The 62679-nt window shown below is 45.2% G+C and overlaps 7 non-coding genes across 7 annotated transcripts; 2 read left to right on the top strand and 5 right to left on the bottom strand.

Annotated features, from left to right (window-relative positions):
• Window positions 1-6649: 6649 nt before the first annotated feature.
• trnam-cau (transfer RNA methionine (anticodon CAU)) lies at window positions 6650-6722 on the bottom strand. The gene has a single exon. It is a non-coding gene; the product is annotated as a tRNA-Met (tRNA).
• Window positions 6723-36493: 29771 nt separating this feature from the next.
• Window positions 36494-36565, bottom strand: trnae-cuc (transfer RNA glutamic acid (anticodon CUC)). Its single transcript has one exon. It is a non-coding gene; the product is annotated as a tRNA-Glu (tRNA).
• A 1300-nt stretch (window positions 36566-37865) lies between these two features.
• On the bottom strand, window positions 37866-37938 carry trnav-uac (transfer RNA valine (anticodon UAC)). Its single transcript has one exon. It is a non-coding gene; the product is annotated as a tRNA-Val (tRNA).
• A 1176-nt stretch (window positions 37939-39114) lies between these two features.
• trnak-cuu (transfer RNA lysine (anticodon CUU)) lies at window positions 39115-39187 on the top strand. Its single transcript has one exon. It is a non-coding gene; the product is annotated as a tRNA-Lys (tRNA).
• Window positions 39188-39265: 78 nt separating this feature from the next.
• Window positions 39266-39348, top strand: trnal-cag (transfer RNA leucine (anticodon CAG)). Its single transcript has one exon. It is a non-coding gene; the product is annotated as a tRNA-Leu (tRNA).
• A 2568-nt stretch (window positions 39349-41916) lies between these two features.
• On the bottom strand, window positions 41917-41990 carry trnan-guu (transfer RNA asparagine (anticodon GUU)). The gene has a single exon. It is a non-coding gene; the product is annotated as a tRNA-Asn (tRNA).
• Window positions 41991-51603: 9613 nt separating this feature from the next.
• On the bottom strand, window positions 51604-51676 carry trnam-cau (transfer RNA methionine (anticodon CAU)). Its single transcript has one exon. It is a non-coding gene; the product is annotated as a tRNA-Met (tRNA).
• Between the last annotated feature and the right edge of the window lie 11003 nt (window positions 51677-62679).

The raw sequence follows: 62679 nt of genomic DNA, 5'->3' as shown, positions 1-62679 counted from the left end.
CCCGGGGATGAGGGGGCGGACATATGAGGAGAGGTTGAGTAGATTGGGACTCTACGCATTGGAGTTCAGAAGAATGAGAGGCGATCTTATTGAAACATATAAGATTGTGAAGTGGCTTGATCGGGTGGATGCAGTGAGGATGTTCCCAAGGTTGGGTGAAACTAGAACTAGGGGGCATAATCTTAGAATAAGGGGCTGCTCCTTCAAAACTGAGATGAGGGAAACTTCTTCACTCAGAGGGTGGTAGGTCTGCGGAATTTGCTGCCCCAGGAAGCTGTGGAAGCTACATCATTGAATAAATTCAAAGCAGAAATAGACAGTTTCCTGGAAGTGAAGGGAATTAGGGGTTACGGGGAGCGGGCAGGAAATTGGACATGAATTTAAATTTGAGGTTAGGATCAGATCAGCCATGATCTTATTAAATGGCGGAGCAGGCTCGAGGGGCCGATTGGCCTATTCCTGCTCCTATTTCTTATGTTCTTCTGTTCTTATGTAAACTAATAGAACACCTCAAACTGATAAATCAGCTCAAACTGATACAGCACCTCAAGCTAATACAGTACCTCAAACTAATATGTTACCTCAAATTAGTACAGCATCTTAAAATAATACAGCACCTCAAACTAACGCAACACCTCAAACTAATACTGTAGCTCGAATTAATACAGCACCTCAAACAAATACAGTACCTCAAACTAATACCGTACCTCAAACTAACACTGTACCTAGAATTAATACAGTACCTCAAACAAATACAGTACCTCAAACTAATACCGTACCTCAAACTAACACTGTACCTAGAATTAATACAGTACCTCAAACAAATACAGTACCTCAAACTAATACCGTATCACGAATTAATACAGTACCTCAAACAAATACAGTACCACAAAATAATACCGTACCTCGAATTAATAAAGTATCTAAAACAAATGCAGCACCTCAAACTAATCGTGTTCCTCAAACAAATACAGCACCTCAAACTCATAATATTCATCAAACTAATCCAGCACCTCAAACTAATACAGCACCTCAAACTAATAGTGTTCCTCAAACTAATCCAGCACCTCAAACTACGACTGTACCTCAAACAATCCAGCACCTCAAACTAATACAGTACCCCAAAACTAACCATTAACTGAAATGTCAAAGTCCGAACAGGAGAAGTAGGTTGATCTTGACAGGCAGCGGATCTGTTAAGAGGATATTAAGCTGTAGGAGAAAGTCCCGTTCAGGAACTGCAGATGTATTTCTAAATGAATTTTTTGCATCTGTTTTCACTATGGAGAAGGACGATGTAGACATAGAAATACGGCAGGGGGACTGTGATATACTCGAACATATTAACATCGAGCGGGAGGAGGTATTGGCGGTTTTAGCAGGCCTAAAAATGGATAAATCCCCAGGCCCGGACGAAATGTATCCCAGGCTACTGTGTGAGGCAAAGGAGGAGATTGCGGGGGCTCTGACACATATATTCAGAACCTCTCTGGCCACAGGGGATGTGCCAGAGGACTGGAGAACCGCTAATGTAATACCATTATTCAAGAAGGGGAGTAGGGAAAAACCGGGGAACTACAGGCAAGTGAGCCTAACATCAGTGGTAGGAAAATTATTGGAAAAAGTTCTGAAGGACAAAATTAGTCTCCACTTGGAGAAGCAGGGATTAATCAGGGATAGTCAACATGGCTTTGTCAAGGGAAGATCATGTCTGACTAATTTGATTGAATTTTTTGAGGGGGTGACTAGGCGTGTGGATGAGGGTAACGCAGTGGATGTGGTATACATGGATTTCAGTAAGGCCTTCGATAAAGTCCCCCACAGGAGACTGGTCAAGAAGGTACGAGCCCATGGAATCCAGGGTGCCTTGGCACTTTGGATACAAAACTGGCTTCGTGGCAGAAGACAGAGGGTGATGGTCGAAGGTTGTTTTTGTGACTGGAAGCCTGTGGCCAGTGGGGTACCACAGGGATCGGTGCTGGGTCCCTTGCTGTTTGTGGTCTACATTAATGACTTGGATATGAATGTAAAAGTTATGATCAGTAAGTTCGCTGATGATACAAAAATTGGTAGGGTGGTAAATAGTGAGGAGGATAGCCTCAGTCTGCAGGACGATATAGATGGGTTGGTCAGATGGGCGGAACAGTGGCAAATGGAATTTAACCCGGAAAAGTGCGAGGTAATGCACTTTGGAGGGACTAACAAGGCAAGGGAATACACAATGAATGGGAGGACCCTAGGCAAGACAGAGGGTCAGAGGGATCTTGGTGTGCAAGTTCACAGATCCCTGAAGGCGGCGGAACAGGTAGATAAGGTGGTAAAGAAGGCATATGGGATACTTGCCTTTATTAGTCGAGGCATAGAATATAAGAGCAAGGAGGTTATGATGGAGCTGTATAAAACACTGGTTAGGCCACAGCTGGAGTACTGTGTGCAGTTCTGGTCGCCACACTACAGGAAGGATGTGATCGCTTTGGAGAGGGTGCAGAGGAGATTCACCAGGATGTTACCAGGGCTGGAGCGCTTCAGCTATGAAGAGAGACTGGGAAGATTGGGTTTGTTTTCCTTGGAGCAGAGGAGGCTGAGGGGGGACATGATTGAGGTGTACAAAATTATGAGGGGCACAGATAGGATGGATACTAAGGAGCTTTTTCCCTTCGTTGAGGGTTCTATAACAAGGGGACATAGACTCAAGGTAAAAGGCGGGAGGTTTAGAGGGGATTTGAGAAAGAACTTTTTCACCCAGAGGGTGGTTGGAGTCTGGAACTCACTGCCTGAAAGGGTTGTGGATGCAGGAACCCTCACAACATTCAAGAAGCATTTGGATGAGCACTTGAAATGCCATAGCATACAAGGCTACGGACCAAATGCTGGAATATGGGTTTAGATTAGACAGGGCTGATGGCCGGCGCGGATACGATGGGCCGAAGGGCCTCTATCCGTGCTGTATAACTCTCTGACTCTATGACTCTATGATTCGAGCAGAGAAACACGTGGTACGTAATATCACCGCAGGGCCTTCCATGGTCGGCCTAATTCAGTACACCATCCCCAGTACATTTGGTCTGAAGCTCATCACTGGATGCCTTTCAAGTAACCTTTGCTGATTTGTTGCAGTTCAGTTTGGGTTTGAATAGAGTTGTTTCTTTACCAGCATAGCTTTATTGTGGCGAGGGGTATTTGAGTTTGTACCGGGAAATTTGTAGCTGCCAATTGCTAATTGATCTTCAATTGACTCAATACATTTCAATTAAACTATCACAAAAAGACGGACTATTCCTGCACCCACTCCCCGCCCCCTCCCAGTGTTCCAACTTACTCCACTTCTCCATCGCTGCTTCTGCCAATCTCTAACTCTGTCTCTAATTATAAATCTGCCTATCGTGCTCTCTTTCTACTAATTTTATTTTCCTTTATCTCTTTCAACTATATCCATTGTTATTTTCACCTTATTAAAAATCAGTATATATCTCCTTCGACCGATTCGTATGTATCATTGTCTCTCCACTGCTTTAAATGTATCTATCTATCTATATATTTATCTAACCATCTATCTATCCTTCTATCCATCTATCTCTCCATCTATCTATCTATCAATTCATCTATCTCACTATCTTTAAATCTCTCTATCCATCTATCTATCCATCCATCTATCTCTTTTTCTATCTATATATCTCTCTATCCATCTATCTCTCCATCCATCTGTTTAAATATCTATCTATCTATCTATCTATCTATCTATCTATCTATCTATCTATCTATCTATCTATCTCCCTATCCATCTATCTATCAATCTATCCATCCATCCATCTATCTATCCATCCATCTATCTATATAATCTCTCTATCTATATATCTCTCTATCCATCTATCTATCTATCCATCCATCTATCTATCTATATATCTCTCTATCCATCTATCTATATATCTATCTACCGATCGATCTATCTGTTTCTATCCATCTATCTATCTATATAACTACCTATCTATCTACCTTTATCTCCCTATCTCTCTATATCTGTTTCTCCCTCCACCTGTTTATTCCCCTGTTGTTGTTTCTATATCGCTTTCTGTCTCTCCTCCTTCATTACTCAAGTTTATCAAATAACTTTCTAATCTTTATCAAAAAAATACAATATTACAGCATGAGCATGAGGTAAATTAGCAAATTACAAGGTGGAGTGGACTCAGTATGTTGGTCTGTGAAGACGTCACCGAGCCCTCTTCCTTCTTCAGGCTGCTGATCATAGAAGTCTCCCTGAGCAGCTTCTGGAAGAAGAAGCGCGAGCACTTCTCGTCCTGCTCCAAGGAGCGGACTCTGGAACGAAAGAACATCTTTGAGGCCCCTTTAACTGGATGGATCGCACCGTGAGATCACAAGGTGAGGTCCCTTTAACTGAACGGTTCACAGCATGAGATCACAGGATGAGGCCCCCTGAACTGGACGGTTCACACCGTGAGATCACAGCATGAGGCCCCTTTAACTGGACGGTTCATACCGTGAGATACGGTCTGTATTGTACTGTATTGCTTCGAAATAGTGAAATTAGTTTTAACTCTCTGTATACTTAAATTTTATGCAGTAATATATGTTTTGTAATAAAAAAAATTCGCAGAAACTTTCGAATCAAACCTCCAAAAGTTATCCATTGCTCCACTGGCCCAGTTTTCAAAAAGCATGCAGTACCTCACATTCCCACAGAGCTGGAAAATGAGCAGTTACCGAGTCAGTCTCGGTCATGCCCACGCGATTCCACGAGTCCGGGCGTGTCAAAAGGTGCACGGTGAACAATCACCAAAGAGAGAGACACAAACTGCTTCCTTTCGATCGCTCAGCTTGTCGAGCGGTGGACTATAGAACAATTAACAGATCAAAGTTTGCTGGTTCGAAGTAATAAACGAGCTTTTGGAGTAAGTAGCTCCAGGCCATTCTCTTAACTTTACAGGCAGCCTACAGCTTAACATGTTGGCGCTGAGGCACAGGAGACCACTTTTCCTTTGTCAAACCTTAAAGCTTTCTGTGTCTGTCAGAACACGGCTGTTTTGCTCGAGCATTTGGCCCTGCTCACCAGCAGGGAGTGCCTTTGAGTAATAACACGTCAAACCGCTTTCAGGCAAAAAAGTCCTCGATCAGTCAGACAGACAGGGCTCTCGCTGCTCCCTCAAGCTCGGGGTCGCTGTTCCTTTCCTGTGATCTCGTCTGCCTTCCGCAGCCTCGGGCTCTTCTCAGCATCATTCACGATTACTGTGGCTTCCCGTTCTGCTGTTGCTCACTTGCTCACGCTCGTTACCGCGAATTGGAGCAAAGTATTGATTGTCGTCAGGGAGGGGGCCAACCCAAGGCGAGATTTCTCTGCTGATCGTTGAGCTGCTTGGAGGCGAGTGCAAAACAACTACTGTGAAGGGCATTGAATAAAGGTGGCAGTAGCAACATGGATACAGAATCGGCTAAGGGACAGGAAACAGAGTAGTGGTGAACGGTTGTTTTTCGGACTGGAGGGAGGTGAACAGTGATGTTCCCCAGGGGTCGGTGCTGTGACTACTGCTTTCCTTGATATGTATTAATGACTTGAACTTGGGTGCACAGGGCAGAATTTCCAAATTTGCAGATGACACCAAACTTGGAAGGGTTATGTACAGTGAAGAGGATAGTGATAGAATTGAAGAGAATATATACGGACTGTTTGCATGGCCGGACACGTGGCAAATGAAATTTAACGAAGAATAATGCGAATTGATGCATTTTGGTAGGAAGAACGAAGAGAGGCAATATTAACAAAAGGCCGCAACTCTAACAGTGATACAGGAACAGAGAGATCTGGGGGTACATGTGCACAAATCATTGAAAGTGGCAGGGCAGGTTGAGAAAGCGGTTAAAAAAGCATACGGGATCCTGGGCTTCATAAATAGAGGCAGAGAGTACTAAAGTATGGAAGTCATGATGAACCTTTATAAAACACTGGTTCAGCCACAACTGGAGTATTATGTCCACTTCTGGGCGCCGCACTTTAGGAAAGATATGAAGGCGTTAGAGAGGGTGCAGAAGAGATTTACTAGAATGATTCCTGGGATGAGAGACTTTAGTTACGTGGATAGACTGGAGAAGCTGGGATTGTTCTTCTTGGAATGGAGACGGTTGCGAGGAGATTTGATACAGATTTTCAAAACCATGAAGGGTTTAGACAGAGTGTATGGAGAGAAACAATTCCCATTTGCAGAAGGGTGAAGGACCAGAGGACATAGATTTAAGGTGATTGGCAAAAGCACCAAAGATGACATGAAGAAAATCGATGGGGCGGGGGGTGGGACTAGCTGGATTGCTCTTGCATAGAGCTGGCGTGGACTCGATGGGCCGAATGGCCTCCTTCCGTGCTGTAACATTTCTATGATTCTGAAAGAGTGCTCGCTGAGCATGTGAGAGATAGCAGATTCGATTCTTGCATTCTCGACTCACCTTTTGACTTGGGTCAATTGTCCAGAAACAAAAGTGGCGTCAGTTTTCAGCGAGCCCATGGTCCATGTACTTCTTAAGCTTCACTGCGTGCTACGGTACAGAGAGGTCAAGGGGCAGCAAATCTTTTGGTGTGCTGCAAGAAGCAAAATTTCTTGATTTTGGTCTTGAGCAAAGATGGGGAAAAAAAGCTTAATGATGCCTTCTCTGAGGATTGAACTCAGGACCTTCAGATTATGAGACTGACGCGCTCCCTGCTGCGCTAAGAAGGCACTTGATGTATAAATATCCAGGCAGCTCTATCAAGTAGGACAGTTTGCAAGGTGTAAAATCATAAACTCATCGGCAGTTTGCAAAAACTCTCCATCCAGGTGGAAATCGAACCAACAATCTTCTGAATTTTGGTCAGACACGTTCCCCATTGCTCGACTGGCCAAAGGTGTGTCGAGTAAGTCGGAGCTCACACGCTCACAGCGCTGCGGTATGAGCAGGTACCGAGTCAGTCTCGGTCATGCCCACGCGACTCCACGAGTCGGGGAGTGTCAAAAGGCGTACGGTGAACAATCATCAAAGAGAGGGACCTTTGCTGTTTCCCTTCGATCGTTCAGCTGGTCGTGTGGAAAACTTGTAGAGATTAAAACTTGAAAGCAAAATCACTCTTAAATCGTTGGTTAAATTCTGGCTCAAAATAGTGAACGTGCTTTCGGAGTAAGCGGTATTGAGCTCAAGGCCGCTTTCTTAACTTTACAGACTGCTCACTGCTTAAAATGTTGGCGCTTTTCCTTTCTCAAACCTTCAAGCTGTTTTGATCGAGCATTTGCCTCTGCTCACCAGCAGGGAGCGCGTTTGAGCAACAACACGTCAAACCGGACTCACTTTCAGGCAAAAAAAGACTTCTGTCAGTCTTTCGGACAGGTCTCTCGCTGATCAAAGGAGTGCCGTTGAGCAGCATTTTTTTAATTTTGAAAACATACATTATTTCATAAAATTTAATGATACGTAAAGTTCAGGGTTAAAGTTCGCAATTTCAATTCAAAACAATACAAAACAGATCGCACACGCTATGATCCCATTATTTCAATACAATACACAGTGTATGTCTTACAATACATTCTGTATAATAAAAGGTGCGATGGGTTTACACGGTGCTCTTTCCCCATAGAGCCCTTGTATAGGCCGCACCGTGCCTCAGTGCATCCCGCAGCACATTTCCCTGGACCTTGGAGTGTGTCAGTCGGCAACACTCGCTCGTGGACCGCTCCTTCAGCTGGGAGACCAGAAGGTTTCGGGAGGCCCAAAGGGCCTCCTTCACCGAGTTGATGGCCTTCCAGCAGCTGTTGATATCTGTCTCGGTGTCGGTCCCGGGGAACAGCCCGTAGAGCACAGCGTCTTGTGTTACCGAGGTGTTGGGGATGAATGGGGACAGAGGCCAACGCATCTCTCTCCACTTATTCTGCGTGAAGGACCAGTCCATCAGGAGACGGGCGATGGTCTCATCCCCGTTGCAGCCTTGAAGGCAGCTCGAGGTGGTGCTGAGAATTTGTCCATGTTGGAATGACCGCACTGGGACCGCGGATCTCACCACCATCCAGACCACATCCTGGTGCCTGTCGGTCAGTTCCGGCGACGAGATGTTCTGCCAAATGGCATCGACCGTCTGGTCGGGGATCTGCCCGATCGGATTCACCCTCTCCTTTTCCTGCAGGACCCCCAGAACGTTCCTCGTCGACCACTGTCTGATGGCCTTGTGGTCGAAGTGGTTCCTCCTCAGGAAATTCTCCAGCTGGGACAGGTTATGGGGGCAGTCCAGCTGGACGGGACGTCCTCCGTCTCCTCAGACAGCATGACCAGACCCAGTTTTCTCAATGTTTTGGACAGGTAGAAACTCAGCACGTAGAGACACTTGGTGTTTGTGTACCGGGGCTCTGCACACATTCTGAGGCAGCCACACACAAAGGTGGCCATCAGGATCAGGGCAGCATTGGAGACACTTCTGCCCCCTTTGTCTGGAGGTTTGTACATGGTGTCCCTGTGGACGCGTTCTACCTTGGACCTCCAGAAAAAGTGGAAGATAGCTCGGGTGACTGTGGTGACGGAGTTGGGGGGAATGGGCCAGACCTGGGCCACGGAGAGCAACACCGCGAGTACCTCACACCTTATCAACAGATTCCTGCCCGTTATTGAGAGAGACAGCGTCCCCCCAACATACCAAGCTTCTGTTTCGCCTTGGCGAACCGCTCCTCCCATTTCTTGGTGGAGGCCTGGGGCCCCCTGAACCAGCTCGCAAGTACCATCAGTTAGTCGGACCTGACGGTGAAGGGGACAAAGGATCGGGTCTCCCACCTGCCATAGAACATGGCCTCACCCTTACGATAGTTCACTCTGGACACCGAGGCTAGTTCGAAACGATCGCAGATGCCCATCAATCTGTGGACCGACTGCTGATCGGAGCAAAAGGCAGTGACGTCATCCATGTACAGGGCGGCCGTCACCTGAGAGCCTCCGCTGCCTGGGATCGTCATCCCCCTGATACTTGTGTCCTTCCTGACGGACGGGGCAAACGGCTCGATACCACATATGAACAAGACCATGGAGAGAGGACAGCCCTGCCTGACTCCAAATTTGATCAGAAAACTCTCCGACACCCGCCCATTGATTAGGACTGCGCTATGAATGTCCACGTAGAGCAGTCAGGTCCAATTGGACATTTCCTCCCCAAAGCCCATTTTGGACAGCACATTCATCATGTATGTGTGGGATATTCTGTCAAACGCCTTGTCCTACTCCAGGCTGATGAGGCAGGTGTTCACCCCCCTTTCTTACTTGTAGACGATCGTATACCTGGACAGTACCAGGCTATCAGAGACCTTCCTGCCGGGTACAGTACAGGTCTGATCCGGGTGGATCACCTGCTCCAGAGCGGACTCGAGCCTGTTGGTGATGGCCTTCGACAGAATCTTGTAGTTGACATTTAGCAAGGAAATGGATCGCCAATTTCTGATTTCCCCCTCTCTCTCTTCTGCTTGTAGATGACAGTGATGATGCCTTTCCTCATGGACTCTGACATGCTGCCTGCCAGAAGTATACCCCCGTACACATCCAGTAGCTCTGGGCCAATCCAATCCCACAGAGCCGAGTACAACTCAACCGGTAAACCTTCGAGAAGAGTAGAACTCTCCGGAGTTCTACTCTTCTCGAAGACCGGACAGCCTTTGTCAGCTTCTCCAAGGTCAATGGCCGATCCAGGCGCTCCTGTTCGCTGTCCTCTAAGACCTCCGTAATAGAGGAAAGGAAGGGTTGGGAGGCCTTGGTGTCTCTGGGCTTTGCGTCATACAGTCCGGCATATAAAGATTTGCTGATCCTCAGTATGTCGGTCTGCAAAGGCGTCACCGGGCTGTCTTCCTCCTTCAGGCTGCTGATCACCAGATGTCTCTCTGTGCAGCTTCTGGACGAAGAAACGCGAACACTTCTCGCCCTGCTGCACGGAGTGGACTCTGGACCGAAAGGTGATCTTCGAGGCCTTGGAGGTGAAGATCGAGACTTGCTGGCCCTTCAACTCCCTGAGTTCCTTCCCGACATCGATCCCCATCGACTGCAGCTGGAGCAGATCCTGCATGCTTTTCTGGATCTGGGACAATTTCCTCTATTCCTCTCTCGTCCCTTTAACTGGACTGGTCAAACCGTGAGATCAGAGGGTGAGGCCCCTTTAACTGGACATGTCAAACCGGGAGATCAGAGGGTGAGGCTCATTTAACTGGACGGGTCAAACCGTGAGGTCAGAGGGTGAAGCCTCTTGAACCGGACGGGTCACACGGTGAGATCTCACGGTGAGACTGCTTTAACTGGATGGGTCACACCGTGAGATCACGGGGTGAAGTCCCTTTAACTGGACGAGTCACTACGTCAGATCTCAGGGTGAGGTCCATTTAACTGGACGAGTCACAACGTTAGATCTCAGGGTGAGGCCCCTTTAACTGAATGGGTCACACCGTGAGATCTCAGGGTGAGACCGCTTGAACTGGATGTGTCACACCGTGAGATCATGAGGTGAAGTCCCTTTAGCTGGATGTGTCACAACGTTAGCTCTCAGGATGAGGCCCCTTTAACCGGACGGGTCACACCGTGAGATGACAGGGTGATGCCCCTTTAAATGGACAGGTCACACCGAGCGATATTAGGGTAAGGCTCTGTGATTCCAGGTGGTATTTCCTAGCTCGGCTAATTTAAATATGTGAGGTGACGAGAGTGTTGGAGAAATGAAGGCTTGAGATGGCAGAATCACAGGGTCTCAGCAGCAGTGGGACCAGGACTGTACTTTGTAACTGGTGCAGGGAAACAGCAGTGGGAACGGAAATCACAAAATCACAAGAGACTTAGAGGTCCATGTGTATGGATCATTAAAATATTATGGACAGGGACAGAAAATAATCAATAAAGGATAATGGGATGCTGGCCTTTATATATAGAGGACCAGAATACAATGGGGTAGAAGTTATACTACAAATATACAAAGCCCTCGTTAGACCACACCTGGAGTACTGTGTTCAGTTGTGGGTACTACACTTTAGGAAGGTCACATTGGCCTTGGGAGTGCAACCCAGATTTACTAGAATGTTACCTGGACACCGAGTGGGGAAATTGGATAGGACCTGTTTTTGGACGGGAGCAGCACGATCCGCTACTACCCCGCGCCCAATGGGCCCTGTGCAGGCAGGACGAGATTTTCGTCAGCCCTGAGGACTCACCTGCAATCTGCGTTGGCAATCAGCGGTGAACGAGGATTCCATGCAATTCGCACTTTCCACCAGCAGGGGGAAGCTCCTATCTCTTAATGGCAGGCTGTCTGTTAGAAATCTCTTAAAGGTAGCGAGTACCTGTTATTTGCTGAATATAACAGACTGCTGTCTGCACGGAGTCTGAACGGAGATCAGACATCGCACGTGTAAAGCACAGATGCAGGTCCCATCCCTATTTTTAAACACTGATGAGTTAATTAAAAATATTAAATAAAGTTTGCACACCAGTAAATCCCACATCCTCCAATCTGCAGGCCAGACCTCGCCAATGTGCCGGCCTGAGACTCCGTGCATCAAGGTTCTCTGCTGATGCACCAGAGGCTTTGGCGTAAGAGGTGGACTGAAGGAGGGACATCCTATATCCGCAGTGGGCAAGAGGTCCTCCAGATATACACCCAAAAGGTAGTGGGAGGCAGTCGGGGATGAGGTCAATGCCAGGCGCACAGCATCATGAACATGGATGCAGTACAGGAAGAAATTCAATGCTTTGACATGAGTGGTCAAGGTGAGCGAGGTCAACTGTCAATAGCGTCTCCAACCAACTACACCACTAGCCGCACCCATTGCTCCATGAACTACACCCCCCCATCACCCACATAGCAACAAACTCTTTCCTTCAGTAATCAACCCTCTCACCCTTACACATTACCACCGTTGCAAGCAGCACACCCACAACTCACAGGCCACACACACTGGCAGCTATTCAACCATGATAGGAACATCACCCGCTTTCTTGCAGGAGAAGCTGGCACATATCAGGAGACAGCCAGTGGCGGTGGCATTTTGCTCCTCGAGATTTTTCTGTCACTCGATCAGATCAGGGTGGACCTGTGATCTAACTCCATATACCCGCCTTAGCCCCATATCCCTTAATACCCTTGGTTCACAGAAATCCATCAATCTCAGATTTAGAATTCTGGATTGAGCTGGAATCAACTACCGTTTGCAGAGGAGTATTCCAAACTTCTCCCACCCTTTGTGCGTAGAAGGATTTCTTAATTTGACTCCTGCACGTCCTGGCTCTAAATGTTATGCTAACTCCCTGCGTACTAGCTGAGGTACTAAATGAGTACTTTGCCTGTGTCGTTACCAAGGAAGAAGATGCTGCCAAGATACAGAAAAAGGGAGGTAGTTGAGATACTGGATATGCTAAAAATTGATAGAGGAATTGCAAGAAAGGCTGGCTGTACTTAAATAAATAAGTCACCCGGTCCGGCTGGGATGCATCCAAGATTCTGAGGGAAGTAAGGGTGGAAATTGCACAGTTCTGGCCATAATCTTCCAGTCATCCTTAGATATGGGGGTGGTGCCCGAGGGCCGGAGAATTGCAAATGTTACATCCTTATTTTAAAAAGGGTGTAAGGATAAACACGGCAACTACTGGCCAGTCAGTTTAACCTCGGTGGTGGAGAAGCTTTTAGAAACGATAATCAGAGACAACATTAACAGTCACTTGGAAGAGTGTAGATTAGTAAAGGAAAGCCAGCACGAATTTGTTAAAGGCAAATCGTGTTTAACTAACTTGACTGAGTTTTTTGATGAGGTAACAGAGGGTTGATGAGGGCAATGCAGTTGATGTGTATATGGACTTTCAAAAGTTGTTTTATAATGTTCCACAAAATAGGCTTCTCAGCAGAATTGAAGCCCAAGGAATTAAAGGGGCAGTGGGAGCATGGATTTGAAATTGGCTCAGTGACAGTAAACAGAGAATAGTAGTGAACGGTTCTTTTTCTGACTGGAGGAAGTGTTCCCCGGGAGTTCGGTGCTGGGACCACTGATTTTCTTGATATATATTAATGACTTGGAATTGGGTGTACAGGGCACAATTTCAAAATTTGCAGATGGCTCAAAAATTGGAAGTGCAGTGAGCAGTGAGGAGGATAGTGATAGATTTCAAGAGGACATCGACAGGCTGGTGGAATGGGCGGACACGTGGCAGATGAAATTAACGCAGAGACGTGCGAAGTGATACATTTTGGCAGGAAGATGAGAAGCAATACAAACTAAATGGTACAATTCTAAAGGGGATGCAGGAACACAGAGATCTGGGGGTATATGTGCACAAATCTTTGAAGGTGGCAGGATAGTTTGAGAAATCGGTTAAAGAAGCATGCGGCGTCAAGGGCTTTATGAACACAGACATGGAGTACAAAAGCAAGGAAGTTATGTGGAACACTGGTTCGACCACAACTGGAGTATTGTGTCCAATTCTGGGCACCGCACTTTAGGAAGGATGTGAAGAAGATAGAGAGGGTGCAGAAAAGATTTACTACAATGGTTCCAGGAATGAGGGACTTCAGTTACGTGGAGAGTCTGGAGATGCTGAGATTGTTCTCCTTAGAGCAGAGAAGGTTATAGAGGTGATTTGATGGAAGCGTTCAAAATCATTTCAGGTGATTGGCAAAATAACAAAAGGCGACATGAGGAAAAACTTTTTGTACGCAGCGATTTGTTATGATCTGGAATGCGCTGCCTGAAATGGTGGTGGAAGCACATTCAATCATGGCTTTCAAAAAGGAATTGGATAAATAGAGTCATAGAGTCAAAGAGTTATACAGCACGGATAGAGGACCTTCGGCCCATCGTGTCCGCGCCGGCCATCAGCCCTGTCTACTCTAATCCCATATTACAGCATTCGGTCCGTAGCCTTGTATGCTATGGCATTTCAAGTGCTCATCCAAATGCTTCTTGAATGTTGTGAGGGTTCCTGCCTCCACAACCCTTTCAGACAGTGAGTTCCAGACTCCAACCACCCTCTGGGTGAAAAAGTTCTTTCTCAAATCCCCTCTAAACGCCCCGCCTTTTACCTTGAATCTATGTCCCCTTGTTATAGAACCCTCAACGAAGGGAAAAAGCTCCTTAGTATCCATCCTATCTGTGCCCCTCATAATTTTGTACACCTCAATCATGTCCCCCCTCAGCCTCCTCTGCTCCAAGGAAAACAAACCCAATCTTCCCAGTCTCTCTTCATAGCTGAAGCGCTCCAGCCCTGGTAACATCCTGGTGAATCTCCTCTGCACCCTCTCCAAAGCGATCACATCCTTCCTGTAGTGTGGCGACCAGAACTGCACACAGTACTCCAGCTGTGGCCTAACCAGTGTTTTATACAGCTCCATCATAACCTCCTTGCTCTTATATTCTATGCCTCGGCTAATAAAGGCAAGTATCCCATATGCCTTCTTTACCACCTTATCTACCTGTTCCGCCACCTTCAGGGATCTGTGAACTTGCACACCAAGATCCCTCTGACCCTCTGTCTTGTCCAGGGTCCTCCCATTCATTGTGTATTCCCTTGCCTTGTTAGTCCCTCCAAAGTGCATCACCTCGCACTTTTCCGGGTTAAATTCCATTTGCCACTGTTCCGCCCATCTGACCAACCCATCTATATCGTCGTGCAGACTGAGGCTATCCTCCTCGCTATTTACCACCCTACCAATCTTTTTATCATCAGCGAACTTACTGATCATACCTTTTACATTCATATCCAAGTCATTAATGTAGACCACAAACAGCAAGGGACCCAGCACCGATCCCTGTGGTACCCCACTGGCCACAGGCTTCCAGTCACAAAAACAACCTTCGACCATCACCCTCTGCCTTCTGCCACTAAGCCAGTTTTGTATCCAAAGTGCCAAGGCACCCTGGATTCCATGGGCACGTACCTTCTTGACCAGTCTCCTGTGCGGGACTTTATCGAAGGCCTTACTGAAATCCATGTATACCACATCCACTGCGTTACCCTCATCCACACGCCTAGTCACCCCCTCAAAAAATTCAATCAAATTAGTCAGACATGATCTTCCCTTCATGAAGCCATGTTGACTATCCCTGATTAATCCTTGCTTCTCCAAGTGGAGACTAATTTTGTCCTTCAGAATTTTTTCCAATCATTTTCCTACCACTGATGTTAGGCTCACTGGCCTGTAGTTCCCCGGTTTTTCCCTACTCCCCTTCTTGAATAATGGTATTACATTAGCGGTTCTCCAGTCCTCTGGCACATCCCCTGTGGCCAGAGAGGTTCTGAATATATGTGTCAGAGCCCCCGCAATCTCCTCCTTTGCCTCACACAGTAGCCTGGGATACATTTCGTCCGGGCCTGGGGATTTATCCATTTTTAGGCCTGCTAAAACCGCCAATACCTCCTCCCGCTCGATGTTAATATGTTCGAGTATATCACAGTCCCCCTGCTGTATTTCTATATCTACATCGTCCTTCTCCATAGTGAAAACAGATGCAAAAAAAACATTTAGAACCCCTCCTACATCTGCCGGCTCCACACACAGATTGCCATTTTCGTCCCTAATGGGCCCTATTTTTTCCCTTGTCATCCTCTTACCCTTAATATACTTATAAAACATCTTAGGATTTTCTTTTATTTTGCTCTCCAGTGTTATTTCATGGCCCCTCCTTGATCTCCTAATTTCTTTTTTAAGTATCCCCCTGCACTTTTTGTACTCCTCTAGGGCTTCCTCCGTCTTTAGCCTTTTGTATCTGCCAAAAGCCCTCCTTTTTTTCCGAATCCATTCTCGTATATCCCCTGACATCCAAGGTTCCCTGGAGTTCTTGGAACCACCCTTGACCTTTACGGGAACATGTTGCCATTGTATGGTCTCAATCTCCCTTCTGAAAGACTCCCATTGCTCCGATGCGGATTTTCCTACAAGCAGCTGATCCCAGTCCATTTTGGCCAGATCCTGCCTTATCTTATTAAAATCGGCCTTCCACCAATTTAGAACCTTTATTTCCGGCCCCTCCCTGTCCTTTTCCATGACCACCTTAAATCTCACCGAATTATGGTCACTGTCACCAAAGTGCTCACCTACTAGCACTTCTTCCACTTGGCCGGCCACATTCCCTAGAATTAGGTCCAGTACCGCCCCCTCTCTTGTCGGACTTTCTACATGCTGGCTCAAAAAGCTCTCCTGGATGCACGTTAAGAATTTTGTACCCTCTAAGCCTTTTACACTCTGAGTATCCCAGTTAATATTGGGGAAGTTGAAATCCCCCACTATTATTACCCTATTATTTGCACAATTTTCTGAGATTTGCCTACATATCTGTTCCTCTATCTCCTCCTGACTGTTTGGGGGCCTATAGTACACTCCCATCAAAGTGCTTGCCCCCTTTTTGTTTTTAAGCTCCACCCATATGGCCTCATTAGAGGAACCTGCTAATATATCATCCCTCCTTATGGCAGTAATTGATTCTTTAATTAATATTGCGACCCCCCCCTCCTCTTATACCTCCCCCTCTGTCTCGCCTGAAGATTCTGTACCCCGGAATATTGAGCTGCCAGTCTTGCCCCTCCCTCAACCATGTCTCTGTGACAGCAACAATATCATACTCCCATGTGTTTATCAACACCTTCAGTTCATCCACCTTATTCGCAAGACTCCTTGCATTAAAATAGATGCCATCCAGCCTTGCCCTCACATATTTGCCCTGCCTTCCAAGCTGACTTGTTTTTTTCTTGAAGGGAAAAACTTTGCAGGGCTACGGGATCGAGCGGGGGATTGGGACCAACTGGATTGCTCTTACAAAGAGCTGGTACGGGCTCGATTGGCCGAATGGCCTCCTCCTGTGCTGTAACCATTCTATAATTCTCTGATTTTGAAGTGTGGTCACTGTGGTAATGTTGGAAATGCTGCAGCCAATTTGTAAACAGCAAGATCCCACATACTGCAATGAGATGAATGACCAGAAAATCGGTTTTAGTGATGTTTGTTGAGGGATTAAATATTGCCCAGGACACCGGGGAGAACTCGCCTGCACTTTTTCGAATAATGCCGTGGGATCTTTGACATCCACCTGGGAAGGCAGATGGAGCTTCGGTTTAACGTCTCGTCTGCAAGGCGGCATCCACAACAGTGCAGCACTTCCTCAATACTACCCCTTCGACAGTACAGCGCTCACTCACTACTGACCCTCCGACAGTGCAGAACTTCCTCGATACTGCCCCTTCGACAGCACAGCGCTCCCTCAGTACTGACCATCTGACAGTGCTGCGTTGCCTCAGTACTGCCCCTCCGACAGTGCAGCGCAATCTCCGTACTGATCCTCCGACAGAACAGTACTCCATCAGTACTGACCCTCTGACAGTGTAGCGTTGCCTAAGTCCTGCCCCTCCGGCAATGCAGCACTCCCTCACTACTTATCGTATGACAATGTAGCACTCCTGCAGTACTGACTCTCTGACAGTGCAGCACTCCGTCCATACAGGCCCTCCGACAATGCAGCCATCCCTTAGTACTGACCCTGGGACAGTGCAACACTCACTCAGTACTGACCCTCCGACAGTACTGCGCTCCCTCATTTCTGATCTTCCATCATTACTGTGTTCCCTCAGTCCAGCACCCATCAGAACTGCCCCTTCGACAGTGCAGCACTCCCTCATTACTGACCCACCGAGAGTGCTGCACTCCCTCAGTACTGACCGTCCGACAGTACAGTGCTCCCTCAGAATGGCACCGTGGTGTCTGCCCGGATTATCTGTTCAAGACTCTGGAGTTGGACTTGAATTCACAACCTTCTAACTCAGAGGCGAGACTGCTACCACTGAGCCACGTCTGACACCTGAAAAGGGGAGAGAGAGATGGACGGGCTCAGGTTGGGCTTTCTGGAACGTGGATATGGCTGGAGGCACGGCTGTCAAGGGTATGGCAAATGGACTGCGGATGCACAAGTGACGGCAGGTGGAGGAGAAGAGTGTTTGGGAAGGGGTGTCGGACTGGAGGAGGTTACAGAGATAGGGAGGGGTGAGGCCCTGATGGATTTAAATGTAAGAATGAATAAAAATAAACGACAGGACTGGGAGACTGGAATCCAATGCAGGTCAGTAAGGGCTTTGGTGGTTGGTGAGCCGCTCACCAATCAAAAAGCCTGGGGTAGGGATGGAATCTGTGGCTAGGATGTGGAGATTTTGGGGCCAAAGACCATGACTTCCCAATTTTTACCTGGAGGAAATTGTGGCTCATCTAAATCAGAAAGTGGGTCTGACAACACAAATACATTGGAAGGGTCAAGGGAGGCGGTGGTTTTGTCAGCGTCCATTTGAAAGCTGCTCCATGTCTGTGGACTATTTCACCAAAGGGCAGCATTAGATGAGGAAGAGGAGGGAGTCAAGGATTGAACCTTTAGAAACATCAGAGATAACGGTGATAGGGTGGGAAGAGAAGCTTCTCCTGGCTCTGATCAGATAGGTGAGTGGAACCAAGTGAGGGGACTCCCAGCAAAAGAGACCAGTGTCCGATGAATGAGATGGTGACGGGTGGGTTGTCTGTAGGTATGGAAATGGGGAGGGTTTTAAACCAAGGATGACAATTTTAAATTGAAGGAATATGTAACGGGTACCCAGTGAGGGTCAGTGAGGCCGAGCAGGACCTGGTGCTGGTTGGACATAGACAACAGAGTTTTGGACGCGCTCACGTTTATGGAAGGTGGAGGTTGGGTGGCCGACCATGAGTGCATTGGAGGAATGGAGTTGAGAGGGGACAGAGGCATTGATGAAGGTTTCAGTGGCAATGGGCTGAGGAAGGAATGGAGGCGGGTGAGGGAATCACAGGGCCTTTGTCATGGAGGTCAAAACGGTTCATTATGGATATAATGCAGCCATTTCTAGGCTCCAATCCTCAACCTGCCCTTTAACTGTCCTCGTATCAGAGACTCACAATTCATATTTTCACTGGGAAACTGCAGGAACAGAGTGAAACGGGTCTGCTCCTGTTCCTGGATTCAGTCTGCACTGCGGAGAAATCTGTCTAAATTATAAATGAAGCACCAGGAGTGAACATGGTCAATATAATTATCTAAAAACTGTAAATGAACCCGTTTATTATTGTTGGATCAGTCCTGTATGAGAACAGATTTAAACTTTATTCCTGGGAGAGGTCTGATTAAGTAATATCGTGGACTTTGAGATGTTTGTGTTTTATTCACCACATTATTTACAGCGGAGTCAAAGCTGCAGATGTAATGTGTTTGTTAAACTGACTGTAACTGATAGTAATGGTCAGGAGTATAACCGTGTCAGTGGAGACGTATCCCCTGTATAAATCAGGGCTTGTTGGAATGGATGAGCTCAGAGTGCCTGCCGGAGTTGTGGTTTCCAGGCCAACAGAAGTCACTGCTTCTCACAGAAATGGGATATCCAGTAATAATTCATGTACAACGGATGTATTATCCTGTTCTTGCAGCCGTTGGAGTTCCAGGTAAGCCATTATCCCAGCTGTTAATGGTTTAAATCAGTGTTAAGTCTAATGCTGTACTTGGCAAATTACTTTTTCTCCCTGCACATATTACACAGTCACCTGTTCTGTTCTATCGGTTGAATGATGGAATGTCTCTGCTCTTTCGGTCTTGTATGAGGTGCATTATATCCGGAATGAGCTTTGTATATCCAACCCTGGCATTGTTACTGGATTATTCCCTGTATTAATATATTGTTGAATAATGCTATCACCTTAACTTCTGAACGCTCGAACTTGTAGGAGTTATATTATGTCTGTAGTGACATTTGTATATACAAACCTGGCATTATTACTGGATTGGTCCCTGTACTGAATGGATTGGAATCAGACGCTGTCAGGACGAAGAGCTGGTATCAGACCACCAGGAGCTGTTAATATTTCCATCGTGTGGAACTAACCTGTCCTGGAATATGTTTTCATCAATGTGTTTTCAGTGATTGATAATGAGACTTCTCACGGTCTCAGTGTTACAAGGAGGCAGTGCAGTATCCTCCCTCCCCAATAGCATGCTTCAGTTTAACTGGGATTTCAATGTATTTATTGGTGATCACTGTTATGAAATATTATTTCATTATGTGTGCATCTGACGCCGCTTCAGATGTCTGGCTACTGAACTGAGTTTGCTGATGACTCTTTCACATCTCCTCCTCTGCTTCTCTGTGGATGAATTCACTGACTTTCACTGGACTTCACTGTAAAATGAAATGTTTTGATGTTTTGTTGTCTCAATGTGCACCGCATCGATTGGAAGCAGGAGCCCTTCTGTTTATCTGCAGATTATAAGTGTGATTCTGGCGTTTTGTTAATTGAACAACCCCGCCATCTGTCACTACTTTATAATTACAGGAGAAGGAATCCCAATTATTGTGAGATCTGTCTGGGAGAGGCATTCGATTCTGTTCATTCCATGATTTGTCGATGAAATGAACAGTGTAGGTGAATAGGTGGAGAATCGGATGATCTGTAGAAACATTGAACTATTCCACTGAGGCTTCACTATTTAAACAAACTGACACTGAGAATAGGATCGGTGGAACACGGGGCTGGTGAACAGAATGCAGACACAGGATGAAAGGATTTAATCGGACATGAAAATGGACTTGAGAAAGAGAGTAGAGTGAGTGATAGAGAGGGCGACTGAGAGGGAAAGCGAGAGGCTGTGGTGTGAATAATTCATCAGAATGAACTGCTGAAACGTTCAGTACAATTAAAGATAGAAAATGTGACTTATGATATGGTCAGATTGGGTGAGTTGTTATTGTGGGACTCGCTCCACATGTTTATATCCCTGTCAGGTCCTCAGTCTGTTTTTGTGAATGTTCTTTGTTTTCCAACGTAACACGAAACTTAATGAAAATTTACTTCAAGAATAGAATCAGTAATTTCTTGATCGAAAGGAATTATTCAGATACTGTACTTTTAAAGCTAGGCTGAATTCAATAAACAACGAGGTTTATTTAATTAATACAGAACAATTTAATTTTAATTGAATGTACAAAGTAAATTTAATGAACATATTTTAAACGCAACACAGGTTCCCTGAAATCAATAACCACAGAAATGAACAGTTGAATGTATTAGTTGGATTGTGTTATTGGGACCTATAGATTAGATTTCCTCTCACACTCTGCTGCAGTCTCTCCCTGTGAATCCCAGCCTCTCCTCCCACTGCAATGAATCCTCTGTCTCCTCATCCGTTCCTTCAGTTTGTCCACTTTCCAAAATCTTCTGCTCCTGACTCCCCTCCAGCTCCGACATATTCTTTTCCTTGTCTCCCTCCCAATCTCACTCAATGGCTCGGACTCCAGCTGCCTTTCCCGTTCAGTGCCAGCCCCTGTCGGCTCTCTTAACCCAGAGCAACAAAGAGGCTGCACGTCCCCCTGTCCCCTCACCTTCCCGACACTTCCCTGTCTTTCCCATCAGTCTGTGACCCAAATCCTGCTTTAATCCGCTGGATTCCCATTGTGTGAAACGTCTTCTCATTTCCGCACCGGCACTGCGCCCTCACTCACCCCTCCCAGTGGATCCGGTGCTCACTTTATTCACTTTCTGTATCCATCTCCAAATTCATTATTGATCGTTGTGTTTAAAAACATCTCTCTGCCCGAAAGCGCTGCCCGGGTCAATCAATCACTTCCCACCCATCGATGCTGCAACAAAGCTGGAAATTTCACCCCAGATCCTCTCAAACTGCTGCTTTGTCTCCAGGCCTGATCAGTAATTTCTCTGCTTCCTTTTCTCTCTCTTACAGTTAACTTGGTGGCGATTGTGATCCTGTCCCGAGGAAAGTGCGGTCTCTCCAAATGTATCAGTCGCTACCTGGTGGGAATGGCAATGGCCGATCTCATGGTCGTTATCGCGGATCCGATATTGAGAGAGATTCCTTGGATGTATCGCCCATTTTCATTCCTGGACATTACTCCCGTGTGTAGTTTTATTACCTTCTTGGGTTCTGCAGCCACGAATGTTTCTGTCTGGTTCACAGTCGCTTTCACCTTTGATCGATTTGTGGCCATTTGTTGTGAGAAGCTGAAAACTAAATATTGCACCGAGAAAACAGCGATAGTGGTTCTGGGGACAGTGAGTGTGCTGGGCTGTTTGGTGAATGTCCCCTGGTACTTTACAAATGAACCTGGCTTTATAATTGATAATGTTCCCTGGTTTTGTGAGACTAAATTGATCTTCCGTACTTCCCCCGCATGGGCCGCATTTGAGATGTTTCACCTCATTTTAACCCCTTGTGTCCCGTTCTGTCTGATTTTGCTGCTCAATGTTCTGACGGTCAGGCGTATTTTAGTGTCCAGTCGAGTCCGCAGGGGACTCCGGGGCCGCAGCAATGGAGAGAATCAGAGTGATCCAGAGATGGAGAACCGAAAGAAATCCATCATTTTACTCTTCAGTATATCGGGCAGTTTTATACTGTTGTGGCTGACACAGGTTGAATTTTACATTTATGTGCGAATTGCAGACATTCGGTCTTATTATTCCTACACTGACCCTATTTATCTCACAGAACACGCAGCAAAGATGCTGCAGCTTCTCAGTTCCTGCACAAACACGTGTATTTATGTCCTGACCCAGACTAAATTCAGAGAGGAGCTTAAGAACGCAGCGAAATATCCATTCAATCTAATTGTTAATTTAGTGAAATCATAGAAAGAGCTGAAGGGTTTCAAGCACTAGAATTAAATCGCATTTCATTCTCCATCCCGTACACTTCCCAGGGCATGGAAAGTACATTTTATATTAGCAGCACAGAGTCCTGAAATGATCTTACATCTGATTCTGATATATTGTATTGACAATCTTTCCCATTGAGGCAGGATTTACTCTGCAGACGATACATGAATTGTTGCTCGAAATGGCGGCTCTAAAGAGCTCAGCTGGACCTCAACCAATTGGCCACCGGGCAAAATTTGAAAAGCTGGTAATAAAAGTAGCTGCTGTGGGCCTGATCAGAATGGATGCAGTCCACATAAATGGAAAAGGAGAGAGCGAGGGAGAGAGAGGGAGAGAGAGAGAGAAAGAATGACAGAGAGTTAGAGAAAGAGGGAGAAAGAGACAGAGGTGTGGGAGAGAAATAGAGGGAGAGGGAGAGCGAGTCAGGGGAGGGAGAGAGAGACACACAAACAGCGGGAGAGAGAAACAGAGAGAAGGGGAAAAAGAGAGAGATTTAGACGGATGGGGAGAGAATACAGGGACAAAAGAAATATAATGATTAAAAGCGCAGAAAAATATCAGACAGATTCACATAAAAGCGAAGGGGTGTGTGTGTGAGAGAGAGTGAGACAGAGAGAGAGAGAAACAAAGAGGGAGAAAGACAGAGCTACTCAGCAAAGGAGAGATATAAAGACAGTTTGTAAGAAAGGAGAGAAAAATAAAGAGAGAAAGAAAGAGTGAAAGAAATCATCGATATAATGAGAGAGAGCAAGCAGGCATGGATGGAACGACAGAGAGAGACTGACAAAAAGTTACAAAGTGATGGAAGTAGAAGTGGAAATAATAAGATAGAAAAACAGGCAGAAAATAAAAAGAGACAAACGATATAAACAGAGAACAGACACAATGAAAGACGGACAAACATATATAGTGACAGGAAGGTACAGACAGGAGTGAGAATAGAACACAGAAAGCATTAAATAACCAAACAAACTGTGTAATCAGCCTGGAGTGTGTGAGAGTGCTGACCAGCAGAACAGCAGCAGATGAAGCAGGTCAGACAGTTCATGTTTGTTCTGGGGTAACACTCTTGTGGATTAAATTTTGACATTTCTAAAGGTGATGCCTGAAGGCTGCACAATAAAGTCACTCAGTCTCGTGTACCTGACACTGACCATTACTGACTGCAGGAGTTTCCCAGCTGCTCTGTGTAGTGAAAGATCATCGGATAAACGAAAGCCTGAGAATAAATCGGCTTCAGCATGTCTGAAGGAAAAGGATTGTTAAAAGGTGGAAGTGTTGTTAAAATGATTGATAATGACACATTGGAAAAGATCACACAGCAGAGGATAGATCACCATAGCAACAAGAACGATTCCAGGAGGGCTCGAGGTGGTTTGAAAATGTACGGAATTAAATTGCTTATGTTGTGGACACTGAGAGAAAACAAGTGAAGTGTCAATCAATCATGGGTTTTATTTGTAGGAACCTTTTGTTGATAAGCCATCGTCCCAGAGATGTGATTCTCTGTTAAAAAGGTCTTTAAAAGCTGGGCAGAAGTTAAGTGGGGAGAGACACAAATCCACCACTCGGGCTCCAACCTCACCTTTCGCTTCCTGTCAGCACCACCTCACCTCGAATTTTCCTGACTGCTCGCTACCTCCCAGCTTGATGCCTCGATGCTGGTTTACCGATTGCCTGTGAAGCAAGTGACCTGGATACAAGAGAAAGCCACGCTACATGACAACATTATCCATCAAAATACCTGGAAACTTGCTCCAAGTTTGAGCCAACCACAAGGAAATAAATTTCGTTACGAACTTAACCTAAGATCGACATTGGATTTCCAAACGGTTACGTATTTTTGGAATTCAGAATGTGTTGTTTTATTGGTGTTAAAGCAATTTTAAGTCGGGCATAAACCCAAGGTGTTGTTTAAATTCTAATCTCAATTTTTCTAGTTTATTAATATTAATAAATTATTGTTTACTTCATAAAACCATAGTTTGTGCCTGAAGTTTCTTCAGGATAAAGAGTCCGTTATTTAAATATGAAACTAAACCTTGTGGAGATAAACAGTCATTGCCGCAAATTAAAGTGTAAAATCACTTTGCACCTTTTTGCTCCTCCATCTGTACCATGTGTAACTTTCCCAGTGAGCTGCTGGATTCTGTAATAAATCACAATGTACTCTTACCCCTTCTGCTGTGTTACTAAACTGCTCTGTTACTGTTACAAATACTGTTCTTGTTTCAGATTAAAGGAAAAATATGAATAATGGAGAAATTAACCAAATCCCAGATCAGAACGACATTCAGATTGAGTCCAATTTTACTCTGATTTATTTAGTAGAAGCTACAATTGCAAACTCTATTCAAAATGGCTCATTGGACCTTTCCTCTGAATGTCTGGTCTCTCCTTCTCTGTAAGAATTAAGTCCAAATAACCAAATGTTAATCCTTTTTTTTGCAGAAGTTCACATTTTGGTCTTTATTTCCCTCACTGCACCGCTGTCTTTGTGTTAAACATCAGCTAGTGCCAGTCTCACACAGTGTGTATCTTTAACTATAGTGCAACAATGATTTAACAGGAACACCAAATGAACCCTCTCCTTGTCTCTCACCGTAACAAGCTGCTCCTCAGTGAGATGGATGCCTTATTAATGGCCATTATGTTTCAAGATCAGGACGGCCATTTTGTTTAAGCTTCGTTGTGGTCAATTTGTTCCTGATCACCATATTGCCCCCATTAAGTTCGCCACCTTGCGCCTCAGTTAAATGGCAGCCTTGCCCCTCAGTAAGATGTCCAGCTTGCCCCTCAGTACGATGGCTGCCTCACTGGTGTCCATTTTGTTTCAGTTTCATGGCATTGAAGTTGTTGTTCATAGATTCATGGTTTCATGGTGACTATGGCAGAAGAGGAGGCCATTCGGCCCACTGTGCGTGTGCCGACTCTTCAAAAGGGCTGTCGAATTAGTCCAATTTCCCCCTCTGCTCTTTCCCCACATCCTTTATGGAGGCTTTATAATAGTAGTTGTATAATCGAAATACATGTGTATGTATAGATGCAAATTGATGTTGTAGCAGTTGCTGTAATATAGAAATACAAGTTGTTGTTGTCGATAAAGATTGTCTCTCAATCTTTTACTCTTTAGATTCTTCTCCTTTATAAACTGGGCTTTGTTTCTGTGTCAATGAATGTTGCTGAGAGATTGTCCCTGTAACTGAGTGAGGGATCATGCTGTTTATTAGCTTTCTAAAAAAACTTTTTTGCTTTCGCTGTTTTAAACGTCATGAATTTGTTGGAACTCTTTGGCTAATTGGAAAAATCAACAAACTGTAAGTTGCCCACAAACTGCAGGCTTTTTGTCCACTGCTAATTAAAGTAAGAGAAAAGAGCAAAGGCAAAGTTCGTTCACCTTTGCAAACTACAACAAAACGGGTGAAGCAGCAAAAAATGCCCTGGCTTTTTTCGGCTGCTCCAGGAACAGAAGATCAAATGAGCACAGGGGTAATTTGGACCCTGCAGCAAACACTAACCAGGACAGACAGACAGACCAGCACCTTTCAGGGGACGTTTGGGGGATGGTGAGTGAGGGAGTGAGGGAATGAGTGGCAAAGCAGGAGAGAACACGCAGCAAACTTGTATTAGAGAGAGAGAAGCAACTTGTGCTCTTCAGTCTGCCCTGAGTGTCTTTCTCTCTCTGTCTCTCTCTCTCTCTCCCAGCATTTCTCTCTTTTCTTCAGATTCTCTGCTTTTTAACTGAGGAGTTCGTTTGTCAGTGGTGTTTGCTGAGAGATTGCCTGCCTGTGTAATGGAATGAGTGAATGACTGTGTGTGAATATGTGTGAGTGAGTGAGTATGGGGGAGCTCTGGGCTCTTGCTGTGCCTTTTTAATCACTTGCTTTGTTTACAATCAATTCCTTTTCACAATCTCTCTCTCCAGAGGAATTTGTTTGTGGAAATGCTGTAACATAAAGATGTGGAATGAGAATGTTTTGGAGGAGGAGTATTCCTTGTACAAGAAGCTTTCTCTCCACAGGGGACTGACCGAGGCCTTCACCAGAGGCTGCACGCAATGGGGCTCACGTGAATTTTGTACGGATCACTATGGGATCAATGGGTCACGGTGGGATCACTAGGAACACTGTGGGATCACGGGCTGCTGGTGGATCACTGGGACACTGTAGGCTCACTGGGACATTGTGGGATCACTGGGACACTGTGGGATTAGTGGGACAATGTGTGATCATTGGGTTGCAGTGGGATCACTGGGACACTGCAGGTTCACTGGGACATTGTGGGATCACTGGGGTCACTGTGGGACCAGTGGGACAATGTGTGATCATTTGGTTACTGTGAGATCACTGGGACACTGCAGGTTCACTGGGACATTGTGGGATCATTGGGTTACTGTGGGATCACTGGGACACTGCATGTTCACTGGGACATTGTGGGATCACTGGGACACTGCAGGTTCACTGGGACATTGTGGGATCACTGGGGACACTGTGGGACCAGTGGGACACTGTGGGATCATTGGGTGACTGTGAGATCACTGGGACACTGGCGGCCATTTTGCTTAAGATGGCCGCCTTGCTGGCCGCCATTAAGTTTCAGCTTCATGGTATTAAAGGAGAAATGTCTTTCCTCATTCTATGTAATATATAAATATTTTAACACACGTTATTTTATATACACAAGTTGTTGAATACAAAGAAAGTCTCTCAAACTTTTACACAAATGCAGTTTGGATACTGGGACCTCTGGGTGTACCGTGAAATCACTGGAAGCGCTTTGGGAACACTGGGTGCACTGTGGGATCGTTGGGATCATTTTGAGAGCACTGGGACACTCTGGGATTAATGGGGCACTTTGGATCACTGGGTCACTTTGGATCACTGGGTGCACTGTGGGATCAGGGGGTCACTCTGCGATCACTGTGGGATCACTGGGTGCACTGTGGATCATTGGGACACTGTGCATGACTGGGGAACTATCACTGGGTGCAATGTGGGATCACTCGGTGCACTTTAGATCACTGGGACTCTGTGGATCAATGGGGTACTATCACTGGGTGCACTGTGGGATTTTTATTTTACAGTTGGGCCGAAAGGCACTGTTTACCTGCTGTACATTCGATGCAATTCCATGTAGTATATAAATCGTTGTTGTTGTTGTTGTCGTCGTCGTCGTCGTCGTCGTCGTTGATGTTGTTGTTGATGTTAAGCAGGGAATCCCAGAGACACTTCTTTACCCAGGTGGGCCGAATGGCTTCTTTCTGTGCCGTGCTAGATTCTATGCAATCTGTGTATATATATATATATATATATATATATATATGTCTAAAGATAAATATATTTTACATATTAGAATACGTTGCTGCAAAATAGAAATAGCAGTTGGGCCGAATGGCCTCTGTGCTACACTGCGCTGTACTGTACATTCAATGTAAAATATATAGAACTATATAATTATATTATATATTATTTTATACTGCGTTTTCAAGAAGTTGTTGTTGTTGTCAAATAAGGAATTCAAAGGAAAATCTTTACCCATATGGGCCGAATGGTCTGTTTCTGTGAGGTGCTGCATTCTATGTAATATTTATTTAAAGATATATTATATTGTATTGTGCATACAAGAAGTAGTTGTTGTAAACTAGAAATAGCAGTCGGGCCGAATGGCCTCTGTTCTGTCTTGTACTCATGCATTCGATTTTAAATATATATAAATATATTGTTAGATTATATCTTGTATTATATTTTCTACTCCAGAAGTTGATGTTGTCAAATAAATTCAGGGGAACTTCTTAACCTGATGGGCTGAATGGCCTGTTTCTGTGCCGTGCTTTATTCTATGTAAAATATATATCAAGATATGTACGGGGTTAAATTCGATAACCCCTGATTTCGGGCGCGGGGGTCGATTAACCTCCACGTGATTAACCTGAACCCGGTCGTTGAGATTCAGACAGTCCGTGAGATTGGTGCTGCCTGGTGATTCACCTGATTCCTGCGAGCAGTCAGGCCTGGCTGCGCTGTTGAGCGGCTTCTCACCAGCAAGAGGGAGGGGGAGCCCCCATATTGCGTGAGTGGTTTGCACCTCTTGAAGGCAGTCTACACCTCTAAAAGGCAGGTTGCACCTCGCAAATTCAAACATTTGATTCAGATACAAACCTCCGGGTTCATTTCTTCTCGTACAGTTTTGATTGGCAGTTTCTTTTCAATTAAACAGACCATTGTTTAAAATGACTCGCACCCAGTTGCTGTTTTTTTCAAACTGGTGAGTCTGTTTGGAATCTCTGAGAATTTTCTTCAAGTCGACAGCTTCCATAGTTTGTGAGAAAAAGACAACAAAGAACCAGGATGTTCGAAAGTTCGGTCACAGTTTCGTATAGTATTTGTGAATTATTTATTATTTTCTTTACCAATAAGGATCTGGTTGATCTTTACAGTAAAACTGTTGTCTTACTGCGACTATTCTGTTTGTTCTCATACTGTTTCATCAATTTGTTTGACAGTTAAAGTCTAAAACAAGGCCTAGTCTAGTGCGAATCTGTTACCCTCTGAAGAGCAGGTACTATAAGGCACTGGATAGAACGTGTGGGCTGAGATAATCTGAAGGGCTTTCACGGTTCATTACCTGGAGCCCTTCAAATGTTACATTGATATCAGGACAAGCGGAAACACTGAGACATTGGGAGTGAAGCCTCACCTAACAGAGGAGCTGCTTTTTCAAGCCTAGAAATACAGCTGATTTTAAATCAGCAAAATTTCACTTCATTAAAGTTGACAAAAAGGCAACTATCTCTGAACTGTCTCCACTATCTGAAAAACACGGACATTTTACTGACCGTGGAATAATGATCTTGTTGAAACTGTACAAAATAAAACTCAATTGTAATCTTTTTACAATAACGATCTGATATAAAGCATTCTCCAAACAAACAAAAGCACCAAGCATCCCCGGGACATTGAGAGATTATGTGAGTGGGTAAAACTGTGGCAAATGGAGTTCAATGTCGGGAAATGTGAGGCCATCCACTTCGGATCTAAGAAAGATAGATCAGAGAATTTTCTAAATGGTGAGGAGCTCAGAACTGTGGAGGAGCAGAGAGAATTAGGGGTCCAAGTACAGAAATCATTCAAAGCTGGTGGACAGTTACAAAAATGATTTAAAGGCTAATAGAATATCGGCCTTTATTTCAAGACGGCTGGAACAAAAAGGGGTGGAGGTATATTTCCACCTGCAAAGAGCTCTGGTTAGAGCCCATCTGGAGGACTGCATTCAGTTCTGGGCACTGCACCTCAGGAAGGATATATTGCCCTTGGAAGGGCTGCAGCGCAGATTCACCAGAATGATATCGGGGCTAAAAGGGTTAAATTATGAGGACAGGTTGAATAGACTAGACTTGTACCCCCTCAATATAGAAGATTAAGGCGTGATTGAATTGAGTGTTTAAGATGATGAAAGCAGTTGATAGGGTAGATAGAGAGAAATTACTTCCTCTCTTGGGGGAGTCTAGAACAAAGGGGCATAATATTAAAATTAGAGCTGGGCCGTTCAGGGGTGATGTGAGGAAGCACTTCTTCAGACAAAGAGTAGTGGAAATCTGAAACTCACTCCCACAAAAGTCTGTTGAGTCGGGGGGTCAATCCGAAATTTCAAAACGGAGAATGATAGACTTTTGTTCGGCAAGGGTATGAAGGATTCTGGAACCAAGGTGGGTCGATGGAGTTAAGATACAGATCAGCCATGATCTAATTGAATGGCGGAACAGGCTGAGGAGCTGAATTGCCTACACCTCTTCCTATATAACAGGCTCGTGTGGCTGACTGGACTCCTCTTGCTGCTATGTAACATATGCGAGGGGCTGAATGGCGTCCAGATCCTGTATAACAGTATCGAAGGGCTGAATGGCCTCCTCCTGTTCCAGTACAACAAGCTCGAGGGGCTTAATGGCCGAGTCCTATTCCAGTGTAACAGGCTCGAGGTGCTGAATGGCCTTCAGTTCCAGTATAACACGCTCGAGGGGCTGAATGGCCTGCTGCTGTTCCTATGTAACAGGCTTGAGGGGCTGATTGGCCTCCAGGTTTGGTGTAACGGGCTCGGGGGCTCAATGGCCTCCTCCTGTTGCTATCTGACAGGCTTGAAGGGTTGAATGGCGTCAAGTTCGAGTATAACAGGCTCGAAGGGCTGAATGGCCTACTCCTGTTCCGATGTAACAGGCTTGCGTGTCTGTCTGGCCTCTAGTTCCGGTGTAATGCGCTCGAGGGGCTGAATGGCCTTCAGTTCTCGTATAACACGCTCGAGGGGCTGAGTGGCCTCCTCCTGTTCCGATGTAACAGGCTTGAAGGTCTGATTGGCCACCAGATCTGGTGTAAGGAGCTCGAGGAGCTGAATGGCCTCCTCCTGTTGCTATCCGACAGGCTTGAAGTATTGATTGGTGTCTAGTTCCTGTATAACAGGCTCGAAGGGCTGAATGGCCTTCAGTTCCCAGATAACAGGCTCGAGGGGCTGATGGACCTCCTCCTTTTGCTATTTGACAGGATTGAGGGGTTGATTGGCCTCAAGTTCCTATATAACAGGCTCGAAGGGCTGAATGGCCTCCTCCTGATTCTATGTAACAGGCTTGAGGGGATGATCGGCCTCCAGTAACGATGTAACGGGTTTGAGGGGCTGAATGGCCTCCTCATCTTCCTGTGTAACAGCCTTCAGAGGCTGAATGTCCTTCAGTTCCCATATAAGAGGCTTGAGGAGCTCAATGGCCTCCTTCTGTTCCTGTCGAACAGCCGTGAAGGACTTACAGCCATTTTGTCCAAGATGTCCTGCGAACTTGCCACCATTTTGTCTAAAAATTAGATCCGGACCTTTCAGGAGCGAGATTAGAAAACATTTCTACACACAAAGCGTGGTAGAAGTTTGGAACTCTCTTCTGCAAACGGCAATTGATACTGGCTCAATTGCTAAATTTAGATCTGAGATAGATAGCTTTTTGGCAATCAAAGGTATTAAGGGATATGGGCCAAATGCGGGTATATGGAGTTGGATCACAGATCAGCCATGATCATATCAAATGGCGGAGCAGGAACGAGGGGCTGAACGGCCTACTCCTGTTCCTATGTTCCTATGATATTATTTGTATGGAATTACGACAGGCATTTGATAAGGTTCCACACAAGAGACTGTTGGCAAAAATGAAAGCGCATGGAACTTGAGGCAATGTATTGACATGGGTAGAGAATTGGTTAGGAGATAGTATTCAGAGAGTGGGGATAATGGGTACATATTCCAATTGGCAGGAAGGGACTAGTGGTATCCGCCAGGGATCTGTAACTGGGGTCTCAGCTTTTCACCATATTTATCAATGACTTAGATGAAAGAACAGAGAGTCGTATATCCAAGTTTGCTGATGACACTAAGTTAGGTGGTACAGTAAGTAGTGTGGATGCGACTGGAAAGTTGCAAAGGGACATTGATAGATTAAGTGAGTGGGCAAAACTAATGCAGATGGAGTTCAATGTGGGGTAATCCACTTTGGACCGATGGTCAGGGTATTTTCCAAATGGTAAGAAGCTCGGAACTGTGGAGAAGCAGAGAGAATTAACGGTTCATTTCCATAAATCAGTAAAAGCTAACGGATGGGTCCAAAAATAATTTAAAAGGCTAACGGAGTGTGAGCCTTTATCTCAGGGGCTGGAATATAAAGAAGTGGAAGTTATGTTCCAGTTATATAAAGCTCTGGTTAGAATGCGTCTGGAGTAACTGCGTTCAGTTTTGGACACTGCACCTCAGGAAGGATAGATTGGCCTTGGAGGGGGCGCAGAGCAGATTCACCAGAATGTTACCGGGGCTAAAAAGGTCAAATTATAAGGACAGGCTGCATAGACTGGGCTCGTATCCCCTCGAGTATAGAAGATTGAGGGGCGGTCTGAGCGATGTGTTTAACATGTTTAAATGATTCGATAGAATAGAGAGAGAGAATCAATTTCCTCTGGGGAATCAAGAACGAGGGGGACATAACCTTAAAATTAGAACCATGCCATTCAGCTTCAAAATCAGGAAGCACTTTTTTACACAAAGGGCAGTAGAAGTCTGGAACTCTGTCCCCCAAAAGGCTGTGGATGCTGGGGGTCAATTGAAGCTTTCAAGACTGAGATCGATCGATTTTTGTTGGGTCAGGGTATCGAGGGATCGGGAGCAAAGGCGGGAAATGGATTTGAGGTACAGATCATCCATGATCTAACTGAAGGGCGGAACAGGTTCAAGGGGCTGAATGGCCTCCTCCTGTTCCCAGTGGAAATGTTGAGAATATGTTTTGTTGAGGCTGTGACGTCTGGGTCAACCCCTGTCCAAACAAGGCAGGCCAAATTTTGGAGTTTAATAACTTTGAAATGAACATTTTTCTTTTGTGACTTGTGCAACTTCGATCAATTGAATAGTTATGAAAGAGAATCAATGCAGTTATTCGAACTTCTGGTTAATAATCAAATTAGTAGTGTAGCGGTTATCACATTTGCTTCATAATGTGAAAATTTTCTGGTTCGATCCAGTGCGGGGACATTATGTTGGGGCAAATTTATTTTTTCTCTGTGAAATAGCCGATCCTGTTAAATTTAACACAAATTCGTGGTCTCACGAGCACTGAACATTTTAAACCGAGCCCTTAAAAATACAGTGTGTAAAATGAGAAGGGATAAAAAGTTCATCGCATAAAAGAAATTATTAAAGTTTTCCAACTTCCCTTAGTCGCCTTTCATTCTGCAAAATAACGTTATCGGTTAATTAATGGTGATTAAAACAATGATTTTTTTCCCCCCACAGAGTTTGAGTAAGTTCATGCAATTAATGTAACAAGTTTTCAAAAGTTGCGTTTTGACTGGGATTCGAGCCTGGGCATAGTGATGAAAGCGATGAATCCGAACCACGAGACCACAAGGTATGGTGGCTAGTTAGTTTATCAGGTATCACATGGATTTCCCTTTCTCTGTGATTCATCTTTTAAATCGTTTTAGCTGATTGAGGATATTCCCGTCATTCAATAGGAATAAAGTACAATAGGCTCAGGAAACAGTAGCGCCTCTGACTCCCGATCAGAAGGCTGCGTGTTCAAATCACGTCGGGGTCACACTTGTTCTCAGCGCTGGTAGGAGTTTGAATAATTCCGGAATTCATATTGCATTGCCTTTTTCACAATAAACAGAACCCTGCTCTGAATTCTGCTTCACTACTTCCCCAGTGTCAGGGAGAGAAGCGTCTGATTCCCTCATTTATTTATTGCAAGAAACATACACAAACAAATTAATTAATTCAAAATCAGCCTGCAGCTCCACACGCACAGAGATAATCACAGCCAGAGAGACAGACAAACACCGGGAAATAGACAAACCGGTTTCTCAGAGAATTACCTGTACCTCCACGGTCGAATGTAGGGGCTTTTGTTGTTCGCTTTCGTTCCACACTTGGAATTCAGGAGAATCTGGTACATGGCTTGTCGGCAAGGCACGGGCGCGATGGCCCGAATGGCCTGCTTCTGAGCTGCATCCTTCCTGATTCAAAATTCAGCCCCTGGGGCGGAGCCAGCAGCCGCCTCGCTGCAATAATGGACCAAATGGAGAAGTTTCAGCATGCCCTGCTAACTCGATCGGTAGAATAGGAGACTCTTAATTTCACAGCTCGTGGGTTCGAGCCCCACGTTGGGCGAATTCTATTTTAAACTTTGACACTTGCTTGACTGTCAGTGCAAGAGACGATTCTGTCAGTGCCGCGTCAGTGTGCAATGGTCAAAACTTCAAAAGGAGCAGAAGGTTATTCGGGGTTCAGATACACAAACCTCTGTGATGAGCCTGAGATTTTGTCAGAGGTTGGTGCTTCCCCTTCATCTCTTGCCCTCTGACGAGGCACTTGCTCCGGTTTCAATTTACAAACTGGGTGAGTTGGTGATCGGGTGTAGGAGAGTTGGTTTGTGATCTGAGTAGGAGACTCAGCGGCCCCGGGTGAGAGAGAAAAAAATCAGTCCAGGCCCGGCCCCAATCTGCGGATGTGGAAGAAAACACGGGAGGAGGGTGCGGTGTGAGGTCCCTGTCAAACCAACTGCCCGAACAAAGCGGGCCACAGTCACAGAATCAGAATGGCTACTTCCTGAGGGGAGAGGGAGGCCGGTTCATGTGGAAAAGGATCCGGACGAGAATGACCTGATTCATAAGGTTAGGGGAGGGAAATTAAGGAGCTCCTTCGGAACGTTAATTACTTGAAAATGAAGACTTTTTCCTGTGTAACTTGTGTGGTTTTGATGAATGAAATGTTTGTAAAAAGGCATCCGTGGGCAAGGATTGAGAGCTTTTAGGACAAGAGGGGAAATGAGGAGTTTTTTTTCACACAGAGGGTTGTTCCGATCTGGTAGCCATTCGCTGAAAGGGTGGTGGAAGCAGCTTTCAAAGGAACTTTCAAAAGGCAATTGGACAGGTACTTGAAGAGGACTGATTTGCAAGGTTACGGGGAAAAGGCTGGGTTTTTTGGACGAAATTGGACAGCTCTTTCAAAGAGTAGGCAAGGCAACACGGCCGAATGGCCTCCTTCTGTGCTGTAAAATTGTATGATTCTCTTGCATGATTTTAGTGTGGGACAGGAGAGATGTTGTTTAAAGAGAAGTAAAAGTGTCCAAATCCGAGCAGAGAGAGGTGACTGGTCAGTTCCCCTCTGTCCAGTATAAATCACCAGCGGTTTTTTGTGGTGTAGTGGTTATCAGTTCGCATTGCAAGCGAACGGCCCTGCTTTCGATCCTGGGCGGACAATTTATGTTGCAATTGCTGTTCACATTCTATATTAATGACTTAGATGGGGGACCGAGTGTAATGTATCCAAGGTTGCTGATGATAAAAAGGTAGGTGGGAAAGTAAGCCGTGAGGAGGACGCAAAGGGAGTTGGACAGGTTAAGTGATTGGGTAAGAAGGTGGCAGTTGGAGTATCAGGTGGGAAAATGTGAAATTGTCCACTTTGGTCGGAAGAATAGAAAAGCAGAATATTTTTTAAAAGGTGAGAGTCCAATAAATGTTGTTATTCATAGTTGGGTGTACTTGTAAACAAATCACAGAAAGTTAACATGCAGGTACAGCAATCAATTAGGAAGAAAAATGGTATGTTGGCCTTTTTGCAAGGAGGTTGGAGTATAAGAGTAAGGAAGTCTTGCTGCAATTAAATAGGGCTTTGGTGAGAACACACCTGGAGTACTTTCATGTAGTCTACTTGGATTTTAGCAAGGCTTTTGACAAGGTCCCAATTGGCAGACTGGTCAAAAAAGATGTGATTGCACTAGAGAGGGTACAGAGGAGATTTACGAGGAGGTTGCCAGGGCTGGAGATTTTTGGCTGTGAGGAAAGATTGGAGAGGCTGGGGTTGTTTTCTTTGGAACAGAGGAATCTGAGGAGTGATTTAATTGAGGTGTACAAAATTATGAAGGGCATAGATAGAGTGGATGGGAAGGACCTATTTACCATAGCAGGGAGGTCAATAACCAGGGGGCATAGATTTAAAGTGATTGGTGGAAGGATTAGAGGGGAGCTGAGGAGAAATGTTTTCACCCAGACGGTGGTGGGGGTATGGAACTCACTGCCTGAAAGGGTGGGAGAGGCAGAATCCCTCGTTACATTTAAAAAATACTTGAATTTGCACCTGAAGTGGTGCAACCTGCAAGGCGACGGACCGATTGATGGAAAGTGGGATTCGGCTGGTTGGTTCATTTTCGGCCGACGCGCACGCGATGGGCCGAATGGCCTCCTTGTGTGCCGTCAATTTGGGATGATTCTGCAAAAGTGGCAAGTGTTTTTTTGTAACAGCAAATTCCCTGACCGGGAATCGAACCCAGGCCGCGGCGGTGAGAGCCCCGAATCCTAACCACTGGACCACCAGGGAAGGCATGAAAAGTTTCTAAATATATCTGGGAGTGTTTGTATTAGGTTCAAATAATATTTATGGTTTAGTGACTCTGTTAGTTTCAAATGTATTTACATGAATCTGTATTATTTATTTATTTATTGAGGTGTATATATTGTAAATCTACTTCTGGCACTGATAAGAGTCCATATAATTCCGCAATTAATGTTTCATTTGCGTTTTCACAATAACAGGTCTCTCTCACTGGTTCCCCAGTGTCAGGGAGGGAAGTGTCTGATGCCCTCTTTTATTTGATGTTACAAACGGAAGACAAACGCTCGTATTCGTTCAAAATCAACCTGAAGGTGGACACACACACACAGATAAACACAGCCAATGATATGGTCGTCATGTTGGGATTGCTGCACATGCATACCCAGGGGCGAGTTTACTGCAATGATAGACAAGAGCGGCTGAGTTTTTCAGTCCCGGTTAACTAAGTCGATGGAGTGTGCGACTCCAAATCTCAGGGGCGTGGGCTTCAGCCTCATGTTGGGCGTATTCTGATTTAACCTTTTTATGTTGCTTTCAGGGGTGAACCCAAGCTCTGACTCCCTCCGACCTCCCGTGCAGTGTCACCGCGCACATTGTGGCCGCGCCCGGGCTGATTTCTCTCTCTCTCACCGGGGACCGCTGAGTCTGGTGTACCCTGATCACCAACTCACCCAGTTTGTGAATTTAAACCGGAACAGGTGTCTCGCAAAGGGCAAGAGAAGTTGGGAAGGCTGCAACCTCTGACAAAATCTCATTCCCATTAAAGATTTGTGTATCTGAATCCCGAACACTTTCTGCAACTTTTAAAAGTTTTGACATTCACTGTACAGGACGCGGCACCTGGAGACTCGTCTCTGACACTCACAGTGATGCGTTGGGCTGTTTTCAGTCGTAAAACAGCTATTGTCATATTATGAATATTGTCTTAGACTCCCTCCCCAGCGGACAGGGTTTGTCTATCTCCCTTTCAAAATCCTAAAAATCCTTCTATATTCCAGGGAATACAAGTATGTAACCGCTCCTCATAATTTAACCCTTCGAGCCCTGCTAACATTCTGTTAAATCTGGGCTGCGCTCCTTCCAAGGCCAATATCCCCTTTTGGAGTAAAAGGGAATAAAATTTAAAATGAGCGTCACTGAGGATCAGTTTTCTATCACTCAAAGTTATCTGCTCAATGAAGTAAAAGATGCAGCTTACAAAGAACAAGGGAGCAGCCACTGTCTCCCTTTTTGGCAGGAGAAGAAAATTAACCTGGATGTTTATGGAGACCAAGTTCCAACATAATGTTTCTGCCCGGTATCGAACCGGGGACCTTTCGCGTGTAAAGCAAATGTGATAACCGCTACACTACAGAAACAGATGGCATGCTGCTTAACGCAATGGGCAACTGAATGGTGTCCTCTCTCTGCTCGTACTTGGAATGTGTTCTTTCAAGTCCAGCAAGAGATTCGGACAGTGGCTGCTCCCCCTTTTCTTTAAAAACTCTCAGGGTAGTGGCTTTGAGCCCCACGTTGGGCGAGTACCGTTTTAAACTTTTCTGCTGCTTCCACCGGTGAGCCCCAGCTCTGACAATTCCCCCACCCCCACCTCCGTCTCACCGCGCACGATGGGGCCGCGCCCGGGCTGAATCTCTCCAATTAGGTTTCCGCCCCAGTCGCAGCATGAAATGGTCCATATCAAAGTCACAAATGATACTCCATGTGACTACCACCATGATAAACTATCCCTCCTCATCCTTCTCAAATACAATATCTCACCGTGCTGTTATGCTGTTAGACGAGTTTCCTCTCTCTGCTCTTATTTGCAATGTGTTGCTTTTCCGACTGATAACACTTAGTATCATCGTATTATGTTAGTCCACAAGATGAGACCATTCGGCCCATCGTGCCTGTGCCGTGTCAAACACACGTATTCGTTCAAAATGCGTTCAGAGATGGATTGAGTGCTTTGTTATCAGAAAATTGCCTGAACCCCCACAGTCCACAGCTTTCCTCCTCGCTATCAACCACACGGCCTATTTTTGTGTCACCCGCAGATTTCTTAATCATGTCCCCTAAGTTTCGGTCCAAATCGTTAATGTGGAGCACAAAAAGCAAAGGACCAAGTACCGAGCCCTGCGGCACCCCACTGGAAACAGCCTTCCAGCCACAAAAACACCCGTCGACCATGACACTTTCCTTCCTGCCGCTGAGCTAATTTTGGATCCAATAAGCCACATTCCCTTGGATCCCATGGTCCTTTCCTTTTTTGACCAATCTGCCATGTGGGAACTTTTCAAAAGCCTTGCTAAAATCCATGTAGACGACATCAATTGCGCTACCCTCATCCATCCTTCTTATCACCTCCTCGAAAAATTCAATCAGGTTCGTCAGACACAACTTCCCCTTAACAAATCCATGCTGACTGTCCTTGATTAGTCCGTGCCTTTCGAAGTGACAGTTCATCCTGTCCCTCAGAATTGATTCCAATAATCTGAAATGGAGTCTTTCTCCTGCTTGCTACAATAACAGATAAGGTGGTGAAAAGCACGAAAACCCGCCTAGCTCAGTCGGTAGAGCATGAGACTCTTCATCTCAGGGTCGTGGTTTCGAGCCCCACGATGGGCGAGTATCATTTTAAACTTTTATGTTGCGTTCACTGGCCAACGGTGCAGAATTGATGCAGAATGAAATGTTAAATTTGTAGTCAGGATGGCCGAGCGGTCAAAGGCGCTGCGTTCAGGTCGCAGTCTCTTCTGGAGGCGTGGGTTCGAATCCCACTTCTGACAATGCTTATTTTTACGAAGACGTGAAAATATTTTATTTGTGGATTGGGCTGCAGCTGATTTTTCGACCAAGTTGATTTACTCCTCCCACAAAAGCAACTGGCTTTGTGATGGAAATGTGACTTGAGAAGTTTCAAACGGTGAAATGTTTGACATATTAATGATCTGGACAAAGAAATAGAACAGCAGTGGGAAACATTTAAAACAGTGATCAATAGAGTCCAGGAGAAATATATCCCACTAAAAAGCAAGAAAAAACCAGCCAGAAATGACACACCAGAGATGAATAAAGAAACAAGGGCAAAATTGAAACTGAAGAAAAAGGCCCAAACTAGACAATAAAGGAGAGAGGGGAATGTGAAAAGACTGGGAAAGAAGTCTAAAGAACTATTAGAAAGGCAAAAAGGAATATCAAAAAAAGCAAAGTATTCGAGACACATCAACAGCCAAAAAAATTTTAGGATAGGAATAGGGTCACTAAGGGATACACACGACAAACTCACAGGCAATGACAGCGAAATGGCAGAAATATTAAATAATCACTTTGCTTCAGTATTTACCAGGGAGACTGGTATTTTGGGCGTGACAGTAGAAGAAGAGATCAAAAAGATAAGTAAAGACATATAAGATCCAAAGGGGGGGGATAATTGATAAAAGAATCAATCTTAGAGAGGAAATTTCCTGTTAGGAGCCTAACCAGAGTTTCAAACCGGTCAGCCACGCTAATTTCCATATTACTGTTCAGGAGCTTATTTCACGGGGACACGATTACTGCACTCCATTTAGGGAGGCTCAGTGAAAGGCGGAAATTGATCTATTAATAGAATCATAGAATAACATAGCGCCATTCGGCCCATCGTGCCAGTGCCAGCTCTCTGAAAGAGCTGTCCAGTTCGTCCCACTCGCCTGCTGTTTCCCCATAACACTGAAAATGTTTCCATCCAAGCGTTCATCCAATTCCCTTTTGAAAACTGTGAGTTAAGAAAAACAATATTGAAAGGGGTGCTGGGGTCTCTGCAGCGTCGATGTAGAGTGTGTGATGATTGAAGTTATCAAGATGGTTGCTTTACACATGGTATGTTGTGCAATCATCCTGAAATATCTTCAATATCCAATCCAAATTGAATCGCAAACCTGACGGACCAACACTGGAAAACAAGTCATGAGTGAACGCAAATCATCTGGGACCCGTTTTCAGCCTCACGGCACTTTAAATAAAGTGAAATAACTTTGCATTGAAAAGATTTGGAACTTGCATCTGTGCCTTTATCTGTTCCATTTCTTAAAGTTGCTGGCGTCTGATGATGGACACGCCTCTGCTCCCTCTATTGAACAAGAAAGGAGGTGTTTGACGTTGACTGCACCTGTTGGTTATGAGCTCATCCTTCACATTGAGTGGGTTCGCGTCCTTTAAACGGCGTCAAATTTAGCCCAGCGGTGAACTGCGCAGCAAGCAAGTTCATCACCGTCTCACCGCGGGCACTAACTGACACGTTTATCATTATTTCTTTCAGACCGAAATAAATAGGAACCGTGATTTTAAATTTGCACGAAGTGATTTTTAGGTAGTCGCCTTTAAATGTTTCAAAGGCGACTCCTAATTTATGATAGTCCGGCCATTTCACCAGCCGCGTTGAAAACAAAACATGTCTCTAACTTTCGCGTCTTTTTTCGAAAGGCAAAAAACATATTTCCCATGACCTCTGAAGGATGGACAAGTACATTTCAGAAAGCTGAAGCAAGTTCACCAGCCTTTTGATCTGGAGTCAGACCTTTGCGCCACGCACTCTGAAGACAGGATCCTGGATGTTATTATATTTTTTGAATGTTTCTCAAACACCGTTTCATATATTGGTTGAATGGATGAGGCTGATCAAATCTCCGCCAGATCCCACCGGGAATGAGACAGCATTGGAAGCAGCCTTCACCCCCAATATCACGCTGGCATTCATCGCCTGCTCTCATCGGACTGCATTAACAGGGCTGGGAGATATGGATTTTGTTCACATTTAATCAGCAGTGTGAATCGTTCAATATTTAATCATTTTTAATGGGGACAAGGTTTCAAATTGTTTTCGCCCGGGAACCTTTCGCGTGGGAGGTGAATGTGATACCCACTACACTACGGAACCCTAATACCTAAAACTCCGTGTTCGGGACCTAACCCCTCAGCCAAACTAATTTCCGTATTACTGTCCAGGAGCTCATTTCACAGAGATACATTTACTGCGCTGTATTTCGGAAGGCTGCAGAGAAGGATCGGTGGCGATGGTCAGGCAGGGAATCCCAGAGCATCGCGCCCACACAAACATTTCACTGTTTTTTTTCATGTGCCTGATATCCGACCGCAGTGTAAATTATGGCGAATCAGGCATGCTCAGATCACATTGTTCACAGAGTGTTTTCTTGCAGCCAAATCACACATTAGAAAACTTGAAATGAGATTAAGAGATCGGATCCATTTAAAGTGCTCCCAGTTGCTGCAGATCAGGAATTAAAACCTGGCACCGGCTTCAGGGCGATCAGAATGAGGCAATGAATCCGAAAGTGGGAAGAAAAAGGTTGAAATTCCGTCCCTGGGTGGGCTCGAACCACCAACCTTTCGGTTAACAGCCGAACGCGCTAACCGATTGCGCCACAGAGACCATCTGGTGCTTTTTTTTGCAAGATACACTAAAGCAGCGTGTCACCTAGCCAAAGTTTCATGTGCAGCCACAGAAATGCAATTGTCCACTCTCAGTGTTACTTTTCCAGAAATAAAGGATGGGACATTGTTTGTGGAAACATGGAAACGGTCTGGTCTCGCTCACAGCATCGATATCACCGCCAACCAGCTCTCCTGCAACCGGCGCGCCCACCGGTGCATTGTCTGTTGCGAAGTCGCACTGTGGGAGAACCTTCGTCACACTGACTGCAGCGGTTCAAGAAGGCGGCTCACCACCACCTTCTCAAGGGCAATTCGCGATGGGCAATAAATGCTGGCCTCGCCAGCGACGCCCACATTCCCATGAACGTATAAAAAAGTATTCTGAGCGTCCTGACGCTGATGTCAGGTTTTGATCCCTGATTTGCAGTAACTGGGAGCGCTTAAAATGGCTCCGACCTCTTAATTTCACCCACAACATCAGAGTAACTGTTCCAGGGGGACATGCCGACTCAGCTGCGTCTTGGCCGCCTGTCTGATCAGTTTTTTATTCGTCTCCAATTCCGTTTCCCAAAGCGTATCGACAGATTCACAAAGCTGTTTGTCATTTCGATTCCTTTCGATTTGTCCAGCTCCGGACTTGCATCGTGTCCAGGGATGGGGTATGTGGAGAGACTGGAGAAGCTGGGATTGTTCTCCTTCGAGCAAAAAAAGGTTAAGGGGAGATTTAATGGAGGTGATCAAAATTATGAGGGGATTTTGATAGAATGGATGGGGAGAAGCTGTTTCCATTGGCAGGAGGGTCGATAACCAAAGGATACAACCTGCATTTATATAGCGCCTTTAACGTAGTAAAACGTCACAAGGTGCTTCATAGGAGCGTTATTAAACAAAACTTGACACGAAGCCACATAAGGAGATATTGGGACAGGTGACCAAAAGCTTAGTCGAAAAGGAAGGTTTTAAGGTATGTGTTCAAGGAGAGACAGAGGCGGAGAGGTTTAGGGAGGGAATTCCAGAACTTCGGGCCGAGGCAGCTGAAGGCACAGCCGCCAATGGTGGAGCGATTAAAATCGAGGATGCGCAAGAGGCCAGAATTGGAGGAGCGCACAGATTTTTTTTTATTCGTTCATGGGATGTGGACGTCGCTGGCGAGGCCAGCATTTATTGCATATCCCTAATTGCCCTTGAGAAGGTGGTGGTGAGCCGTCTTCTTTAACCGATGCAGTCCGTGTGCTGTTAGGTAGGGAGTTCCAGGATTTTGACCCAGCGACGATGAAGGAACGGCCAATATATTTCCAAGTCTGGATGGTGTGTAACTTGAAGGGGAACGTGCAGGTGGTGTTGTTACCAAGTGCCTGCTGCCCTTGTCCTTCTAGGTGGTAGAGGTCGCGTGTTTGGGAGGTGCTGTCGAAGAAGCCTTGGCGAGTTGCTGCAGCTGCAGTGCATCCTGTGGATGATACACACTGCAGCCACAGTGCGCCTCTGGTGAAGGGAGTCAATGTTTAGGGTGGTGGATGGGATGCCAATCAAGCGGGCTGCTTTGTTCTGGATGGTGTCGAGCTTCATGAGTGTTGTTGGAGCTGCACTCATCCAGGCAAGTGGAGAGTATTCCATCACACTCCTGACTTGTGCCTTGTAGATGGTGAGTCACTCGCCCCAGAATACCCATCCTCTGACCTGCTCTTGTAGCCACATTATCTCTGAGGGTTGTAGGGCTGGAGGAGGTTACAGAGATAGGGAGCGTGCGATGGCCATGGTGGGATTTGAAAGCAAGGATGAGAATTTTAAAATCGAGGCGTTCCCGGACAGGGGGCTTGACTGGAACGTCACATCGTCCCCTCCCGTGTTTACTTCCACAAACGTAGATTGGGACAGGGCTTGGGCGGATTTTTCTGTGTCTCACCCGGGGCCGTTTAGTCTCCTGCAATCCCCCCGATCACCAGTTTGGAAATTTAAACCGGAACAAGTGCCTCGCAAAGGGCAAGAGATGAAAGCAAGTCTGGAACCTCTGCCAAAAAAATCTGTTGCTCGCTTGCGAGGTTTGTGTATCTGAATCGCTAACTCTTCTTTTAATGTGTTGACATTCATTGGACGCCTCACGGCACCTATAGTCTTGTCTCTTGCACTCACAGTATAGCTGAGGGCCGTTTTCACTCTCACGCCAGCAATTGTGATATCAAGAAAAAGGTGGCGGAGAAATTCTCCAATTCAGCGAAAATGGAGCGCTGGGGTCCGCTCATGAGTGTAGCTTAAAGGTTGAAACTAGCACCCACGATCCTGAGGTGAATGCCTCTCCCGACTGAGCTCGCCAAGCCTGAGGAAACTGCTACTTCCTTGTCTGTTGTTGCAGCGAGCCGGCTGTTGGCTCCGCTCCAAGGGTTCAGTGCAAACCATGAAACACGTTCTCCTGAATTCCATGGTGTCGAAGGCAATCGAGAAAAAAGTCGAGCAATGTATTCTGCTCAATCATTGATAATTCCATTCATATCTTCTGCTTTTCAGCTGCACTTCCCCCCAAACATTGGAAGTAATTTTGCTCAGTATTTGTTTCGCTTGTTTAATATTTTGTTCGCCGGTTTTGCCAGATTAACATATCATTTCAATTATCAATGACAGGAAGCAAGGAACATCACTTGTAAAATTCCCTCGGGCCCATCAATGTGTCAGAATCAAGCACCCGGGCGTTGAAGCACCAACCAACTGAACTAAGACGGTGCACTTACAATCGTGGGCTCGTTGGTCTTGGGGTATGATTCTTGCTTTGGGGTTTTTAGTCGAAATATATGAGCAGTCCGGTCTCAAATCTCGTCCGAACACTTATTTTACTTTTGATCTTGAACTTCCAAAGACAGAAAAGTACCCAAATTACCCCACATGAGTGATACAATTCCTATGTTTCATACTATTACCGAATACAACTGCCCAACTTGGTTCTGATGAAAGGTCATTGACCTGAAACATGAACTCTGTTTCTCTCTCCACAGATGCTGCCTGACCTGCTGAGGGTTTCCAGCATTTTCTGTGTTATCAGAGTATCACTTCCCTCATCACCGAACTGCACTCCTCCACTAGATGTTGCCTTGTGGTGCAAACAGGCTCCTTCCGCACAGCCAGGTGTTCTGCTTTAGACATTAATTATAACTATAATTTTTGAACTTGTGAGTTAAAACATATGGCCTTGCCCATTGACCAGAGAGCAGAATGGTGTTGATCTCTCACCAGTGCAGACCTTTCCCACTGCACCAGCTTGGAATGATACGTAACAATCATACAGATGTCACACCTCTCCTGCTTCCCTGTGAAGCTGGTAAGACGAATAGCACACAATGCTGTCTGTCACACATACACACCAGCTCTGAATGATTTAAAGGCCTTGTTATGAATGTCAGAGAATTGTTTATATCAAAAGGATAATTAAACTTACGAGTATTATGATATCAGCTGCAGTCCAAGTGTTTCTGGACTTCAGAATTTACCAGTCTCTATAATAAACATATGCATGCATATAAAGTGAAGCAAATCTGTCTTATGATTGTAGTTTCATTCTCCAAACAGTGATTTATACTTCCATACTTAAGAGGCAAAAGCTAACGGTTAATATTTCTTCAATATAAAGACTAACTCTTTCCTTACAATACAGATACCCCAAACTAATATAACACCTCAAACTGATAGAGCTTCTCAAACTAAAACAGTACCTCAAACTAATACAGCACCTCAAACGGATAGAGAATCTGAAACTACTATAATACCTCAAGCTAATACATCATCTCAAAGTAATAAAGTACCTCAAACTAATACAGTACCTCAAACAAATACAACACCTTAAACTAATACAGTACCTCAAACCGATACAGAACCTGAAACTGATATAATACCTCAAACTAATACAGCATCTCAATCTAATACAGCATCTCAAACTGATACAGCACCTCAAGCTAATACAGTACCTCAAACTAATACAGTACCTCAAATTAGTGCAACATCTTAAACGAATCCAGCACCTGCAACTAACGCAACACCTCAAATTAATACCGTACTTCAAACTAATACTGTACCTCAAACAAATACAGTACCTCAAATTAATACAGTACCTCAAGCTCATACCGTATCTCGAATTAATACAGTACCTCAAACAAATACAGCACCTCAAACTAATAGTGTTCCTCAAACTAATCCAGCACCTCAAACTAATAGTGTTCCTCAAACAAATACAGCACCTCAAACTAATCGTGTTCCTCAAACAAATACAGCACCTCAAACTAATAGTGTTCCTCAAACAAATCCAGTACCTCAAACTAATAGTGTTCCTCAAACAAATACAGCACCTCAAACTAATAGTGTTCCTCAAACAAATACATCACCTCAAACTAATAGTGTTCCTCAAACAAATCCAGTACCTCAAACTAATAGTGTTCCTCAAACAAATACAGCACCTCAAACTAATAGTGTTCCTCAAACAAATACAGCACCTCAAACTAATAGTGTTCCTCAAACAAATACAGCACCTCAAACTGATAGTGTTCCTCAAACTAATACAGCACCTCAAACTAATCGTGTTCCTCAAACAAATACAGCACCTCAAACTAATAGTGTTCCTCAAACTAATACAGCACCTCAAACTAATCGTGTTCCTCAAACAAATATAGCACCTCAAACTAATAGTGTTCCTCAAACAAATACATCACCTCAAACTAATCGTGTTCCTCAAACAAATACAGCACCTCAAACTAATACTGTACCTCAAACAAATACCGCACCTCAAACGAATAGTGTACCTCAAACAAATACAGCACCTCAAACTAATCGTTTTCCTCAAACAAATCCAGCACCTCAAACTAATAGTGTTCCTCAAACAAATACAGCACCTCAAACTAATAGTGTTCCTCAAACTAATACAGCACCTCAAACTAATAGTGTTCCTCAAACAAATACATCACCTCAAACTAATCGTGTTCCTCAAACAAATACAGCACCTCAAACTAATAGTGTTCCTCAAACAAATACAGCACCTCAAACTAATAGTGTTCCTCAAACAATCCAGCACCTCAAATTAATAGTGTTCCTCAAACTAATACAGCACCTCAAACTAATCGTGTTCCTCAAACAAATACAGCACCTCAAACTAATCGTGTTCCTCAAACAAATACAGCACCTCAAACTAATAGTGTTCCTCAAACAAATACATCACCTCAAACTAATCGTGTTCCTCAAACAAATACAGCACCTCAAACTAATAGTGTTCCTCAAACAAATACAGCACCTCAAACTAATAGTGTTCCTCAAACTAATACAGCACCTCAAACTAATCGTGTTCCTCAAACAAATACAGCACCTCAAACTAATAGTGTTCCTCAAACTAATACAGCACCTCAAACTAATCGTGTTCCTCAAACAAATACAGCACCTCAAACTAATAGTGTTCCTCAAACAAATACAGCACCTCAAACTAATAGTGTTCCTGAAACAAATCCAGCACCTCAAACTAATAGTGTTCCTCAAACAAATACAGCACCTCAAACTAATAGTGTTCCTCAAACAAATCCAGCACCTCAAACTAATAGTGTTCCTCAAACAAATCCAGCACCTCAAACTAATAGTGTTTCTCAAACAAATACAGCACCTCAAACTAATAGTGTTCCTCAAACTAATACATCACCTCAAACGAATAGTGTTCCTCAAACAAATACAGCACCTCAAACTAATAGTGTTCCTCAAACAAATACAGCACCTCAAACTAATAGTGTTCCTCAAACAAATCCAGCACCTCAAACTAATAGTGTTCCTCAAACAAATACAGCACCTCAAACTAATACAGTACCTCAAACAAATACAGCACCTCAAACTAATACAGTACCTCAAACTAATACAGTACCTCAAACAAATACAGCACCTCAAACTAATACAGTACCTCAAACTAATACAGTACCCCAAAACTAACCATTGACTGAAATGTCAAAGTCCGAACAGGACAAGCAGGTTGACCTTGATCGGCGGCGGATCTGTTAAGAGGATATTAAGCTGCAGGAGAATGTCCCGTTGAGGAACTGCAATTGCATTCAATTAATTTCGAGTCTTTTCTCAACATTAGAGCAGAGAAACACGTCGGCCTAATTCAGTACAACATCCCCAGTACATTTAGTCTGAAGCTCATCACGAGATGCCTTTCAAGTAACCTTTGCTGATTTGTTGCAGTTCAGTTTGGGTTTGAATAGAGTTCTTTCTTTACCAACATTGCTTTCTTGGGGCGAGGGGTATTTGAGTTTGTACCGGGCAATTTGTAGGTGCCCATTTCTAATTGATCTTCAATTGACACAATACATTTCAATTAAACTATCACAAAAAGACGGACTATTCCTGCACCCACTCCCCGCCCCCCCCACCCCCACCACCAATGTTCCAACTTACTCCATTTCTCCATCGCTGCTTCTGCCAATCTCTCACTCTGTCTCTAATTATAAATCTGTCCATCGTGCTCTCTTTCTACTAATTTTATGTTTCTTTGTCTCTTTCAACTATATCCATTGTTATTTTCACCTCATTAAAAATCAATATCAATCTCCTTCGACCGATTCGAATGTATCATTGTCTCTCCACTGCTTTAAATGTATTTTTTCTATCTATCTTTCTATCCACCTACCTCTCCATTCATCTATCTCTCTATCTATATATCTCTCTATCCATCTATCTCTCTATCCATCTATTTAACTGTCTACCTATCTATCTATCTCTCTATCAATCTATCTATCCATCCATCTATCTATCTATCTATCTATCCATCTATCTATTCATCTATCTCTCTATCTATATATCTCTCTATCCATCTATCTAATTATCCACCTGTCTCTCTATACATCTACCTATCTATCTTTCTATCTATATGTCTCTCTATCCATTTATCTATCCATCCATCTATTTAACTATCTATCTATCTATATATCTCTCGATCCATCTATCAATCCATCCGTCTATCTATATATATCTCTATCCAACTCTCTCTATCTATACATTTCTCTCGCCATCTATCTATATATCTACTTACCTATCGATCTATCTCTATCTATCCATCTATCTATCTATATAGCTATCTATGGGTTTACCTTTATCTCCCGATGTCTCTATATCTGTTTCTCCCTCCACCTGTTTATTGCTCTGTTGTTGTTTCTCTGTCGCTTTCTGTCTCTCCTTCTTCATTACTCAAGTTTATCAAATAGCTTTTTAATCTTTATCAAAAAAATGCAATATTAAAGCATGAGCATGAGGTAAATTAGCAAATTACAAGTTGGGGTGGACTCAGTATGTTGGTCTGTGAAGACGTCACCGAGCCCTCTTCCTTCTTCAGGCTGCTGATCACAGAAGTCTCCCTGAGCAGCTTCTGGAAGAAGAAGCGCGAGCACTTCTCGTCCTGCTCCACGGAGCGGACTCTGGAGCGAAAGATAATCTTTGAGGCCCCTTTCACTGGACGGTTCACAGCATGAGATCACAGGATGAGGCCCCTTTAACTGGATGGTTCATACCGTGAGATACGGTCTGTATTGTCATGTATTGCTTCGAAATTGTGAAATTTAGTTTTAACTCTCTGTATTCTTAAATTTTATGCAGTAATGTATGTTTCATAATAAAAAACATTCGCAGAAACTTTCGAATCAAACGGGAATCGAACCTCCACACGTTATCCATTGCTCCACTGGCCAAGTTTTCAAAAAAGCATGCAGTAACTCACAATCCCACAGCGCTGGATAATGAACGCGATTCCGCGAGTCCGGGAGTGTCAAAATGTGCACGGTGAACAATCACCAAAGAGAGAGATTTCAGCTGCTTCCTTTCGATCGCTCAGCTTGCAAAGCGGAGGACTGAAGTACAATTAACAGATCAAATGTTGCTGGTTCGAAGTAATAAACGTGCTTTTGGAGTAAGTAGCTCTAGGCCATTCTCTTAACTTTACAGGCAGCCTATAGCTTAACATGTTAGCGCTGAGGCACAGGAGACCACTTTTCCTTTGTCAAAACTTAAAGCTTTCTGTGTCTGTCAGAACACGGCTGTTTTGATCGAGCATTTGCCTCTGCTCACCAGCAGGGAGTGCCTTTGAGCAACAACACGTCAAACCGCTTTCAGGCAAAAATGTCTTCTGTCAGTCAGTCAGATAGGCAGATTGGGCTCTTGCTGCTCCCTCAAGCTCGGGGCTGCTGTTCCTTTCCTATGATCTCGTCAGCCTTCCGCAGGCTCGGACTCTTCTCAGCATCATTCACGATTACTGTGGCTTCCCGTTCAGCTAATGCACGATATCGCCAATTGGAGCAAAGTGTTGAATATATTCAGGGAGGGGGCCAACCCAAGGCAAGATTTCTCTGCTGATCGTGGAACTGCTTGGAGGCGAGTGCGAAACAACTACTGTGAAGGGCATTGAATAAAGGGGGCAGTGGCAACATGGATACAGAATCGGCGAAGGGACAGGAAACAGAGTAGTGGTGAACGGTTGTTTTTCGGACTGGAGGGAGATGGACAGTGGTGTTCTCCAGGGTTCGGTGCTGTAACTACTGCTTTCCTTGATATATATTAATGACTTGAACTTGGGTGTACAGGGCACAATTTCTAAATTTGCAGAGGACGCCAAACTTGGAAGGGTTATGAACAGTGAGGAGGATAGTGACAGAACTGAAGAGAATATATACAGACTGGTTGCATGGGCGGACACATGGCAAATGAAATTTAACGAAGAAAAATGCGAATTGATGCATTTCGGTAGGAAGAACGAGGAGAAGCAATATAAACAAGAGGGCACAATTCTAACAGTGATACAGCAACAGAGGGATCTGGGGGTATATGTGCACATGTCATTGAAAGTGGCAGGGCAGGTTGAGAAAGCAGTTAAAAAGCATACGGGATCCCGGGCTTTATAAATAGAGGCATAGAGTACAAAAGTATGCAAGTCATGATGAACCTTTAGAAAACACTGGTTCAGCCACAACTGGAGTATTATGTCCACTTCTGGGCGTCGCACTTTAGGAAGGATATGAAGGCATTAAAGAGGGTGCAGAATAGGTAAACTAGAATGATTCCAGGGATGAGAGACTTTAGTTACGTGGATCGACTGGAGAAGCTGGAGATTTGATAGAGATTTTCAAAACCATGAAGGGTTTAGACAGAGTATGTGGAGAGAAATCGTTCCCATTTGCAGAAGGGTGAAGGACCAGAGGACATAGATTTAAGGTGATTGGCAAAAGCACCAAAGATGACATCAGGAAAAACGATGGGGCGGTGGAGTGGGACTAGCTGGATTGCTCTTGCATGGAGCTGGTGTGGTCTCGATGGGTCGAATGACCTCCTTCCATGCTGTAATATTTCTACGATTCAAGTCGAGTGCTCGCTGAGCATGTGAAAAATCACAGGATCGATTCTTGCATTCTCCACTCACCTTTTGACTTGGGTCAATTGTCCAGAAACAAAAGTGGTGTCAGTTTTCAGCGAGCCCAAGGTCCATGCACTTCTTAAGCTTCACTGCGTGCTACGGTACAGAGAGGTCAAGGGGCAGCAAATCTTTTTATATGCTGCAGGAAGCAAAAATTCTTGATGTTGGTCTTGAGCAAAGATGGAAAAAAAAAGCATAACGATGCCTTCTCTGAGGATTGAACTCAGGACCTTCAGATTATGAGACTGACGCGCTGCCAACTGCGCTAAGAAGGCACTTGTTGTATTAATATCCAGGCAGCTCTATCAAGTAGGACAGTTTGCAAGGTGTAAAATCATGAACTAATCGGCAGTTTGCAAAAACTCTCCATTCAGGTGGAAATCGAACCAACAATCTTCTGAATTTTGGTCAGACACGTTCTCCATTGCTCGACTGGCCAAAGGTGTGTTGAGTAAGTCGGAGCTCACACGCTCACAGCGCTGCGATATGAGCAGGGACCGAGTCAGTCTCGGTCATGCCCACGCGACTCCACGAGTCCGGGAGTGTCAAAAGGCGCACGGCGAACAATCACCAAAGAGAGGGACCTTTGCTGTTTCACTTCGATAGCTCAGCTGGTAGCGTGGAAAACTTGTAGAGATTAAAACTTGAAAGCAAAATCACTCTTAAATTGTTAGTTTAATTCTGGCTCAAAATAACGAACGTGCTTTCTGAGTAAACGGTATTGAGCTCAAGGCCGGTTTCTTAACTTTACAGACTGCTCACTGCTTAAAATGTTGGCGCTTTTCCTTTCTCAAACCTTAAAGCTGTTTTGCTCGAGCATTTGCCTCTGCTCACCAGCAGGGAGCGCGTTTGAGCAACAACACGTCAAACCGGACTCACTTTCAGGCAAAAAAGACTTCTGTCAGTCTTTCGGACAGGTCTCTCGCTGCTCAAAGGAGTGCCGTTGAGCAGCATTTTTTTAATTTTCAAAATGTACATTATTTCATAAAATTTAATGATACATAAAGTTCAGGGTGAAAGTTCGCAATTTCAATTCAAAACAATACAAAACAGATCGCACACACTATGATCCCATTATTTCAATACAATACACTGTGTATGTCTTATAATACATTCTGTATAATAAAAGGTGGGATGGCTTTACACGGCGCTCTTTCCCCATAGAGCCCTTGTATAGGCCGCACCGTGCCTCAGTGCATCCCGCAGCACATTCCCCTGGACCTTGGAGTGTGTCAGTCGGCAACACTTGCTCGTGGACCGCTCCTTCAGCTGGAAGACCAGCAGGTTTCGGGCGGACCAAAGGGCCTCCTTCACCGAGTTGATGGTCTTCCAGCAGCAGTTGATATATGTCTTGGTGTGCCTCCCGGAGAACAGTCCATAGAGCACAGCGTCCTGTGTTACCGAGGTGTTGGGGATGAACTGGGACAGCTGCCAACGCATCTCTCCCCACACATTCTGCATGAAGGTCCAGTCCACCAGGAAACAGACGACGGTCCCATTCCCGCAGCCTTGAAGGCAGCTCGAGGTGATGCTGAGATTCCATGCGTGTTGGAAGGACCGCACTGGGAGGGCCCTTCTCACCACCATCCAGGCCACATCCTGGTGCCTGTTGGTCAGTTCTGGCGACAAGACGTTCTGCCAAATGGCATCAACCATCTGGTCGGGGAACTGGTCGATCGGATCCACCCTCTCCTTTTCCTGCAGAGCCCTCTGAACGTTCCACTGTCTGACGGTCTTGTGGTCGAAGTGGTTCCAACTCAGGAACTTCTCCACTTGGGACAGGTGGTGGGGGACAGTCCAGCTGAACGGTTGGTTAGACCCAGTTTTCTCAGTGTATTGTACATGGTGTCCCTGTGGACGCATACTACTTAGGCCCTCCAGACAAAGTGGAAGAAAGCTCGGTTGACTGTGGTGTCGGAGCTGTGGGGAATGGGCCAGACCTGGGCCACGTCGAACAAGACCCCGAGTACATCACACTTTATCACCTGGTTCCTGTTGGTTATGGAGAGGGTTCGCCCCCTCCCACCATACCAAGCTTCTGTTTGGCCATGGCGATGCGCTCTTCCATTTATTGGTGGAGTCCTGGGGCCCCCCGAGCCCGATCCCCAACACCATCAGGTAGTCGGACCTGATGGGGAAAGGAACAAAGGATGGGGTCTCCCACCTGCCACAGAACATGGCCTCACTTTTATTGCAGTTCACTCTGGACCCCGAGGCCAGCTTGAAACGATCGCAGATGTCCATCAGTCTGTGGATCAACTGCTGATCGGATCAAAAGACGGTGACGTCATCCATGTACAGGGAGGCCTGAACCTGAGAGCCTCCGTTGCCTGGGATCGTCACCCTACCTGATTATGGTGTCCTTTCTGATGGACGCAGCAAACAGCTCGACACAACACATAAACAAGACCGCAGAGAGAGGAAAACCCAGTCTGACTCCAGATCTGATCGGAAAACTCTCTGACTCCCGCCCATTGATTTGGACTGTGCAATGGATGACCATGGAGAGCAGTCGGATCCAATCGCTGAACCAAACCCCATTTTGGATAGCACGTTAATCATGTATGCGTGGGATATTCTGTCGAAGGCCTTCTCCTGGTCCAGGGTGATGAGGCATGTGTTCACTCCTCTGTCCTGCACGTAGGCGATCGTTTCCCTGAGCAGCGCAAGGCTATCAGAGATCTTCCTGCCGGGTACAGTTACAGGTCTGATCCGGGTGGATCACCCGCTCCAGAACAGATTCGAGCCTGTCGGCGATGGCCTTCGACAGAATCTTGTAGTCAGCATTTAGCAAGGAAATGGGTCGCCAATTTCAGATTTCTTTCCTCTCCCCCTTCCGCTTGTAGATGAGTGTGATGAAGGCTTTCCTCATGGATTCTGACATGCTACCTGCCAGAAGCATACCCCCGTACACTTCCAGTCGGTTTGGGTCTATCCAGTTCCACAGAGCCGAGTACAAGTCAACGGGTAAACCATCGCTCCTGGGAGATCTACTCTTCTCGAAGGACCAGACGGCCTTTGTTAGCTCGTCCAAGGTCAGTGACCAATCTAGGCACTCCCGCTCGCTCTCCTCCAAGAGAGAGAGGACAGGAAGGATTGGGAGGCCGTGTTGTCTCTGGGCTTCGCGTCATAGAGCCCGGCATGAAAGGACTTGCTGATTCTCAGTATGTCGGTCTGTGAAGACGGCACCGAGAACTCTTCCTCCTTCAGGCTGCTGATCACCAGAGGTCTCTCTGTGCAGCTTATGCCGAATATATCTGTACAGAGTCTGAACAGAGTTCAGACATCGCACACGGAAAGCACAGATGCAGGTCCCATCCCTATTTTTACATACTGATGAGTTAATTTAAAATGTTGAATAAAGGTTGTGCACCACTAAATCCCACATCCTCCAAATCTGCATGCTGGACCTCACCAATCCGCCGGTCTGAGAGTCCGTGCACCAAGGTTCTCTGCTGATTCACCAGAGGCCTTGGTGCAAGAGGTGGACTGAAGGAGGGACATCCTGTATCAGCGGAGGGCAAGATATCCTCCAGACATACATCCAAAAGGTAGTGGGAGGCACGAGGGGATGAGGTCAATGTCAGGCGCACAGCATCATGAACATGGATGCAGTACAGGAAGAAGTTAAATGCTTTGACATGAGTGGTCAAGATGAGTGAGGTCAACTGTCAAGTGGCGTCTCCTACCAACTACATGTATAGCTGCACCCATTGCTCCACGCACTACACCCCCCATCACCCACATACCAACAAACTATTTCCATCAGTACTCAAACTTCTCACCCTTACCCACTACCACCGTTGCAAGCCGCCCACCCACAACTCACAGGCCACACACACTGGCAGCTATTCAAACATGATAGGAACATCACCCAGACACACGTCCCGCTTTCTTGCAGGAGAAGCTGGCACATATCATGAGGCAGCAAGTGGCGGTGGCATTTTGCCCCTCGAGCCTTTTCCACCATTCGATCAGATCAGGGTGGACCTGTGAGCTAACTCCATATATCCGCCTTAGCCCCACATCCCTTCGTACCCTTGGTTCACAGAAATCCATCAATCTCAGATTTTGAATTCTCGATTGAGCTAACATCAACTGCCATTTGCAGAAGAGCGTTCCAAACTTAACCCACCATTTGTGCGTAGAAGCATTTTCTAACTTCAATCCTGCAAGTCCTGGCTCTCATTGTTAGGCTATGTCCCCGCGTCCTAGCTGAGGTACTAAATGAGTTCTTTGCATCTGTCGCTACCAAGGAAGAAGATGCTGCCAAGTCACAGAAAAAAGGAGGTAGTTGAGATACTGGATAGGCTAAAACATTGATAGAGGAACTACTGGAAAGGCTGGCTGTATTTAAATAAATAAGTCACCCCGTCCGGCTGGGATGCATCCAAGAATGCTGAGGGAAGTAAGGGTGGAAATTTCAGAGGTTCTGGCCATAATCTTCCAATCATCCTTCGATATGGGGGTGGTGCCCGAGATCCGGAGAATTGCAAATGTTACACCCTTGTTCAAAGAAGGTTGTAAGGATAAACCCGGCAACTACTGGCCAGTCAGTTTAACCTCGGTGTTGGGGAAGCTTTTAGAAACGATAATCCGGGAAAACATTAACAGACACTTGGACAAGTGTTGATTAATAAAGGAATGTCAGCATGAATTTGTAAAGGCAAATCGTGTTTAACTAACTTGACTGAGTTTTTTGATGAGATAACAGAGGGTTGATGAGGGCAATGCAGTTGATGTGTATATGGACTTTTAAAAGTTGCTTTATAATGTTCCACATAATCGGCTTGTCAGCAGAATTGAAGCCCATGGAATTAGAGGTGCAGTGGGAGCATCGATTTAAAATTGGCTAAGTGACAGTAAACAGAGAGTAGTAGTGAGCGGCTGTTTTTCTGACTGGAGGAAGTGTTCCCCGGGGGTCGGTGCTGGGACCACTGTTTTTCTTGGTATAGATTAATGAATTAGAATTGGTGTACAGTGCACAATTTCAAAATTTGCAGATGGCTCAAAAATAGGAAATGTAGTGAACAGTGATGAGGACAGTGATAGATTTCAAGAAGACATAGACAGGCTGGTGGAATGGGCGGACACGTGGCAGATGAAATTTAACGCAGAGAAGTGTGAAGTGATCGATTGTGGCAGGAAGAAAGAGGAAAAGCAATACAAACTAAATGGTACAATTCTAAAGGGTTTGCAGGAACACTGAGACCTGGGGGTATATGTGCACCAATCTTTGAAGGTGGCAGGATAGTTTGAGAAATCGGTTAAAAAAGCATGTGGCGTCAAGGGCTTTACAAATACAGACATGGAGTACAAAAGCAAGGAAGTTATGTGGAACCTTTATAAAACACTGGTTCGACCACAACTGGAGTATTGTTTCCAATTCTGGGCACCACACTTTAGGAAGGATGTGAAGTAGATAGAGAGGATGTAGAAAATATTTACTACAATGGTACCGGGGATGAGGGGCTTCAGTTGCGTGGAGAGTCTGGAGAAGCTGAGATTGTTCTCCTTAGAGCAGAGAAGGTTAAGAGGTGATTTGATAAAAGCGTTCAAAATCATTTCAGTGATTGGCAAAATAACAAACGGCGACATGAGGAAAAACTTTTTTTACGCAGCAATTTTTTATAATCTGGAATGCGCTGCCTGAAAGGTTGGTGGAAGCAGATTCAATCATGGCCTTCAAAAAGGAATTGGAGAAATACTTGAAGTGAAAAATTTTGCAGGGCTACGGGGTAGAGCAGGGGATTGGGACTAACTGGATTGCTCTTACATAAAGCCAGCACGTGCTCGATAGGCCGAATGGCCTCCTCCTGTGCTGTAACCATTCTATGATTCTCTGATTTTGAAGTGTAGTCACTGTGGTAATGTAGTAAATGCTGCAGCCAATTTGTACACAGCAAGGCCCCACATACTGCAATGAGATGAATGACCAGAAAGTCGGTCTTAGTGATGTTCGTTGAGGGATAAATATTGCCCAGGACACCGGGGAGAACTCGCTTGCACTTTCTCGAATAATGCCGTGGGATCTTTTACATCTACCTGGGAAGGCAGATGGGGCTTCGGTTTAACGTCTCGTCTGCAAGGCGGCATCCACAACAGTGCAGCACTTCCTCAATGTTACCCCTTCGACAGTGCAGCGCTCCTTCACCACTGACCCTCCAACAGTGCAGCACTTCCTCAATGTTACCCCTTCGACAGTACAGCGTTCCTTCACTACTGACCCTCTGACAGTGAAGCACTTCCTCGATACTGTCCCTTCGACAGTGCAGCGCTCCCTCAGTACTGACCATCTGACAGTGCTGCTTTGCCTCAGTACTGCCCCACCGACAGTGCAGCACTCCCTCAGTACAGTCCGTCCGACAGTGCAGCACACCCTCAATCCTGCCCCTTCGACAGTACAGCGATCCTTGCGTACTGATCCTAGGACAGTGCAGTGCTCCCTCAGCACTGACCCTCTGACAGTGCAGCGTTGCCTAAGTACTGCCCCTGCGGCAGTGCAGCACTCCCTCACTACTGACCCTATGACAGTGTCGCACTCCTGCAGTACTGCCCCTCTGACAGTGCAGCACTCCGTCCATACAGCCCCTCCGACAATGCAGCCCTCCCTTTGTACTGACCCTGCAACAGTGCAACACCCACTCAGTACTGAGCCTCCGACAGTACTGCGCTCCCTCAGTACTGATCCTCCATCGGTACTGTGTTCCCTCAGTCCAGCACTCCATCAGTACTGCCCCTCCGACAGTGCAGTACTCCCTCAGTACTGACCCTCCGACAGTACAGAGCTCCCTCAGAATTGCACTGTGTTATCTGCCCGGATTATGTGTTCAGTCTCTGGAGTTAGACTTGAATTCACAACCTTCTCACTCAGAGGCGAGACTGCTATCATTGAGCCACGTCTGAAACCTCAAAGTGGGAGAGGGAGATGGAGGGGCTCAGGTTGTGCTTTCTGGAACGTGGATATGGCTGAAGGCACGGCTGTCAAAAGTAGGGCAAATGGACTACGGATACACAAGCGACCACAGGTGGAGGAGCAAAGTGTTTGGGAGGGGGTGTCAGAATGAAGGAGGTTACAGAGATAGGGAGGGGTGAGGCCCTGATTGATTGAAGTGTAAGAAAGAACAAAAATAAACTACAGGCTTTGGATACTGGAATCAAGTGCAGGTCAGAAAGGGCTTTGGTGATTGGTGAGCAACTCACCAATCAAAAAAACAGCGGTGGGGATGGATTCTGTGGCCAGGATGTGGAGATTTTGGGGGAAAAGGTCATGACTGCGCACTTTTTAACTGGAGGGAATTGTGGCTCATCTAAAACAGAATGTGGGTCTGACAACACAAAGAGATTGGAAGGGTCAAGCGAGGCGGTGGTTTGGTCAGCGCCCATCTGAAAGCTGGTCCATGTCTGCGGACTGTGTCACCAAGGGGCAGCATGTGGATGAGGAAGAGGAGGGAGCCAAGGATTGAACCATTAGAAAGATCAGAGATAACGGTGATAGGGTGGGAAGAGAAGCTTCTCCTGGCTCTGATCAGATAGGTGAGTGGAACCAAGCGAGGTTAGTCCCAGCAAAAGAGGCCATTGTCCGGTGAATGAGGAGGTGATGGGTGGATTGTCTGTAGGTATGGAGATGGGGAGGGGTGGGTCATGGATGGATTTAAACCCAAGGATGAGAATTTTAAATTTAAGTGATATGGAACTGGGAGCCAGTGAGGGTCAGTGAGGCCGAGCAGGACCTGGTGCTGGTTGTACACGGACTATATAGTTTTGGGCGAGCTCACGTTTATGTAAGATGGAGGTTGGGTGGCCGGCCAGGAGTGCATTGGAGTGATGGAGTCTGGAGAGGACAGAGGCATTGATGAGGGTTTGAATGGGCAATGGGCTGAGGAAGAAATGGAGTCGGGTGAGGGAATCACGGGGCCTTTGTGATGGAGGTCAAATCGGGTCACGATCTCAGCTCGGTTTTACACGGGACCAATTTTACTTGAGCCGTTAACCAATGTAGAATAAACGGGTAAACATCTGCAGTAAAATAGCGGAGAGAGGAATGTCAATGGGACACGTTCAGTGTCCGTCCCCTAATATCACCCACAGTCATTTCTAGGCTGCAATCCTCAACCTGCCCTTTACCTGTCCTCGTGTCAGAGACTCACAATTCATGTTTTAACTGGGAAACTGCAGGAACAGATTTAAACGCGTCTGCTTGTGTTGCTGGATTCAGTCGACACTGCAGAGAATCGGTAACATTTATAAATAAATCACCAGGAGTGAACATGGTCAATACAATGATATAAAAACTGTAAATGGAGCTGCTCATTATTATTGGATCAGTCCTGTATGAGAACAGATTTAAACTTTATTCATTGGAGAGATCTGATTAAGATAATGACCTGGACTTTGAGATGTTAGTGTTTTATTCACCACATTATTTACATCGAAGTCAAAGCTGCTGATGTAATATGTTTGTTAAACTGCCTGTAACTAATAGCAATGGTCAGGGGTAAAACCGTGTCAGTGGAGACTTATCCCCTGTATAAATCAGGGCTTGTTGGAATGGATCAGCTCAGAGTGCCTGCTGGAGCCGTGGTTTACATCTGCCAGAAGTCAGTGCTTCTCACAGAAATGCATGATTTAATGCTTGGTCAGATACAACGCATTTATTATCCTGTTCTTGCAGCCGTTGGAGTTCCGGGTGAGCCGTTATCTCATCTGTTAATTGTGTAAATCGCTGTTAACTTTGCTGCTGTGCTTGGCAAATTATATTTTCTCCCTGCGTGTTCCACGCAGTCGCCTGTACTGTACTATCGGTTGAGTGATGGAATGTGTTAAGTCTCTGCTCTTTCAGCACTGCAGCTGCTGCAATATATCCGTAATGATTTTTGTATATCCAACCCTGCCATTGTTACTGGATTATTCTCTGCACTGAATGTATTGTTGAATAATGGCATGTCCTTAACTTCTAAAAGCTCGGTCTGAAGCAGTTACATTATAACTGTCGTGATCTTTCTATATCCAACACTGGCATTGTTACTGAATTATTCTCTGCACTGAATGCATTGGAATCAGGTGTCTGGGTTAAGAGTTAGTATCAGACCATCAGGAACTGTTAATAGTTTCATGTTGTGGAACGAACCTGCAATAGAATATGTTTTCATCAATGTGTTTTTAGTGATTGATAATGAGACACCTCACAGTCTCAGTGTTACAAGGAGGCAGTGCAGTGTTCCCCTCCCCAATAACATGCTTCAGCTTAACTGGGATTTCAATGTATTTATTGGTGATCACTGTTGAGAAATATTATTTCATTGTGTGTGTATCTGACGCCGCTTCAGATGTCTGGTTACTGAACTGAGTTTACTGCTGACTCTTTCACATCTCCTTCTCTGCTTCACTGTGGATGAATTCACGTTCTCTTCCTGGACTTGATTGGAAAATGAAATGTTTTGATGTTATGATGTATCAGTTTCCACTGTTCCTGTTGTAATCAGGATCCCTTATATTTATCTGTAGATTACAAGTATGATATTGGCGTTTTGTTAAAAGAACAATCCCGCCATCTCTCCCTTTACTTTATAATTACAGGAGAATAATCTCAATTATAATGAGATCTGTCTGGAAGAGGCATTAGATTGTGTTTATTCCATGATTTGTAGATGAAATGAACAGTGTAGATGAACTGGGGAAGAATTGAATGATCTGTGGAAACATTAAACTATTCCACAGAGGCTTCACTATTGAACAAACTAACACTGAGAATAGGATCGGTAGAACACGGGACTGGTGAACAGAATGCAGGCACAGGATGATAGGATTTAATCGGATACGAAAATGGACTTGAGAAAGAGAGTAGAGTGAGTGATAGAGAGGGCGACTGAGAGGGAAAGCGAAAGGCTGTGGTGTGAATAATTCATCAGAATGAACTGCTGAAACTCCCAGTACAATTAAACAGGGAAAATGTGATTTGAAGGTGTTATTATGATGTGGTCAGATTGGGTGAGTTTTTATTGTGGGACTCGCTCCTCGTGTTTATATCCCTGTCAGGTCCTCAGTCAGTTTTGTGAATGTTCCTTGTTTTCCAACTTAAAACTAAATATAATTACAATTTACTTCAAGAATAGAATCAGAAATTTTTTGATCGTAATGAATTATTCGGATGCTGTATTTTTAAAGCTCGGCTGAATTCAGTAAACAATGAGGTTGATTTAATTAATACATATCAATTTAATTTTATTTGAATGCACAAAGTAAATTTATTGAACACATTTTATAACCATACAGGTTCCCTGATATCATTAACCACAGGAATGAACTTTTGAATGTATTATTTGGATTGTGTTCGTGGGACCTATAGATTAGACTTCCTCTCACACTCTGCTGCAGTCTCTCCCTGTGAATCCCAGCCTCTCCTCCCACTGCATTGAATCCTCTGTCTCCTCATCCCTTGCTTCAGTTCATACGCTTTCCCAAACCATCTACTCCTGATTCCCCTCCAGCTCCTACATGTCATTTTTCTTGTGTCCCTCCCAATCCCACTCACTTGCTCGGTCTCCAGCTGCCTTTCCCGATTAGTGCCAGACCCTGTCGACCCTCTTAACCCAGAGCAACAAACCAGCTGCACCTCCTCCTGTCCCCTCACCTTCCTGACCCTCTCTTTCCCGTCAGTCTGGAGCCCAAATCCTGCTTTAATCCGCTGGATTCCCGGTATGTAAAACCCCTTCTCCCTTCCCCACCGGCACTGTGCCCTCACTCAGGCCTTCCAGTGGATCCGGTGCTCACATTATTCATTTTCTGTGTCCATCTCCCAATTCATTATTGATCATTGTGTTTCAAAACATCTCTCTGTCCGAAAGCGCCGCCCAGGTCAATGAATCACTTTCAACTCTTCGATGCAGGTACAATGCTGGAAATTTCACCCCAGACCCTCTCAATCTGCTGCTTTGGCTCCAGGTCTGATCAGTAATTTCTCTGCTTCCTTTTCTCTCTCTTACAGTTAATTTGGTGGCGATTGTGGTCCTGTCCCGAGGAAAGTGCGGTCTCTCCAAATGTATCAGTGTCTACCTGGTGGGAATGGCAGTGGCCGATCTCATGGTCGTTATCATTAGTGTGATATTGGTGTGGATTAATTCGATGTATAATCCATGGCCATTCCTGTATATTACTCCTGTGTGTAGTTTTATTACCTTCTTGGGTTCTGCAGCCACGGGTGTTTCTGTCTGGTTCACAGTCGCTTTCACTTTTGATCGATTTGTGGCCATTTGTTGTGAGAAGCTGAAATCTAAAT

Source organism: Heptranchias perlo, unplaced genomic scaffold, assembly GCF_035084215.1.
Source record: "Heptranchias perlo isolate sHepPer1 unplaced genomic scaffold, sHepPer1.hap1 HAP1_SCAFFOLD_62, whole genome shotgun sequence".
In the NCBI taxonomy this organism is placed as follows: domain Eukaryota; kingdom Metazoa; phylum Chordata; class Chondrichthyes; order Hexanchiformes; family Hexanchidae; genus Heptranchias; species Heptranchias perlo.
Note: the sequence above shows the minus strand (reverse complement) of the source record. Positions and strands in the feature narration are given on the sequence as shown.